General features: G+C 35.5%; 8 protein-coding genes and 1 non-coding gene across 17 annotated transcripts; 4 read left to right on the forward strand and 5 right to left on the reverse strand.

Annotated features, from left to right (window-relative positions):
- The first annotated feature begins 758 nt into the window (after positions 1–758).
- Positions 759–8447, forward strand: LOC117911384 (probable LRR receptor-like serine/threonine-protein kinase At2g16250). Its single transcript, XM_034825737.1, has 4 exons — positions 759–3326; positions 5013–5141; positions 6727–6749; positions 7317–8447. Exons 1-4 carry the CDS (start codon positions 1327–1329, stop codon positions 7934–7936), a joined length of 2772 nt encoding a protein of 923 aa, XP_034681628.1. The 5' UTR covers positions 759–1326; the 3' UTR covers positions 7937–8447.
- A 380-nt stretch (positions 8448–8827) lies between these two features.
- Positions 8828–8899, reverse strand: TRNAQ-CUG. Its single transcript has one exon. It is a non-coding gene; the product is annotated as a tRNA-Gln (tRNA).
- Positions 8900–9068: 169 nt separating this feature from the next.
- LOC117911837 (transcription termination factor MTERF2, chloroplastic) lies at positions 9069–13520 on the forward strand. Its single transcript, XM_034826259.1, has 6 exons — positions 9069–9870; positions 10526–10934; positions 11291–11506; positions 11618–11725; positions 12449–12723; positions 13096–13520. The coding sequence occupies exons 1-6, from the start codon at positions 9173–9175 to the stop codon at positions 13424–13426; spliced, it is 2037 nt and encodes a 678-aa protein (XP_034682150.1). The 5' UTR covers positions 9069–9172; the 3' UTR covers positions 13427–13520.
- Positions 13521–14151: 631 nt separating this feature from the next.
- On the reverse strand, positions 14152–16886 carry LOC117910347 (50S ribosomal protein L27-like). Its single transcript, XM_034824427.1, has 4 exons — positions 16781–16886; positions 14857–14962; positions 14633–14757; positions 14152–14549 (listed from the first exon to the last, which is right to left on the reverse strand). The coding sequence occupies exons 2-4, from the start codon at positions 14936–14938 to the stop codon at positions 14316–14318; spliced, it is 441 nt and encodes a 146-aa protein (XP_034680318.1). The 5' UTR covers positions 14939–14962; positions 16781–16886; the 3' UTR covers positions 14152–14315.
- Positions 16887–17924: 1038 nt separating this feature from the next.
- LOC117911687 (phenylalanine--tRNA ligase alpha subunit, cytoplasmic) lies at positions 17925–25498 on the reverse strand. The gene is made up of 18 exons (XM_034826092.1): positions 25281–25498; positions 25045–25167; positions 24814–24906; positions 24644–24700; positions 24074–24129; positions 23796–23888; positions 23072–23162; positions 22018–22055; positions 21870–21908; positions 21126–21202; positions 20960–21044; positions 20784–20880; positions 19765–19861; positions 19204–19275; positions 18878–18944; positions 18671–18796; positions 18386–18440; positions 17925–18306 (listed from the first exon to the last, which is right to left on the reverse strand). Exons 1-18 carry the CDS (start codon positions 25425–25427, stop codon positions 18253–18255), a joined length of 1467 nt encoding a protein of 488 aa, XP_034681983.1. The 5' UTR covers positions 25428–25498; the 3' UTR covers positions 17925–18252.
- Positions 25499–26437: 939 nt separating this feature from the next.
- LOC117908885 (NADH dehydrogenase [ubiquinone] iron-sulfur protein 8, mitochondrial-like) lies at positions 26438–32430 on the reverse strand. Its single transcript, XM_034822688.1, has 8 exons — positions 32319–32430; positions 29756–29834; positions 28887–28940; positions 28688–28779; positions 28497–28610; positions 27064–27131; positions 26879–26990; positions 26438–26789 (listed from the first exon to the last, which is right to left on the reverse strand). Exons 1-8 carry the CDS (start codon positions 32373–32375, stop codon positions 26694–26696), a joined length of 672 nt encoding a protein of 223 aa, XP_034678579.1. The 5' UTR covers positions 32376–32430; the 3' UTR covers positions 26438–26693.
- Positions 32431–32738: 308 nt separating this feature from the next.
- On the forward strand, positions 32739–35799 carry LOC117910140 (protein NUCLEAR FUSION DEFECTIVE 6, chloroplastic/mitochondrial). Of its 2 annotated transcripts, none has more exons than XM_034824202.1 (3): positions 32739–33005; positions 33087–33205; positions 35451–35799. In XM_034824202.1, the coding sequence occupies exons 1-3, from the start codon at positions 32860–32862 to the stop codon at positions 35468–35470; spliced, it is 285 nt and encodes a 94-aa protein (XP_034680093.1). In that variant the 5' UTR covers positions 32739–32859; the 3' UTR covers positions 35471–35799. The 2 variants fall into 2 exon arrangements, with proteins under 2 accessions (XP_034680093.1, XP_034680087.1); XM_034824196.1 differs by lacking the exon at positions 35451–35799 and adding an exon at positions 33476–33823 and having other exon boundaries at positions 32742–33005.
- A 9606-nt stretch (positions 35800–45405) lies between these two features.
- Positions 45406–48851, forward strand: LOC117911463 (uncharacterized protein At1g01500-like). Of its 5 annotated transcripts, XM_034825853.1 has the most exons (4): positions 45406–45588; positions 45684–45723; positions 46251–47061; positions 48165–48851. In XM_034825853.1, the coding sequence occupies exons 3-4, from the start codon at positions 46351–46353 to the stop codon at positions 48399–48401; spliced, it is 948 nt and encodes a 315-aa protein (XP_034681744.1). In that variant the 5' UTR covers positions 45406–45588; positions 45684–45723; positions 46251–46350; the 3' UTR covers positions 48402–48851. The 5 variants fall into 5 exon arrangements, with proteins under 5 accessions (XP_034681744.1, XP_034681746.1, XP_034681747.1 ...); XM_034825855.1 differs by lacking the exon at positions 45406–45588 and having other exon boundaries at positions 45684–45760; XM_034825854.1 differs by lacking the exons at positions 45406–45588; positions 45684–45723 and adding an exon at positions 45800–46158.
- Positions 48852–49359: 508 nt separating this feature from the next.
- Positions 49360–56743, reverse strand: LOC117911134 (BTB/POZ domain-containing protein At1g63850-like). 4 transcript variants are annotated; one of them, XM_034825337.1, is made up of 2 exons: positions 55300–56735; positions 49360–49802 (listed from the first exon to the last, which is right to left on the reverse strand). In XM_034825337.1, the coding sequence occupies exons 1-2, from the start codon at positions 56488–56490 to the stop codon at positions 49527–49529; spliced, it is 1467 nt and encodes a 488-aa protein (XP_034681228.1). In that variant the 5' UTR covers positions 56491–56735; the 3' UTR covers positions 49360–49526. The 4 variants fall into 4 exon arrangements, with proteins under 4 accessions (XP_034681228.1, XP_034681231.1, XP_034681230.1 ...); XM_034825340.1 differs by lacking the exon at positions 49360–49802 and adding an exon at positions 51644–52090 and having other exon boundaries at positions 55300–56740; XM_034825339.1 differs by lacking the exon at positions 49360–49802 and adding an exon at positions 53500–54118 and having other exon boundaries at positions 55300–56740.
- Between the last annotated feature and the right edge of the window lie 2665 nt (positions 56744–59408).

Below are 59408 nucleotides of genomic sequence, written 5' to 3' on the forward strand. Positions count from 1 at the left end.
CTAATAAAAGTGACAAATTTTGAAAATCATGTCAAGGAACATTTCTTAAACAACATCGAACCCAACTTTTATCACATTTTTTTAATACACAAAAATAAATATAAAAGAAAAAAAATATCAATTATATGATATGATATGAAATATCCATGTATGATTTTCACTAATGGTAAATCTCAATAAATGCTAGTACCAACACCACAATTTCCCCCTTTAACACCTCCATCATTGCAACACCAGCATTCAATATTTGAGCCATGCCCTATGAAAAAAAATTCATTAATTCACCTAATTTTTTAAATTCCAATTAGATTAATCACTTGGAAAATAATTAGGATAACACGTGTCAAACAGGTAGAGAGAGTACGCGAGTTTCAGGTACTCGCTCAACTAAGCCACCATTCCTCATAAAGCCCATTTTCAACCCTTTTTGGTCCTTTTAGAAGGCTTTGTTGTAAATGCACATATTTCCTCCACCTGCTTTACATCCATGAACTGTAAATAAAAATAAATAAATAAAAAAAGAAAAAGGAAAAAAAAATGTCATTATTAACTTTCCTAATTTCATCAATACTTCTCTTTTATCATTTGTCAAGAACCAAGCCATTTTATAAATAAATACCCCCAAAGCTAGAGGGAAAATAAAGGGGGGGAAAAATATTATAGAGAGAGAAAGTGGGAGGAGAGAGAGAGAGAGTGAGGGAGGGGAGGGGGATTTTCTTATTAGTTAGATTTATATGCATGTTTTTTTTAAAGGGAAAAAGGGAGGAAATGGGTTTGGGCTTAGCTGTCTGAGGGCGGGATTATCGGTGGTCAAACACTGGCAAATCACCGGCGTCGGTTTTGGCTCAGTGTCAGCGACCCACCACTACCACCACCACCACCGGTCAAGACCCTGGCTCGTGCCGGTAAGCCCACTTTTGCTGCTCCGGCTAAGCTTTTTTGTCAGCGTGAAAAAAGAAAGGAGAAAGAATGAGGGGGGGAGAGATATAAAGAGTAGCTGTGTTAGAGAGCGATAGATAGATAAATCCTTGACCAGTGGCCCTCTCTTTTCTCTCTCTAGAATTATTATTGTTTTTACCATTTTTTTAAAAGCCCTTCTCTCTCTCTTTCGTCAACTGAAGAAACTGGAGAAAAAAGGCAGAGAGAAGAGATAGGGAGTAGGTAGAGAGATGGGCGTGATTGTACCAGAAAAGAAGAAGCAACGAAAGTGATGCAGATGGTTTACCAACTGTTTGTAGAATCAAAGCTTGTGATAGAGGTAAGTGGGTTATCTTTTTTTAGAGTGATTTCGATCGAGTTTATTGGAGTTTAGAACACTGCATGTGAATGAATGTGAGACCAAACCAAGATGCCCAAATCGTCTTTGTAGAGATGGTGAATCGGCGGAGCAGAGTTGTGACATTTGGTCTTTTGTTGGTGGTGCTGTTGTTGTTGGTTGAGTCCACATTCGAACAGACTCAGGCGCGACTGAGTTCACCCGCTGAGTTTACAGCTCTGTTGGAGCTCAGATCGTCGCTGGGGTTGAGGAGCAAGGAATGGCCGATAAAGTCTGACCCTTGCTGGTTCTGGCGCGGTGTCCAATGCCGAAATGGGAGCGTCGTTGGGATCGACATTTCGGGGTTCAGGCGGACCCGACTTGGTAGTCGAAACCCAGAATTCGCTGTTGATGCGCTCGCCAATTTGACCCTTTTGGAGTCGTTTAATGCTTCAATGTTTTTGCTTCCGGGCTCGATCCCGGACTGGTTTGGTGAGCGGCTTTCGTCGCTCAAAGTGCTTGATCTCCGGTCTTGTTCTATCATTGGTCCTATTCCTCCGAGTTTAGGAAATTTAAGCAATCTCAATGCTTTATTTTTATCCTATAATAATCTCACCGGGATTATTCCGTCGAGTTTGGGTCAATTATCCCGTCTTTCGGTTCTTGATCTCTCCCAGAATAGGTTCACTGGATCGATTCCTTCGTCATTTGGGTCTTTTAGGAATCTTTCAGTGCTTAATATTTCGGTAAATTTTTTGTCTGATACGATTCCTCCGGGTATTGGGAATATTTCGAGTCTTCAGTATTTGAATCTTTCTGGCAATAGTCTGTCTTCTTCCATACCTGCCCAACTTGGTGACCTTGATAATCTAGTCGAGCTTGATCTCAGCTTCAATTCCCTTTCTGGGTCCTTACCAGCTGATTTGAGGGGTTTGAAAAATTTGCAGAAAATGGCAATCAGGAAAAATTCTCTAGCTGGGTCTTTGCCGGGTAATTTGTTTCCTGCTCTAAGTCAGTTGCAACTTGTAATTCTTAGTCAGAATGCTTTCACTGGCAATCTTCCTGATGTGCTCTGGACAATGCCCAACTTGAGTTTTCTTGATGTCTCTGGAAATAACTTTACTGGTGTTCTCCCCAACTTCAGTTTCAATGGTAATGCCACGGCATCAGTATTCAATCTTTCTCATAATATGTTTTATGGAGGTCTTCCATCTCTGCCTAGGAGGTTCAGTTTTATTGATATGTCTCAAAATTATTTTGAGGGAAGGGTACGAGATTATGCACCTAGTAATGCATCTTTTGGAATGAATTGTCTCCAAAACGTGTCCAATCAGAGGACTTTGGAGGTCTGTGCATCATTCTATGCTGAGAAGGGCTTGCCTTTTGATAATTTTGGACAACCAAATAGCACTCAACCAACTACAAATGATACTTCAGGAAAGAGCAACAAAAAATGGATTATATTGGCAGGAGTTTTAGGGGGACTTGGGCTTATCTTGTTTTTGGTATTGGTGCTGGTGTTGTTCCTATGCTGCTGGAGAAAGGGTGGTACAAGCCAAAGAGGGAACGGTGTGGGGCCTGTTCCTGCTGGAGGCAGTCCTCCACCTCCGGGGATGCCTATTAACTTTTCGAGTCTTGGAGAAGCATTTACATATCAGCAGATACTCCAAGCAACTGGTGACTTCAGTGATGCGAACTTCATCAAACATGGACACTCTGGGGATCTCTACTGGGGCATTTTGGAAGGTGGGGTTCGCGTAGTCATCAAAAGAATTGATTTGAGCTCAATCAAGAAAGAAACATACTTATTAGAGTTAGATTTTTTCAGTAAGGTTTCTCATACAAGATTTGTCCCCCTCCTGGGACAGTGCTTGGAGAATGATAATGAAAAGTTCCTGGTTTACAAATATATGCCAAATGGGGACTTGTCAAATTCCTTGTTCAGAAAAACCAATTTAGAGGATGATGGTTTACAGTCATTGGATTGGATAACGAGATTGAAAATTGCAATTGGAGCTGCAGAGGCTTTATCTCATCTGCATCACGAATGTAATCCGCCCCTTGTTCACAGGTATATCATAACTTTCTTCCTCCTATATTTTGTTGCTTCCATCCCTTTTGATGTCTACCATTTTATTATTATAATTTGTTTCTTATAATTACTTACCCTTTGCAATGTCAGTTTGACCCTCAAATTTCTTTTCCTTCCTTTATGTTTTCAAAAATTGCCAGCAGCTTTGTATAACATGAATTGACATATGAAGTAGGCCAATCACTTTCCTAAGCTGCTGATTCATCCAGTCAATGGGAACTTATGAATTTTACATTTTTGCACCAATATGTTAAGCAGTGTTTGGTTCGAATTGGAAATTTTATGTCCATATCTTACGTCTATTTGTGATTTTGATTTTCAAATCAAAATACCACATCCAATGTTTTGCCATAAGTTAGCAGGATCCACCTGAACTTTTCATCACCATCTGCAATTTTGTAGTGAAAATGGAATTTTAGTTATTGTGACAATATGATACTATACAAAAACCTTCAGTAGTCAGCATTGAATTATGTTATCAAATGTCCACTCAATCGTAATTATACTCTATATGATTTTCCAGTTTGTTGAAGCTAGGCCTAGAACCAGGGCCATGCCTCCTTGCTGAGATCAGTAACTCAGACGCAGGGGGCTGTTACCTCTGATGGATTTGCACGATTTAGGGTGGGTCAGTTGGGCAATGAGGGCAAATTTATGGATGCTTTAGGAATGTTGCATGCGACTTCCCTAGAAGTCATAAGGCTTGGAACTTACCATCAAAGAAAAAATACTAACTTTTTTTGGAATGGTTGCTAGAACTTCTTAGAATGGGTATCAATTTTCTGGTGGAGAGTGGTTCTAGGGGTTGTCACATGATCGATGAAAGAAAGCAAGTTGAGCCCTTGGGGTAATGCTTATTCAGTGAGAGTGGTGATTGGACCTCTTCTTTGTCCTAGGCGTGAAATTTGATTAGGTTGATAGGGAACTGATAGCGAAACTCAAAATTTGGCTAAGGAGCATATAACCTTAGCATTTGGTGATATTTTTGTTTGCCTTGGGTTTTTCACTTGCTTTTGTGTTTGAGTTTATCTGGGTTCTTCTTCTGTAGCTTGTTCCTTTCTTTTCTCCCCTAGTTAGAATGGTTTTCCTTCTTCCTAAGCTCTCTCAAAATTTTCTCTCTCTAATAAATTTTGTTTGTTTTTTATTACAAAAGGACTTGCCAACCAGCATTACAGTCACAACTCATTTCTCAAATAAATATAAGTTGGAAGCTTGATGGAATCACATCATATAAAGTAAACATTGGATTCATGCCCAATAAATTTTTCTTGATGTTAGTAGGCTCACAGAGCATGTAGTCGTACAAATGGAGTGCTGTGATGGGTCGGAGGGATTGTTTCATGCCTCATTTGGACATTGGTCTATATCAAATAGTGAGATTTCTGGTTGACACCAAGTTTATTGCCTAGGCAGATGAGAAAACAATTTTAGTTGGACATTAATCTTTGGGTCTGAGCTTGTTTGATCAGGTGTTCTTTTATTTTTATTCTTATTTTTTATTTTTAATGCTTTGGAGGTATAATATTTTCCTTTTGATTGAGCCACTTTGTACTTTAAATGACATGTCTGCATTACCTTGATCTTAATTAATTGTTTGTAAGTTTGCTTTAGAAGAATTTATGTTTAGTGGTGCAACAAATGACATCTCTCTTTTGGTGGTTGAAGAGATGTTCAAGCAAGCAGTATACTGCTCGATGATAAATTTGAAGTGCGTTTAGGAAGCCTGAGTGAGGTTTGCTCTCAAGAAGGGGATACTCATCAAAACGTGATTACCAGGTTTCTGCGGTTACCACAGTAAGTCTGCTTTTAATGTTTTGTTTCTTGTTTTGACATTTTCAAATCATTATTTATCTGGATCAGCATTATGTTGATTTTCTTAACTCTTAATTCAGTTTATGTTCAACCACTAGTTAATTCCATGTTGTATTTGTCCTTTACATTCCTTTGGTTTTCTTTATGGATTCAGCTTACTTTTTAGATCATACACACACACACACCAAATGGAAGATCGGAAATGAGGTCATTAGGAATGTTATATGATATTGGTGCAATAAAATTGTTCTTTAGCCTGATGTTTCCAAACTAAATGAAATGGCAATTGCTGATCCAAGCTTTCCATAATGGGGCTGTTACTTGAACTGGTGGACTGGCTTCCAAAAGCCAAATATTATTCTGAGAATTTTTATGAAATTTGACTTTCAGATCATTAGTTTTTACAAGTGTAACCCATCTGGACTAAAACTTGGATCTGAGTAATTTTGTGGAAAATCAGAAAGGAGCTAATTAGGAATGTTGTATGACACTGGTCCAATAAAAACATTCTTGAGCCTGATATTTTCAACCCAAATCAAATGGCAGATGACAATCCAAATTTTCCATAATGAGGCTGTTACTTGAATTGCTGAACTGACAGCCAAAAGCCAAATATTATTCCTAGAATTTTATGAAATTTGACTGTTAGATAACTTGTCTTTATGAAGTGTAACCATCTGGATTACAACTTGGATCTAAGGAATTTGTGCTGTCTACTGTTTAGTTGCATAAAAATTCATTTTATTATAGTTTTACTTCTTTTTACACTAAGGAAGTTCTGATTTATATTTGGTCGTGGAAGATGGTATTATTAATGTGATTCCAAAAGTGCAATTATTAACATGCTAAATTTTCCTGTAAAAAGGAAAGATGGTTTGATATTGAGCTCCAATCCTCTCTTTTACAAACAAAGGGGCAATTTTTTTACAGCCTATAGTAGAGCCAGTGTCTTTGGCTATTTTTGTGCATAAAGAGATTCATGATCAATGGTTCAATGCAGAATGGTTCCAACACAATAACCATTGAAATTTAATTTTTTATTTTATTGTGCAATAATATCAGAATTGCAGGCATAGATTTAGACCATGATGGCTAGCTTTATGTTCCACATAATTAACATTTGGAGCCAGATTAGACATGATGTAACGTCCTTATACTTCGTGACAACCAACAATATATCAAATCATAGATGGTTTGATATTGAGGTCCAATCCTCTCTTTTATGAACAAAGGGGCAATTTTTTTACAGCCTATAGTAGAGCCAGTGTCTTTGGCTATTTTCGTGCATGAAGAAATTCATGATCAATGTCCCAATGCAGAATGGTTTCAACACACTAACCATTGAAATTGAATTTTTTATTTTATTGTGCAATAATATCAGAACTGCAGGCATAGATTTAGACCATGATGGCTAGCTTTATGTTCCACATAATTAACATTTGGAGCCAGAGTAGACATGATTTGATGCCCTTATACTTCGTGACAACCAACAATATATCAAATCATATATGTGGTCTTTCAACTCCTGGAAAGTATTAACAATAGTTTTCCTTTTGACAATTTGCAGGACATCTGAACAAGGCCCTTCTGGTACGTACACTTGTCTTATAAAACTTGAGATTGACAATTATTTTGTCTGCTTTTTGTAAGCCAATGAAGAAGAATCCATATGCTTTTCGATACTTATTAGTCTCCACATGGACTGGTATTCTGTTTGTATCTATTCATAGATCATTATCATGCAATTGTCGCACCTGGACTCCTCGTAGCGTGAAATATCATTTTCTGTGGAAAATCTTGCCAGGGGTGTCCCTCTGAGCAAAAACATCTAGATCCATGAGATCAGTGGTTTGTTCCCATGATATTGTGATGTGTGCTTCACATGTTGATTAGAGTATAAGATTACCTTTATGATGGTTCTTACCAGTAAGCAGTGATAGCATGTGAAAGTCATTCTGTGCATTTGGTTGAACTGACTAAAAATAAAAACTCTCACTAATTATTTTTTCTTTCTTCTTTCTGCATTTTTTGTTCCTAGTTGCCACCAATCCTATGTGATATGAATTTTTGTGGGATCACATTATATAATTTAAAATAATTTTTATCTAAATGTTATTTCTTAATTTTCCTTCTTTTCTATATTTGGGAAACAACCAGGTTCACCAGCAGCAACATGTGCCTATGATGTTTACTGCTTTGGGAAGGTGTTACTTGAGCTAGTAACGGGTAAGCTGGGAATTAGCGCGTCCAATGATGCCCAGGTGAAGGAATGGTTAGATCAAACGCTACCTTGCATCAGTATATATGACAAGGAACTTGTTCAGAAGATTGTGGACCCTTCTTTGATTATAGATGAGGATCTGTTAGAGGAAGTGTGGGCCATGGCCATTGTTGCCAGATCTTGCCTCAATCCCAAGATTTCAAGGCGGCCCCTCATGAGGTACATTCTTAAAGCTTTGGAAAACCCTCTGAAGGTAGTAAGGGAAGAAAACTCCAGTTCTGCGAGGCTTAAGACAACCTCTTCTAGAGGGTCTTGGAATGCTGCTCTATTTGGTAGCTGGCGTCACAGCTCATTGGATGTGGCGGCCAATCCAGTGGCAGCCTCCACCCATAGAATAGAGGGAACCAGTAGCTTAAAACAGTCAGGAACCACAGGTTCTCAAGGAAGTGGCCAAAATGGTGGGGGTGACCATTCCTCCTCCCAAAGAAGACATTCCAAGGAGGTATTCCCCGAACCTTCTAGCATGCAAAACGTAGAGAGACATGACGAGAACTAGCAGAGCAGTTAATTGTTCTTAATTCTTTGTTAATAACACAGCAGGCGCCCCATTTGAGTGCCCTGCTCCTTGCCCCAAAACACTCCTATTGTTTTCGGAGTTTTGGGGTTTCAATCCATTTTTGTTCTTACATGGGGGTGTTTAAAAGGTGAACAGTCCTTCAAAGGGGGTCTGAATAGTGAAGATTGAAGGGAGATGTTGCCTCCAGGACAGTAGTTTTAGTTGTGGAATGGGTCTTGAAAGAGAATCTATGGAGAAGGTTGTCTCTGGCAGTTGTGGTTCAATTTGTTTTAGGGGCTTGTTTATTGCTACAACAAGCCAAATCGTTTTTTTCCCCAATTTTTTTTTTTTTAATCTGTAATTGATCTTTGTTTCTAGTCCTTGTGGAATGTAAATTGTAACCTTTGGGGGCCTTTTCTTGGGTGGAATCAGATTTTCATTTTTGTTATTCTTGAGAAAGGAAAGACAGAAGAAAGATTTATACCAATTCTAAAGCACTGAATTCTTAGAACTGTTTAAATTTGATGATGATATTGGTGTACTAGTTTGTTCTTAATGCCCAAGTAGTATAGGCTTTTGCCCCAGGCTCTCTGAACTCTTCTCCACTGAACTGTGGCCCTGAAAGCTCTAGATTTTGTGAAATTTTTTACAACATCCATCTGCAAATTATATTGCATCCAAATGAAGGAGACAAGCCCAAAGGAATTAAAAGGAGGGTCCTACATTTTGAAATGTCATAGTTATAAATTCTTGAAGTTGATAATCATAATATTGGTGAATTGGCTTGTTCTTCTCAAACACATTGTATACAAAGTTCTGCAAAAAGTTTACCGTGAGAAGGTTCAAAAGAAACAATGAAAGGAAAATGGAAAAAAGTATGAAGGTGGAAAAAGGTCCCATCGAGATTTGAACTCGGGTTACTGGATTCAGAGTCCAATGTCCTGACCACTAGACCATGGGACCATTTGTTGTTGTCTTCTAACCACCTTTTAGATAGTGAAAATAGACTCATTGAAACGACGTCGTTTAATCCGTAGCCATCTGATTGAAATTTGAAATGACGACGTTCGTTTTCTTCCGTCTCGTCGGCTGTGGCAGCCCAGAGCAATGTCGTTTTAGAATTTTTCACTTTTTGCAGAAATGACGTCATTTTGATATGATACGACGCCGTTTTTAGGGAAGTAACTCATGAGTTAGGCACCTGTCGCGGCAGTCTAATCCATTTCTGAGCTAAAGATGCTGTCCTTTCCACACTACCATCACTCCCCACACCTCCCTAACTATGTCTCCCATCACCTCCCTCTTCGCCGGAACCCTAATTTCACCACCGCTCTCCACCTCTATTCCGCAACCTCCTCTCGAATCTCCGCCTCCTCCTCTTCCTCCTCCGCCGTTCCCCACCGCAACCAAGAACCCGTTCAACCACCACACACCACAACCACTGAAGAGACTTTCCGAAAACACAACGCCAAATCCACCGCTCTCGTCCTCCACCGTTCATCAAATCCAAATCAACAGCGCCAGGAGGCTATACCAGAAGAAGAGAAGCTGAGGATTCTAGAAATGTCTCTAGTGACAAAAAGAACGCCTCAATTTCCGGGCTCCATCTACATTCAGCCGTCGCAATCCGAGACCTCGAAGCCTCCTCTGGCCAAACTCTTCAACGGAGAAAGCGATGAAGACGATGACGAGATGATAATGCGGGCTCTGGAGATTCGCCGGAATGTAACGGTGGAGATTTTCAAGGAAGCAATGCGGAAGGGCAAGTTTGGGATCACTTACTCCAATAATTTGGTGTCTAGGTTGCCTGATTTTATTGACTATGTCATGATTGAAGCGGCTTCCATGAAGCAGTTGCCTGAATTCTCCCATTCAACGTTTAATACGCGCGCCAAGACTGTCATACATGACTCCAATGTGGTGCCGCTCATCAGGTACAAGGACTAAAACCGTTGGTGATATTTCTGTTCTTTTGACTGAATTTGGTGTCGGTGATTTGGAGTTGTTTGCTAGTTTGTGTAATATATTCTGTGTTGCTGTGCTTATCTCTATGTGGGTTAGGGTGTATCTAGGTGGTGGGTATATCGCATTTGATTGATTTCTTAGAGTGGTTGGGCTTTGGGTGAGAGAGGGAGTATTTTTTTTACCCTCTTTACTACAATGTCAAAAAAAAATTCTGTGTTGCTGTGCTTATAACAAATTTCTCAAATTTATCAGGAACTTTTCTTTGAATGAACGTAAACTGACTTCTGAATACTCAAGATCTTCCAAATGATTATTGGACTATTTCCAAAATGCTTGAATGATGCCAAAGAATTTTAGAATGGGAATATATTGTTTTTATTTTTGTTTTTAAATTTCTTGACCTGCATTCTTTTTATTTCTCCCAAATTCATTCCTTGAGGGCTTTTTTTCCTTGAATGTGTGTTTTCTCTCTCTGGAAGTATTGCTGATATATTCTCTTTGCGTTTCTGAATTTTATCCCTATGGTGAATAATTTTGGAACCACAAATTTCTCTCTATGATTTCTAGAAAAGAGGAGTAAAATGTTAGACCATATTATCTCAATTGCATGGTTGAATCATGTAGGTGGTTGAAACACAATTCACTCTCATATCCACGAATTGGAAAGCTAATATGCATGTCAAAGGGAAATCTTGAGACTATAAGAGTACTTGTTGAATGGTTGAAGACAATTCATGTGAGGGGGGAATTTCTTGGGTTTGTGATCATGAAAGCAGGAGAGGATATTTTGGAGCGCAGCATAGAGGAATTGGATGACATTGTCAGGTATCTAGAGAACAATGGGGTACGGAGGGATTGGATGGGTAATGTGATGAGCCGATGCCCTCAATTGTTGTCTTACAGCATCGAGGAAGTGAAAACTCGTGTGGGGTTCTACTTGGATATGGGTATGAATGAGAAGGATTTTGGCACAATGGTCTTTGATTATCCCAAGGCACTTGGCTACTTTACTCTGGAAGAGATGAACGAAAAGGTATTTGACTAATCAGATCTAGGAAACAACTTTAGTCTAATGTGTATAGCAATTGGAGTTTGTTCGGTGAAAACAAATGTTTTAATTTCAAAGTAAAGGAACTTGACTTCTTGCATCATCATTAATGGAAGTTTCTTCCAAGAATTTATGTCCTCATTGTTTACTCTATTCATCCATTATAATGCATTACTTCACTTGTTGTAGCAACAGAGAATGCAGTGGTAGGTTTTCTTGATTGAAGCTAGTTTTCTTTGTGCAACCTGTCTACATGATCTAAAATGGCATCAGTGGGATGTGGTGTAATCACTTACCATTTTGTATGACTTAAAATCGCATGCTTCTCTTGTTCATGTTAGGTTAGTTATCTGAAGGAGTTTGGCCTCAACAATGAAGATGTAGGGAGATTACTAGCATTTAAGCCGCAACTGATGGGTTGTAGCATTGAGGAAAGATGGAAGCCTTTTGTTAAGTATCTGTACTACCTTGGGGTTTGCCGAGAGGGTATGAGGAGAATGCTTATCATCAAACCAATGGTTTTTTGTGTTGATTTAGAGAAAACCATTGTACCAAAGGTATGCAATATATGTATGAGTGAGTTTTATTTTGAATGTCTAGTCAACTTGTGCGACCTAGTTAAGTTCTGCAGTTAATTTATTAAGACAGATTTGTTTTCCTCTTTGAAGGTACGGTTTTTTCAGGACATAGGCATTCGAGATGATGCCATTGGTAACATGCTTGTTAAGTTTCCTCCATTACTAACATACAGCCTCTACAAGAAAATTCGCCCAGTGGTTTGTGCTTTTCATTTCTCCTCCATTTGTTTTGATTTTTCCTAGCATATAATGTTATTTCTTCAACAACTCGTCGGATTAGATAATCCAACTTTTGAATTTTGTATATGTTAATATGTTTAACTCCAATTTGGAATTTATTTGTCTTTTTTTAGTTTAATCTTTAAATAAGATGGTAGGAAAATGGAAGATTCATATAACTAACTGCTAAATCTGTGATGGAAATTCTTTAATTTAACTCAAACGAACATGTAGGTTGTTTATTTTCTTCCTCACTCACTTTATCACTTGAGAAGAACCAAGTACAAAAGTAACTATTCAGCTATTCCTGATTATTTGGGTTGAATGCATTGAGAACAAGCTATAATATTCTCATTTGTCATTCATTTCTTTTTGCTCCTCATCTGGTATTTGTTGTTCATGCTGTCTTTCTGTAACTGCATTTCACCTGTGGAACTACATTATGAGTCAGTACCATAATTATAATTTATTGAGCTAGGATTGATGCCCGCTATGTTTAAAGAATTCTATCTCAAAGGGAGTTTATTTAACAACATTTGACTGGAAATACATTTCTATTGATGATTTCTGTCCACATTAAAAAAATGTTCTGGTACCTTGGCATAAAATGATAACTTTTCCATCCCCTGCAACATTAACCCTTAGCAAAAGACCTAAATACCTAATGAACATTCAATAATCTGCCTTCTGAATGTCACACAGGTCATTTTCTTGATTACTAAAGCTGGGGTCAGCCGGAAAGATATTGCAAAGGTAATAGCTCTGGGACCTGAGCTCTTGGGATGCAGTATTGTGCATAAGCTGGAGGTTAGCGTGAAGTACTTTCTCTCACTTGGAATACCCCTTCAAATACTGGGTGAGATGATAGCTGATTTTCCCATGCTACTGCGGTACAATATAGATGTCCTCCGTCCCAAGTACCGCTATCTGCGTAGAACTATGGTCCGCCCTTTGAAGGATCTCATTGAGTTTCCAAGGTAAAATTTGACAACCTAGTTTCCTTTACTATATTGCTTGAAATTAGATTAGTTGTCTAGCCATCATAAGGAAGGCTTATTTGAATCAAATGAGAGCAACGTCTCAACATCTCAGAAATGAGCTGATAAACTTTTAAACCTTCAATGTGCAGAAACTATCCTAGTTTTGGCTTGAAAGAATATTAGTCCTTTTTTGTTCTGGCAATTGTTATCTATTAAAGAAGCTATTGGTAATCTTTGCCAATAAGAAAATGAAAAATATTGTGACAAGTCTTTTATCCAATTTAATCTCTCTTGTAGAGACCTCCCTTTGCCCTTTAAGCCTTGTTCCTTTCAAGTTTCTGACCCTGGTTTCATTGAAACCATTTGCAGGTTTTTCAGCTATTCTCTAGATGACCGAATAATTCCAAGGCACAAGGCTCTTGTGGAGAACCGGGTAAATTTTAAACTGCGCTACATGTTGGCAATCTCTGATGAAGAGTTTGCTCGAAGGGTTGAAGCTGCAGTGGAAAGGCGTAGTAGATTTGAATCCGGTCTCATGAGTAGCACTCTCTCTGATTCCCAAACAGCTAATGACTCTTTGGAAAACCGGACATTAGTAGATTTTTGTGGCAGAGAGGTTGCTTTTTCTGAGTGTCAAACAAGCGAAAACCAAGTTAGTTCTTCTAAAAATGAGGATGCTCTAAGCTTTTCTTCAGAATAAATCTTGAGGAATGTTTTAGTTCCTCATGGCTTGCACATACCCATTTTGTAAAATGTATATACCTCGTTAATATAAGGTAATATAATAATCCTCTCTCTCTCTCTCTCTTTGCTATACCTGTATCAAATTTGTTGATGTGTGGATGAATGAAAACTTTGAGGAAGAAATGATCGAGAATATACGCATATTTGAAGGAAAGAGGATTGAAGAAGAAATGATTGGGAATTTGCATATTTAAAAAAGTAAAAGTAAATATCTTAAATCTCTTAGCAGTCCCTACTAAGTTACTAACTTCTCTGTTCTGCCCCACCAAAAATGGAGATTCTCATATCTCAGTAACCCCCACTGAGGCGCTGGAGAAACATTGCCACTTCAATGGTGGTCCTCTCTGAATTTCAGGGCAATTGCCTTTCAATGAAGATTCTTCAAAAACCACAAGAGAAACAGTGAGAGGCTATTACTCCCTCAAAACCCAACAGAAATCCTTCAGAAACCTCACAAAGCGGCAGTGGGAGGTTGTCACTCTCCCCAAACTTCATAATTGCAGCAATCAATAGCTCATTTTATATGCAATGAGCACCTGAGCATCTCTTATGAACAAACAAAAGAAACACAATACGCTGGTGCAACAACTGAGTATTTTCAGCTTATAACAAGCTGCAAAATGTTATCATATAAAAGAGATGCAGAACAAGTGGCACATTTGATCTGTAAAAGGCAGAATCAGAAGAAAAATGAGGGCTATTTGTTATTTAGTCTATGGAGTCCACTGGATGAATTTCCAATAATTACCTACAAAATTTTCATAAAAGAAACTTGGCATGTATAAATAAACGTACCCCAAGTGTTACATCTTATATCCAAAACATTAAATGCAAGGAAAAGAAACTTAAACAGTTGTCTTGACCCTAGGAGCAGCAGCATCTGCATAGACAGGGTGAAGTACATGCCCGTCTTTGGGCTCAACATGTACCCACTTCCGTCCACTGAGCTTGTGTTTCTCAAACTTAACACAACCTTCTTTCAGAGCATATAGGGTGTGATCCTTTCCAATTCCAACGTAGTTTCCTGGATGGAAACGGGTGCCACGTTGACGAACAATAATGTTCCCAGGTATCACTCTCTGCACAAGGAATAGAGAATTTTACGGTTAGTGAAGAACTAAGGTTGGTCTGGTCATGGCTTTCATTTAGCGCTAACTCTTACCTCTCCACCAAATTTCTTCACCCCAAGATTCTTGGGTTTGGAGTCCCTTCCATTCTTTGTGGATCCTGCTGTCTTTTTGGAGGCCCATCGCATGAAAATCAAACCCAATCCTTCTCCAGAGACATCTAAATTCAGTAGTATAAAAGCATTATTAGACACTGCAAACTAATGCTCTCATGAAGTTCATAAGTACCATTCCCAAAGAAGCGATATGAAAACTGTACCACTAGCACTTCTGTAAACAGGCAGGTTTGTAACCAGCTCCTTGATATTCATTCTTTTGCAAAATAGTGTTGCAAGATTCATTGTGTCTGAATGGGATAAAGCAACCTGAAAAGAAGCTCCCACATAATTTACATGTCAATAAATGAGTTTTGGTGAAGCCAATCTACAGAAAACCATATGTGACTACTCTGTTGAAGCATGGGGATAACACCAATCCTCCAGCAGGTTAGTTTTGGGACCAAAACAGTTAATGTATGAAATGATAAAAAATTTATTACAAACTTTGTTTTAACCCAAATAAATATGTCATTGGGTGATAATCTAATTTGTTGTAAATCTAGCCTCAACTATATGTGCAAGCTTTTTTGATAATTGCCCCTTCTCCCACTCCTGTTTCTTGCCACTGAGGCAACTAAGAGCTAGAAGCAAGGAACAAAATAAACATAAAACATCCACATGGATTAACTGTAATGCGAGATAAATAGATAAAGTGCCACCAACCATGCATGCCATATCTCACATGGCAACCCCCACAATATTATCCAAATCAGTTAAGACGACTTATGAAATACACAATTGAACAAGCTAAATTCCCTATTAAGAATTTTCTGGTATTTCAAGAACTATTTCCTCCTAACAACATGAGAAAGCAAAAGATTATCCACTAAATCTTGCAGTTCACCACTAAAATTTTGGTTATCACAAGCAAATGAAATTCTAGAGTTTCTAAGATGAACTACTGAATGGATTTCCAAGGATCAAGAATCAAGTCATTGGCACGACGTGCTCATACAAATCAATAGCAATTGATAGTTGACTACAGTAATCCTATGAAGTGCGAATACACCAGATCCAGCCCCGCATGTGGATGTTACAAGCAAAAATGATTAAGGCATCAGGTCCATTCAACTGCTTCCAGAACCCCAGAATAGTACTTGCACTGGGTAATGGCAATGGTGAGATTGTGAGGAATCTTACATGAAGGTCAGAAAATGTTGACATATGACATCATAATTCAGCTAGTCCACCATGTCACCTCTTTTAAAATAGCTTCTCCTTGAGTTTTATCAGACCACAAATACACAATACTCAAGTTCACCTTCAAAGGGACCTTCTAAAGCCAAAGAAAAGGCAGCTACATTTTCTTTCCCAAACATAATTTTCAAAATGATAGTTTTTTCCTAGACCAAGGCCAATATATTACATAAAACAACAGGGGTCATCCTTGATTCATGGAAACCCCAAAAATGAAGAAAACGATATCATCCAGACAAATAAAGAGAATCCAAAAAGAATACAAATGTAAATCATTTGAACATAATGGGGAGACCAAAGGAAAACCTTATGCTGAAGTGTGTGAAAATGAAAGCTAATCCTCTTGACCAATGAGAAGAATCTAAATGCGAAGGTATCTGATTTAAAACATTGATTTTTTGCTGCTTGGAAGCCGAGAAAACAAAATCCCCCACTTCAATAAATACCTAACTACTAACCATTGAGATTAGTAGATAAAATTTCTTAGCTAAGGAAGTTTGTACTCGAATCCTTGAAAACAAAACTCAAAATTTTATTTTCTCTTCCTTTTCCAAAATTTTCTCACCAACCAAACAGTACATAACTATCACGAAAACAAAAGAAAATCCCTCGTTAAGAAATTTTAAGCTGCATGTCCCATAAAAAATCACATCCCTGAGCATTTCCAAATGCACAATTACATTAAAGGAAAAAAAATCAGAGCACAAAGAAACTTCAAAATCTTTTATTAGAAGTTAATCTTCAACATTGATAACAAATCCGAGTCTCAAGTAGCACACCACAGATCATCCCGAGTTACGGATATTAATTAACAGAAAAACTAGTAAAAAAATCGAAAATCGTGAATAAAGATTTGGATGAATATGAATCAGAGAGTGAGAGAGTCACCGGCTGTTCGTTGTCAGCGGTGTTTGTCTCCGGTTAAGGGATTCCTTCGAATGCAGAGGGAGGCGAGTCGAAGTTTGAACCGGGACGAGGCCAATTCTACACTTCATACTGCTGAACCCTGCTCCGGTCGATGGGCTCGTAGATATTTTTCTTCCCAAAATATCCCTATAATATCACTTATTTACCATCATATTTAATATCTTTATTTTATATTTTATATATATTGGAAAATAATGAATTACCGGGATAAGTATTAATTTTTTATTATATAATTAAAGATTACGTAAATAAATGATTTGAACTGCTTTCCGTTCAGGGGCCTCTATGTAATTAAAAAATTAAATTTAAGATACCTTAAAATGTGAAAATATAAATGACTCTTATTTGATTAAATTTAAGATTATGTTTGGTTTTCGAAAAATATCAAAAAAAAAAAAATGTAAAGTAAAATAGTTTTCTCATTATTTGATTATAATTTTTTTAAATTAAATATAATTAAATTAGTTAAAAATTTTTATATTTTAAAATTATTTAATCTTTATATAATAGATGAAATGAAGTGAAATGAGTTTGACGAAACATATTAAAATAATTTATTAATTTTAAATTTATTTTTTATTTTTTTCTCCGAGAACCACACAGCATAAGTTCATAAAACAGTTTTGACTTTCTTTCATATTTTCTCTTTGCCCCCTCTTCTTGACCAGATTCTCAGCTATGATGTGAACTGATAAAGTTCTCCAACGTTTTTTGGCGTACTGCTTTCTAATATTTTATAGAACAAAAATTGATTTGAAGTGTAATTTTTTATTTAAGCCTAAAAATTTATTTAACCTAAAATTGAATCAAAACATTTTTCATCAATTCCACTTTTAGAACCGATTGACAATGATTTTAAAAAATATTTTTAACTTTTTTAACACTGAATTTTTTTATCATTCAAGTGTTAAAACGACTAAAAATATTTTTTAAAATTACTATCAAATACACTTTTAATGTTTAAATATAAAAAATGTGAGAAAAACTTTTGAAACCTCATTTTAATATTTAATGTTGCCAGAAAACCTCATTTTTACAAGGAAACACTTCAAACCCTTTCCCAAGTCACGTCCCAAAGGGCCTCCAAAAGCAGAGTGATCAGATCTGTAATATAAAACAAATATGTATATATAAACAGAAAATCATACTTAAGTTAGTAGTCCTCTACCAAAGTGGGCATTTGGGCAACAGCCACAGTAAAATAAAATTAATTAAGACCAGATGAAGTTATCACCTCCCAGCAAAAAGATACAAGACCCAGTTATCAAACAACTCTATGGGGGCACATCCTAACAGCCAATCTAATCCCGTAAGTTGCCTAAGGCATATATTCCCCCAAGATCAGTGGTGTTACTGGGGACATGAATGAACTCAATAGAGTGTCCAATATAAGAGAAAAATTTTGATAATATATGATAGGTATGCTCTGTAATCTACTCAATTCCAAGGCGACATATTGGGTTTCTCTTGATGAGTCCAAGATCCACCTGAAAAAACAAATATATACAATCAGATTAATATTAGTCATATAAGCTTGTATTGTTTAGGAAACAAATGAAGTGTTACCTTGTGCCCAAAGAGATCTCGAATGTTGTCGACACCATACAATATCATGGTTGGTCTGTTTTAAAAGTAAAAACAAAAAAAATCAATAGTTTTCGCGATATTGTCCAACAAGAAAACATCCATATTGAAGCTTCATTAATGTTCTTTATTTTGTGGAATCATGGCAATGAAGATGATATTGATACTGATTAACATAGTGACTAATAATTTTTTTCTAACGGGTTAGCAACATATAATTCATGGCCAAACACACCATGTGCAACAACAGTAAAATCCTTCGCTTACCTCTCAAGGGAAAGGCCCCATGCAATAACCCGGACATCTTCTGGGAGTCCCATAGGAAGCAACATTTCAGGTCTGAACATGCCAGAATTTCCTATCTCTACCCATTTCTTCAAGCCTTCATGATAACTGACCAAATAAAGGCTTATATAGCAAGTTGCTGGATAGAAGAGATGCAATAGCTCAATTAGGTAAATCATGGTCTACTACCTGAAGATTTCCATGCTGGGTTCAGTGTATGGATTGTAAGCAGGCTTGAAACGTAGCTGGGACATTCCTGAAAGCAAGAATAAAATAAAGTTTTTTACTTCTACTGAGAGTTGCATAAATTCTTCAACATTACACAGTACTCATCAATCTTCCATAATACTAAATATTGGCATTTATGAAAGAGCAAGACTTTATAATTAAAAAAATTGCCAAACTTCTTTATCCTGGAACTTTGAAGAAGAAAACACTTGCAACAAATTTGTTAAAAGCTGGAGAAAAAAAATACATAAATCAACCAAATTCTCAACAAAAAGTTAATGTACTACCTAGACGTGAAAAGAAGTCCTGTAAGACTCCAATCAGATCGCCAAGAGTTAGCCCCCTATCACATACAAGGCCTGAAACAGGAATTCAGATAGATGAATGATTCATAAAAACACAATAACCAATTATTACTTGTCAATCAGTTTATTGATTAGGTAACACTATTCTGCCATTGAGGTCAGACCAAAACAAAATCTCTAACACCTTACTAAATCACGGGCCATTTGTTTTTGTCTACTATTGTAAAATCGGTTTTTATATCAACAAAGTGAAACTGGCATGTATTCAAATTCGATAAGAACTAGGGCTTGGGCCCCTTGTTCATATAAAAGTAATTTGGGGCTTGACACAACTCAAAAACATGGGTTGGGCTAGCAGATCACTGGGTTAAGTTTCTTGGTTTCAAGCCTCATGATAGGTCTATTCTTGTTCAGATGCTCTATACCCTTGGTTCAATTCATACATTGATGGCAAACTAACCTGACATGAATTAAGTTACATAAATGGTGCACACCAGCGAAACACTTACACCTAACAGATTTCTTTGGTACATGGATAAATACCTTCTATCTGATGAAACTCTGCAAGATGTGTTCGATCAACAGCTTCATTTCTGAAAACACGATCAATGGAGTAGTACTTTTTAGGGGCAAAAGGTTTCTGCACATAAGAGTCCATTGATTAATATCAACAGGAGGAACAATTACCCAAGACTCCAAGCAAAAAAATGAGGAGAAACAAAGAGAAACTGGTAGATTGACAACACAACCAATATTCTTTGCAATAATGGCTAACACAAACTCAAGAATAGAAAAAGTTACACGTTGAAAAAAGAATTATAGATGCTTATCTAAACATGTTATGACCTGTCAAAACTGAGTGGATATCGTCCACTTTGCGACCACAACTTTCATGGTGCCTCTCACGGGCTTTAAAACTCCTCCAACCAGTTCAAAGGTGTCAGTCCTTGTAAATCCCAGGAACTTCTCATCTCTAGGTGATGAGGGACATCAGAACTTACCCTTCCATATAGGCCCGACATCCTCATTGGCCCACAACTCATGAGGCATTTGACTCCACACACTTTTCTAGTTGATTGGCTCTAATAGCATGCATTATGACCTGCTGACACTGGGTGTATATTATCTGCTTTGGGCTCACAATCTTTATGGCCCCCCTTACAGCTTTAAAATGCATCTAACCAGTTCAGAGACATCACCTCTTATGAATCTCAGGAACTTCTCCCTAGGAGAAGTGGAATGTCACAAAACATATTCAGTTGAAACTTGAATGCTTCACTAACATGTGGAGCATAATTGTATACAAGCCTTAATGGTATCCAAATTTCCAATAACTTCAACAGAACCAAGATCCTATGATTGACCACATTTGATTTGCTAATTATAAGAGATCAAGCTGTAATACATGATCAAAGTATTAAAAAAGCTAAAATAGGACATCAAACATGACAAGTGAACTAAGCTAAACTTATTTTTTGTATCATATATCTGTTTTGGAAGGTATATGCTGCATGAACCCCATTTTCGGCAGTTTGGAAATTAAAAATCAAACACAATTACACCTGTGCTAGCAAGTAAAGCATCCTTGAGGAAACAGCAGTGGTGTGAGTTCGCAGTAGGTTCTTGTTTGCTTCCTCCCTTTTCCAATCATATCCATATCTACAGGACAAAAAATCTTCTTATAATGCATAGAAAGCTCAAATATCAAAATTGAAAAGAGAGAAAAAAAATTACATACCCTCTGGATCCATAACCACCATGCTCATGAACATGCTTCACCCGCTCAACATAATCTTCAGGCAGCATCTTTGTAGTGGAAGGAGCTGTAAATGAAAATGCCAAAAGACTGTCAGAAAAAATACCAAACATAGCAGTCACTGATTAGGAGATCAAGTTGAACAGACCTTGCAGGAAGAAGGTATCATGTGAATCACGAGCAGGGTGTTGTTGTGGCTGGAACAGTGCATCAAAATTCCAGAAGCTGGAAGGTGGAGAATCATAAAGGGATTAAAATCTAAGAGCAAAAAAATATTGGCCACCACTAAAATAGTGGGTTAACATTCAAAACCCTGGAAATGCACAGTTGACATTCTAAAAGAATTCCATCCAGTAATCCATTTCTAGTCAAACACTAGGTTCTTGTAAGGTGTTGAGATGCACCTCAGTGTTTTGCACACCATGAAAGAAAATGTGTTCATGTAAAATAAACCACTTAAACATGATTTCCTCATTTTTTTTTCTTCTGGCCTATGAGAAAACTAGCAATAGGAATATTTTATAGGTTCTTGATGACATGGGGCTTTTTCTAAGAGTAATGAAGCCTTTTCAACATCTGGATGGAAAAAATATTTCTTTTTTTTGAAAAATGTGTTTCAACACAACAGTGCATGGTACAACATTTGTGATAAACTATTTGCACACAACTCCGAGAGAGAGAGAGAGAGAGAGAGAGAGGAGAAAGAAGAAATAGGGAAAGAGGGAAAGGAAAAGGGACCGTGTTTTAAAATGGCATTGATTTCCCATCAAAGGCATTAGTCCATAACTTCATTAGGAATAAAAAGAAAAGCTACAAGCTTGCAAAGGTTTCCTATCTGCTACTGGAAGCACCAATTACATGTGTAAAAATGAAGTTGGCATTTTTCAGCTACCTGCTTTCAACAAAATTGTTTGTTGGCATCTCCTCAAAACTGCATCAGAACACAACAATACAGAAAATTGTTTAAGCTTAAATATAGAAATACATTGATAAAACAAATAAATATAGTCGACCATCACAGAACAAAAATCAGGACTAACCCCATTTGGAGAAAAATCATCTGCAGTTGTCGCCGTACCTGGAATAGAGAGATGTTAGAAGTGTAATTATATGAACAACTGCCATAACTTAATCAGGAATAGACCACCTCAACTTGAAGGAAGTCATTCTACCAGTTTCAGGCAAAATCATACAGGCTCATTTCATATGTACAACTAGGGTGCATTTGGGTTGACTTATATGAACAGTCAAAATAGGATCCTTCAAAGATATGTAGACATATTTTTATATATTCAATTATCATGTGAGAGAAATCCAATGACAATGAGAAGGGCCTTCACTGAATTTTATTATATCAATTCTACTAAAGTTACTCCTCAATTCCCTTTTAGGAGAAATAAAAGAATAAATGAATTGATCCTAAGAATTAGAGGTGTCAACTGCAAGTTGAAATACTTTAAAATACAAATTCTGCTGAAAAAGTTTGCAACAAGGTTGGATTCATGAGAATAACTTCAAAATCTGAATTGGAGATGTTTAAACTTGTTGGGTAAAGGAGTGGTTCTAGTATGTATATGTAACATATATAAAGATGAACATACAAAGAGAAAGAGGGGGAGAGATCAGGTTATACAAGCGGTTTTGACAATTTTTCTCTACTTTCTAAACCATACATAGTTAATGAACTGCAAATAGTGCATATCATATAGAAGAACCCCCACAATATTTCTCTTCCATCAGAACACTGGCATTCCCCTTTTTATTGCTGTTTCATATATCCAAGACATCTTAGCATTACATATATGTATGTGTGTGTAGGCAAGCTCTTGTGTAAAATGTGTCAATGATAAATTCCTCTGGAGAGGGTGGGTATGGAGATAGAGCGCAATGAAATTCTTAGTTATTCCGATTATAGGTAACTTGCATTAAGTTGTAGAAAAAAAAATCTATCTATTCATCTATCTATGTAATATTTTTAGTGTGCTATTGACATTGTAGCTACTTAACTGTTATCTCGAATAGTCTAAGGTTCATCAAAAATCAACTGGAGCAAATAATGACAGCCAAAAAATAAAATTTAAATAATATGCTTACCTTGAGCAATGGATGAAGATGGCCACCTTCAGCAGGTTGACCTTTGGCATTGAAATTATACTCTTTGAACTCTAGCTCTTTCCAATCACCCCTTAAAATGACCAAATTAAATATCAGCAAGATCAACTACATATACTGTTAATGACAATCTATTTGGACCTGATGACAGAAAGAAAATCCTTCGGTGTGATTAACCCAATGAATAAGTACCCAGTTAGACTAGGTGCTTCCATGGTATGTTGAAAATGGATAAGAGGATGGTCATGATGCTAGCCAGAAACAGAAGGTAATTCATGAACATGCAGAATAGGAGTGAACACGTGATTATTTACTAAAATAAAAGTGGATAGTATTACTTTAGATGGGAACTTCCTTAACAAGAAATTCACAATTTAGATCTCAAGTAAGGAAAAACAACTGACTTCAGATTTTCTAAAACTTTGAAAGACATACAAAATAACTAAGGTTTACTCCTTTGCACAAATGAGCTGGTTGACAAAAAGTTTATTATGAGAGCTGTTGAACATTTCAAAATATAATAAAGAAAAAATTATGATATAATATTGTCCAAGGAAAAAGAGGAGAATGTAGATATTTAGATTCAATGACCTCAAAATCCCTATCAAGTCATACTTATGAAAAAAAACACCCTATCAAGTCATTACTCTTCATTGAGAAATTGCATTCCTCCCAAGAAAGCATTATCAAATAATATACATCATACCTTTGCAGATTTTCTCGAGTCAAATCAGTAGCAACTTTCTTTCTCTTGGGAGCATAATTAGGACCTTTTCTCACTGAGTAACCTTTCCATGTCCTAGAAAGAAAGACAAGAAAATAAATTGTAAAAAATAAAAATAGAATGTGCACCAGTGTTCTAGGGTAATTGATCACATGGAAATGTCTCTAGCATAATATTTAAAACCCTAGAGAGCATAATGGTCCGTTCCATCAAAAACAATAACAACTACAACAACAAAGATACAACAATATGATAATTACTGCGGAGCAATAAGCTTTCTTCGTTTGAGAGCGTCAATGTCAGCTTGGCTAAGTGCCTGCAATCACAACAAAGTTTTCAATAGTGAAATAAACGAAAAAGTAAAATAAGAATCCACAGAATTAAATTTAATACCAAAAGAACGTAATCAGATTTGAAAAGAAGGTGAATGATTAAGAGCCATCACCTATCTCATGCATCAAATGAACCTACTATATATGCTACCATATGATGTCAATGTGGGAAGCTAAAGTATAAACCATAAAATGGAGAGCGATGGTTCTCAAGTATATCAATAGCTACAGAACATACTTGCATTAGAACTTCTACTACAGGACTCTTTTCCCTCAACCATGTTTGAATATTTTATAGAACACAAGTAGCATTCCCAATTGTACTCAAAATAGCCAAAGAATGCTACAATTGAAATCAATGCAATTTAATTTCCTCAAGGGACATGAAATTGAAATTTGCTATTGAATATCAGGTCTCTAGAAAAAAAAAAAAACATCAATTGTCCATGACTGAACTAATATGATACTGATAATGAATCCATTAGAAATATTACTCACCTCCTCATTTTGGATCCGTGTAAGCAGATCTTTGGCTGTGTCCTCCACTTGTTGAACCTACAGAAATTGAATCTAAGTATGAACTGAGGATAACCCATCTAAAAAGCTATCAAGTTGATAATAGCAGATAGTCGAAACCAAATTAATCCATAGATGCCAAACTGCATTACCTTTCTGGACACTTGTTGTTTTCCTATCTCCAACCATTTATTCTTTATGGCCTGTGAGCAACCTATTTTGTACACCGAGGGGTCAACCTTTCTCTGCATCATTCATTAAACATATCGTTACAAACCAACGATTACCCCAGTTTCAAATTTTTCATCATACAAGAATTTTCAAAATTAGATGCTAAAATTAGATCTTAATTTGCTAATTTGACAAAATTAATAAAAATGGACCTGCAGTTCTTCTCGTGATATGCCCTCAGGTGGTACGGCCAAGAACAATTGCACTTCCGGTGAGCCAGCCGCAGCATATAACTTGCCTTCATTGGTGAGCACCCACTTTTCCCTCTTGATATCCTACAAAACATTCATGAAAACCGCACTGAAGTCATGTATTGACAAAGAACTGAAACAAAACTGAAAAATCTTATTGTGGATGATTTTCTCGGGAAACAAACGGAAGGGGGAACCTGAGCATCGACGAGTCTGAAACCGTGGAGGCTCTTGATGACGTTGACAATCTCGTTGTGGTCGATTCCGCTTTGGGAAGCGAAGTCGCCTGAATCGGAGATTTCGTCATTCTTCTCCAGATGACCTAATATGGCTTCTTCCGCCATTCTGTATCTCTTTCTCTATCTTCGCGCCGTCTCTATCTCTGGGCACTCTGATTTGCTGCTCTTTTGCCCTATGACAATGGAGGCTGCGCAACCTAAACGGGTTGGACCCGAACAAAAATTCGCTCTTGGATCAGGTGACAATTCAAGAATACTGGATTGGGTTAGGCCCAAATATATTCCTTACCCGACCTGGCCCAATGTAATTATATAATTGGAAATGGAGAGTTATGTTTCTTCTTATGAATCGTCAAACAAAACAACTGTGTTTAATTAAATTAAATTACTTAAAGTTTATTTTTATATAAAATAAAAATAAAAACAAATTAAATTACTTAGGCTTTTATTTAGAAAGTGTTTTCAAAAATAGTTATAAAAACCAATTTTTGAGGATATTTTTGAAAACTATGCTTAAACATATTGTAGAATAAAAATCGGTCTGAGATTTTAAATGTTTTTAACTTATTTTATGTTTTAAAATATGTTTAATAATTTATTTGTAATTATTTTTTTATATTTGTGCAATTATTTTTTTTGAAACAATCATAAAATATAATTTTAAAATATCTTTTTTTTTTTTTAAGTATTAAAAAATATTTTATGTTTTCAAGAACAAAAAAATCGTTTTTCAATTTCTAATTATCAGAAGTGTTTTCTTGTTCTTTTATTTATTTATTTTAAAGAACAAAAAAATTGTTTTAAAAATAATTAACAAACAGAGGCTAATTTTCATATAAATAAATTTTTTATTTTCTTTTTCATCCTAAAGAATGATCCAAACATCCAAACATATGACATCATAAAAGAATGAGAATAAATTCTCGTTCTCTTTTCCAGCATTCAAAGGAAACATTTCCTATTGCCACACTAAAATTTTTATAAGTTTATTTCTTAAAAAATTATAATAATTGGCCCATGAAAGTGATGAGGAGAGCAGAAGCCTCATCTAAAGCTATTATGAACATTTCAACTTTTTCTGAAGTGAGACACCAAATCAACCATCCACCAAGGGATGAACAAATAATTGGTTGAAAAGCTCTAACTCTTCATCTCATAAGGCTTTCATGTTGTAAATCATACAACTAGAAACTTTGTTCCCGATCTAAATAATAATGCAGAGAGGGTTGTTTAACAAGAAAAACCACTCAAATCACTTGAGCAAGAACAAAATAATCTTTGAGACCACCATAAGCAGGATCTGTTTATTTTTCACATCATCTCAAGGGTTGGAAAATGAAACTTGTCACCAAGGCATGGAGGTTGAAATTATCAGCGGTAGAGGCTTTCAGCTCTGAGGTTCTCTGCAATCTCGGTTTCCCAGCGATCCCCGTTCTCAAGCAATTTCTCTTTATCATACAGGAGCTCCTGCAATGATACAGGAAGATAAAAATCATTCTTTTGGAACCAACTGCTGGGCAGTTCATTATCTAGCGGCGAGAAGGATGCTTACAGACCTCGTGAGTTTCTGTAGTGAATTCAAAGTTGGGACCTTCCACAATGGCATCAACAGGGCATGCCTCTTGGCAGAATCCACAGTAAATGCACTTGGTCATGTCAATGTCGTACCTGTGAAGTTAAACCAACTAGTGAGTGAGCGAGCGAGTGAGTGAGATAGAGATCACCAAGTAAGACCCATCACCTGGTCGTTCTACGGCTTCCATCTTCACGCTCCTCAGCTTCAATGGTGATTGCTTGAGCTGGGCATATCTGATAAACAATAAATACTAATGTGAGGACACTCAAATGGCCAAATGAGTTTCAATGAGAAATATGATTATGAACCAGATGAGTTTTTCCGGTGAATTGGTGTCAACAACTCTTTGTAGGTCTCTTTTCATGGATATATTGAATCGATTTTATAAAATACATATCTAGTTAACAGTCCAGAAAAGGGGACTACATGTATGCACACACCCAAAAAATTATATCCACTTTTGTAGACAATATAGTTCATTGAGTATATGCTGGGCTAACCAGGTTTGTACTCGATGAAGGCTGTGGTACCATTGATTGAGAAACCATCTTTTTCAGAATATTTCCACCAAAAATTATAGCAGTAACAATGGCAAAAGGTTTAGACAAGTACATGCTTCAAGAAATATCTAGCTGTTATTTGTTGAAACTACCACATATCAGAAATTCCTAAAAGCATACAAAATCTTAAACCTTCTGTGAAACTTTGGTAGTTTAGCTTCCAACGTGATCTGCATTTCATATATTAGATGTGATTTTTCAACAAAGTGTTCCAACTTAATCATATAGATATATGTATAATTTTATTGAGTTAAAACATATAATAGCTCAACCAAACCTTGACATGAATAATAATCATATAAAAAACATAAACCCAAATACCACCTAATTATTAAACAGGTAACACGTCATGAAACTCATTTAACCCATTTAATAATTATGTCTTCCTATTAAATAATAAGTTGAGTTAGATCTTGTAGATATCCATATGTTTAATATATCAACCAAACATGTTTATCACTCAATTGACCTATTTATTGAAAAACAAATTTAAAATAAGTTAAATATGGGCTAAATGGTTTAAAAATATAATTAGGTTAATATTAGGATTAAATGGATCAATTTGGGTCAAATTCATGTTATACAGGTTGACCCAAAAATTACCTATTTATTAAACGGGTTATGCAGATCAATATAAATTTGACCCAAACCCATTTATGCTCTACTTGAACCCGCGAAAAGCATGTTGGGTTCATGTTGTGTCAGCAAATCATATCAAACTTTGCCACCCATATGAAGCAGCATGAACGATAATTCAACAAAAAACCTATTGGATTTCAGCATCAGCCTGGAACAGCAATGTAAGGTCTCTAGAACAGGGCAAGCCACTGTCCAAGACAATGGTAAGACAACCATTTCCAGTACATGAGTCTATATTTACAGAGCATAATGACAAGGATGAACTGTAAACAAGGTTCCACTATGGAAAAGAAACATGAGAACTTATTCAAAGGGCAGGCGGATCACGCCATCTTTGGAAAAGCTTTGGTTCCTCACACCAAATTCAATCAAACAAAGAGAATGATTATGAAGTCTTACAGCTTCACAGAGTTTACAGGCAATGCAGCGCTCCTCTCCTGTAGGGTAACGTCGGAGTGCATGTTCTCCACGAAAACGAGGGCTCAAAGGGCCTTTTTCAAATGGATAATTGATCTGCATAGCAAAAGAAAGCCTTGAGATTGTAGCCCAACTCAATCTATGCTGGATAATGGTTGTAGAATAACACTTACAGTAACTTGTGTGTCAAAGAAGTACTTAAGTGTCAACATCAAACCCCGAACCATTTCAGTGAGAAATAAGGTATTGATGCTATGATTAAAAACTGCAATTATTTCAGGAAAAAAAAAATCAGAAACAATCATCCATTGTAGTAAAAACCCCAAATTGTGTTGGTAAAAATCCCAAAATGTTACTCTAACAAGCTATTACCAGAATTCCAGTCTTTTGACATGTCCTTAGCAAGTTGCTCTCTTTCATCATCATCTGCAGTTTATGGATAATTGAAAATGCATAAACAAACCATAAATATCCACAATTATCTAAAATAAAATTATATAGCCTATCAGCAGATAAAATTCCCTCTGTGCAGGAATTACACAATTTCTTTAATAACAATGTTAAAAGTTCTTCCCCAAGAGGCTATGTAACAAGGATATAAAAACTTGCATCAAGGTGCTTATGTACGCATCTATGTCCTTGCCTGTGTGCATACGCACATGGTATTTTTCTCAGTATGACACAACTGACACTTAAAACACTTAATAGTGATCATCACATAAACCTTGGGGAGAAAAAAAATTGTTAAATACAGCTTAAAAAGAGCATCTTTTGCACAACTGTAATTCAGAGCACCCTAGTGGATCTAGCAAACTGTTCAATAATTCCATAAAACATAATTCCTATTGACTAGTTGAGTTCCTATTACAAAACTACATTTTTTAACTACTTACTTTTCCACATAATATTCTGGTTTTTTCATGTTAAGTAAAAAGATATAGTGCTCTTTTTCACGCCTATCAATGTATTGAGTTTGACATATATGATTTACATTCTCAACTTCCAAATGCCCAGCAATATAACCCTCCATGATTTCAGCTTTCAAAATTCTAAATGAAAAGGCCTAGGTCAGAAACAGCTTTGATGCTTATGTGAGCATAGCCCACTCTCCACTACCTTGTGCTTTTATGTAACTCTAAGCATGATGTCCGACATAAAGTATCATGTGAAGCTAAGATGACTTTATTCAGATAAAACTTATAAGACCAGGGAGTGAACAAACTGGAAAGCACCAAGCAAACCTTTTTTAGAGAAGAATGAGTGTGTAATGTAACGATGCCCATTAGGATTTGAACCCTGCAATGCTGGTCCAGCAACAGCCTATGAACCAAAAACATGAACAGGAAATCCATTTAAAATACAGCAGCTTACAAAACGGAAACAGGAAAACAAATGTTCAAATAATGAAAGATATAAATGTACTGGTGCCAATAGTAATATGACTATGATAAAGTAATGAGGACAATAGGGCTATTATGATGATAATGACTGTGAACATAGATGAGAAACTATCACTGACAAACATCACGTTGCCATTTACTAGCTGCAATGGCAAAAAAACATGCAGGGCATTGGCAACCTTGTTGGTATAAAAGAACAAGCAGAAACTAAGGTCATGTTTGACAACTATTTTCAAGAACAGTTTTATGTTTTTTAGAACAAAAAAACTGAAAAACATGTTTGACAATAAAAAACTGTTTTCTATTTTTTTTTTCTGTTTTCTATTATCAAAAAACAGGAAACAGGGTGTTTCAGAGAACTACTTTTAGTTGTTTTCAGTTATTTTCAATTTTTTTTTTAGAATTGTTTTGAAGAATAATTATACAAACATATTTAATGATTAAAAATAAAGCTATGGACATAAAAAATATTTTTAAAACATATTTAAAAATAGGTTAAAAACAATTTTAGGTTCCCAAATAGACTTTTGTTCTACAAAACATCAAAAAACAATTTTCAAAAATTATTTTTAAAAACTATTTTTTTAGAACTGTTTTAAAAAATAGTTACCAAACAAGGCCTAACCATCTGAGAAAACAAAAGACAAAACAATATACATCAACATCAAGCAAAATGGAATGAGCTATAATTCGGATTCATTTCTAGAATTTCTGAAATGGAAGTCAACCTCTACATCCTTTCTGCTCTATACACCTCCAAATTAGCCTCAGAACATGTGGTAACATTTTTTCCTTCCCATTGTAATTGTACAATTTTTTACTAACTTTCATGCCTAAGTCAAGTGCATAGTTTTAAAAGGCACCTAGGTCCAAGGCACAACCACTCGCTGGTTATAGCACCTTGCTAGCCAAGACCAATGCCTTTTGAAGAGGCACTCCTCTTCTTGTCTACTTTACTTTTCCTTTTGAAATTGAAATTTATATAATTCTATTACTTTTTTGCAGAATGCTTCTTTTAAAAGTTTGAAATCTTAAATTTTTTAAGATTTTTTTATCATATTTTATAAAATTGATATGTATCCTACGTGAAATGAAACTTCACTTCAACGTGCACCTTGCATTGCACCCAGCGCTTAAGCTGTAGGAGACGTTTGTGCCTTAGGTGCACCCTTGCGCCTTTTAAAACTATGATGCAGTATTTGGTCAAAGTATGGGTCATCCATACCAAAGGTGGCATAATAAATTTTCAGTCACTTCAATACCTCTCTCCAATGTGCCTAGGGCCCAACAAAAGCAAAATAAAGGGATCTGTCTATTTTTCAACCAGCATGAAGCAATTCTTAATACCATCATCACTAACTGGAATTACCAACACGAATTCAGCCCATAATACCAAATTACTAAACAATTTGGACTCTAATTGTAAAGAGGTAACAACCCCAGAACAGATATAAAAAGAAACATACCCAATCATCTATGATGGAGTACCTTTTTAGGGTTTTTAGTCCTATGCTTGAATAATTAAACCCAATTAATGGTTTAACACTATCAGATGGACACATATTTCAGGCCCCTCTAGGTGCTTCCATGGTGTGGGATACTATAACCATTTTCAATCCGTCAGCTAATCCATAATATAACAATGATAATAGGTCAATAGGCATATTTTCTGAGAAGTTAAATAAAATCACTCGTTTTTATGCTCATATTCATAGGAAATATATTCAAATTATAAGCATGATTTAAGATTATGGACTTAAAAATGCTAAAGAAGAATCTATTTGTATGGGAAATCAAAATAGTTTCCAGAAATGTTTCGGGTAGCATTAGGCTTGAAAACAAACAAATAATAGGTCTGCCAATCCATGATATAGCAATGATAATAGGTCAATAGGTATATTTTTCCGAGAAGATAAATAACTCTATCATTCGTTTTTATCCTAACATTGATAGGAAATTTATTCAAATTATAAGCATGATTTAAGATTATGGACTTAAAAATGCTGAAGAAGAATCTATTTGGTATGGGAAATCAAAACAGTTTTTTCAGAAATGTTTCGGGTAACGTTAGGCGTGAAAACGAACAGAGATGAAAAATGAGGTGATGGCCAAGAAATGAAAGTTGATGATTACAAAATTTCCCCATTCTCACCAATATAGATAATCACACTGTGATTTTGTGTACACAAAATCCCCAATAATTAGAGGAACTCTCGAAACCCTAAGGAGTGAATCTACAACCAGACTAATCAATCATCCAAATCGCACAGAGTTTCAATAAAGCAGTCAAGATTTTGTTTAAGTACGACTAAAACAAAAATAGAAATTGCAAACTAGGGTTTCGATTCAGCTTGGATTGAGGAAGATAAAAACAAACATGGGATTAGGACAAAGGGGTTCTTACGAGTTGCCTAGAGCGAAGAGCGAGAAGAGACTTCCGAGCCAAGATCGCAGCAGCCATAGCCGGTTCTGATTATGTACTGAGCCGATGCCAAGTCTTGGATTTGAAGAGGGGAACGATATAAACTTGGAAATGGTAAGAGCAGCAGGTCAGCAATAAAACGGTGCGTTTAGAATTATCAAAACGACATCGTTTTGTTTAACGCATATGGAAAGAGATAGAAAAGCGGTTCTAGGCCTCTGGTAGCAAGTCAGGTGGGCCGTCCGTTTTGAAATCAGCCCAAGCCCAATCAAACCCCACTTTACAAAAAAAAAATAAATAAAGAAAATGAAAAAATCGATGTTTTCTGCTCTCATTTATGAAAACAGAAAACACTAGACAGTCGATGGTTTGGCTTAGTGGTCAGTAGACTCAGTAGAGTCGGTACTAAGCTGTGACGACGTCGTTTTAGTGGAATGCCGAAAAGAAGGGGTTGTAGGGTTTAAGGGAGTTGTCCATTTTCCGGATTTCTCATTTTTCTTCTCTGAATCCTCCAGGCATTGAGATGGCTGGGGTTTGCAGATCAGCGGTAATGGCTGGCACAAAGTCTCTGGCTTCTCGATCCAAAGCCCTAATCCCCAAAACCCTTTCTTCAAAGCCATTGGCTTCTCCATTTTCTTCTTCCACAAGACCCATGCCCTGCGCTTCCAGGTATAGTCTTCTGATTATCATCATCTACTTCTTCTTCTTCTTTTTGTTCAGAAAAAATAATATTGTTTCTTTTGTTTTCAGGATCCTTTCGGCGTTAGGAAGTGTGGAATCTCTGATGCCGCTTCACAGCGCCGTTGCTTCTGCTCGCCTCAAATCCTTCATTGCCGTTGATTCCACCTCCTGGAGCTGGCTTTCCCAAGGTTTCTTTCTTCTCCTCTTCAAGTTTTATTCCTTTTCATATCGACGATGTTGAACTCTTCTTCAGTTTTTCAGTTTTCCGTGCTTCTGAATTTCTTTTTTCCCTTTTCCTTTTTTATAAGATGATTTCTGTCAAGATATTTGATTACTCAAATGAATCATTAGGTTTAGGGCCCTATGTTTAGCAAATCAATGGATTTAGAATTCAATCTTGTAGCAATGAAGTGTTGATAGATGCCTCTTCTGACATGATATTCTACTTGCTGTTATAGGACGTGCATTGCCTTTGTGACAAGGCCCGCAGGATCTATAGGGAAGATATTTGAATGGGTTTTTTTTCCAAAAAAAAGTCCTTCAAGTCACGAAGTTTGTTCTTGGAATCTGCAGCTTAATTGACTGAGTTACTTATTCCTATTGTTACCTTTTCCTTGAACAATTTGGTTTTGTGCTCAAGAAATTTCCTTGGCCTGCCTTTTTGGCTTCTAAATTAGTGTTTTGTAGACAATGCATGAAAGAAAATGGCAAAATGCTTTCTCATTGTAATAAATATGCTTCATGCTAACATTGGTTTTTTTGTTGGAAACTTCATTTTTAATTTTGGTGTGTTTCATTTTACTTGATGTTAGATTGGGGTTAATCTATATTTTGTAAATTTGAGAAGAAAAAAAAATTGTTCGAGACTTTGACATGTACAATCATAGTCTTCTGTGAAGGAAATCCATTTGCAAGATCAACTCATGGTGATGTGGTCTGATGCCTCATCATGTGTCCTTATAATTATTTAGAGCCAATGCATATTGAACATGTAGTTGACGCTTTGGGGTATTGTTTTTCTTTCAGCTTAGAAATGCAGTACAATTAGAACATTTTTTAGAAATAAGGTACAGCTGAAAAGGAACATACACTTGTATATATGAACATTGTAAAAGCTTGGGCATTTAGATTGTGGGGGTTTACTTCTTTCAAGGAATAGCATATAGAGATGTTACAGATGGCTGTAATCCTTGATATTCTGTCATTGGTTTGCCTTGGATTCTGGAATAATGTTGTGATAGCTTTCAATTGATTTATTTTGAAGTCTATTTTAATTGAAGTTTCTCCTTTGAGTGGTTTTGTTTGAGGATTTAAAGCAGCTCGTATTTAGACCTTGTTCAAACATTCTTAAAGTCATTAAATACTACATTCTTTAGGATTTTTCGTTCAATACTATTTTTTTTTTATGTAGATTTGCTGATCTTATTTAGAATTGAAGATTCATCATTGATTTTAGAGATTTTTAATTAGAGAACAAGGAAAATTTATCATACAAAAATTATTGAATCACTAGAAGATTTGAAAGATTTTAGCTTTCAAGAACATGCATAAGCTGTAAAGCTCAAGTGTGATTAAAAGCTGAGGCAAAAGAGTGAAGAAATGACTGATCACTATTGAATGCAATTCAATCCCTTCCTAAGTAATTTCCTAGTATTTCAATTATGCGGCAGCCACTTCTCCGCCCAATCTTAGATAAACCATATGACCTGTTTCAACAAGATGTGGGGTGTTTGGTACAGTGATCCCAAAACAAAATGAACTATGACATAGGATCGGTGCTTTAGGGTTTAGTCACAGTCTGGCACTTGGGCAGTCTCTTTGTGCAAAGCTTGACAAACTAGGGTATCCTTATTACACAAGTTTTTAGTGAAATAAGTAATATCATCAATTATTTATTATCCGATGAAACCATATATTACTGTATTTTTTTAATATTTGCACATATCCAATTGAGGAATTTATCACATTAGCTCCACTTGCTAATATGTCATTACATCGTACTTGGCTGTGTTGCCTAAGGTTTATGGTCCACCCTCTTGTGAAACTGTATACACTTGCACATATTCTGATAACTCAGAAATATGTACCTCTACATTCTAATCAGCTTAAGGGCTTAAAGGCATAAGGCATACCCAAATTAAACTCTCAACATGCTCATTTTTAATAGTGAAGATGGTAGGGCATTTCTAGTAGCAGCCATTGATACTGATCCAGCAGCAGTATGAGCAGGCTTTTACCCAGGGTTTGATGCGTTCTTGTTTTCCTTTTGTCCTTAAGAGTTTGCTTGGGTGGTGTTTTGGTCTTTTATGAAGTGCCATTTCTTCTTCAACTTGCTATACACTTCTTCACTACTCAGACAAATTTATCATTCCCCAGAGAAAATATTTCCATCTACTGATTATCTTGTATCTTTCTTCATGGGCTATTCCCTAGACTTTGCAGTTCCTCGGTGACAAAGACTCAAGGTTTCAGTCGCTTCAATCAAAATTGGCTGCAAGTTGAGCAGTGTCTGTACTTTTGTTGGTTCCACCACTTCTTCCATTGCTTTTCCATTCATGACCACTGCTTGGTGTAAGTTATTTCCCTGGCCAAGAGTATCAAACTAGTATGGATCTTTGCCAATGCATCCTGTAATTCTAGATGTTTCGAAAATTTTAGATATCTTCAATCCATTGCTCTCCCAAATAATGTGTTCCCAAACCAGTACTTGTTTGTGAAAATACTGGGTTTGTTGCTATTCAAAGAATGCAAGGATGAATGGCAATGAACACATCTGAAGTAACTCTTCATCTGTTGTTCCATCCTAGCATTTCTAAAGCCACTAGGATCCTGTCTTCTTGATCGAATGCTAGAATTCTTCAGATCTGTAACGGAGTTAAAGGGTGCTTTTGGGGATTGTAGTTGAAATATTTTTTTCTTTAAAAACATTTTTAGGGGAATTATCTATCAAATGTTTTTCTAGAAAATACTATAAGTAATTTTTCAATATTTTAAAATTGCTTTATAAATTTTATCAATCGCCTTAGTTTTCTTCAAAAGCATTAACAGACTCTTATACTGTGTGTGGCAGTGATTCTAGAAAATGTTTTTAGTATTTATTATACTTAAATAATAAAAAAATTTAAATGTTAAAAATGTTAGAAGCGTTTTCTAAAATCACTGTCAAACAGGTTCTTAGTGTCTTACTCTCTTATGTTGGGGATTGGCATATTGTCTTTTGGGCATCGGAAATGAAGAGCTAGTAGCTTATTAGGGATTTATTCGTCAGAGGGTAGCTTGCAGGAGAGGCCTAGAGATGACGAGTTCAGAATTTCAGCCTGGGATTTAATAAACATCACCGTAGAGAGGAGCAACTGTTCAAGGACATTATGGGGAGGGCTTCAATATTGCCACAGTTGAGGTCTGATTTGGGCCTGAATGCTAATCTTCGGTTGGCCCAGTCCATGTAGGAGCCCATGTCCCGTGCAACCATGCTTGAATGATTATCAGACATAATTTCCATATCTAGAATTTATTTTGCATGCTCCAAACCTTCGTGTCAAAAGATTTGCTCAAATCATTCTTTGGTTCAGACATCTTTTCCTACAATTAGCCCATCATCCACTTATTATAAAACAACAATGAATTTGTAAATCAAGTTCTTTGTCGCATGTAGATTTCCTCCTTCAAATCATCATGAGGAAAATGTTTTGACATCCAACTTGGATGGATGACATCCACAATAGGAGAAAAAAATCTTTATCAAAGCTAACAAAATGATAAAGATAAGATATTTTTTCAACTAACCTTACTTTGTGTTTGACATGATAACCTTGGCTTTCCAAATCAGAACATTTATTTATTTTTCAAATTATTAGGCATGCAATAATGTCATTCCTTGGAAAAATGATCCTTTGACGGTCGAGGATTAGTTTCTGAAGTCTATAAAGAGATAAGACAGGATAAAGGTAGAAAAAAAAAGCAACGTACCAAAAAAGCGAGATTCGTTTTTAATCAGTGATTAATCCTTAGTGGGACCCGTTTGAGAAAAATTTATGATGCTCCACCGGCCCCTAAACGACAATGGCCCAACACCGATTTTCATCTCGTGGCACCCGCGTGATCGGTAATTTTTAATGGCCATGTGGTTATCACGTGAAGTCCTGGCCTACCCATTTTGTTTTCACGTGCTCTTTCTCGAAACCCATGTTTTACTGTGACAACAAACTTCTTCGGTGTTGTTTTGGTATTTATTATTAATTTGTTTTCTAAAAAAACTATAAGAAAAGTTATTCGATAATCAGAAAAATAAAAAATGATTTTTTGTCCTTCAAAATAAATACTTTTGATGTTTTAGATAATATTTTTTAAATTATTAAAAATAAAATACTATATATATAAAATTTATTTTTAAAAATATTAAAAATAAATTGAAAACATTTAAGGGGTGTTTAGTACATAGGAATGAGAGTAGGAATAGACATCTTATTTCTTCTCTCCCTTCCTTATGTTTAGATAAGAATGAAATAAAAAATAATTTGATAGAAACCAAATCTCATTTACGAGTAAGATTTCAATTCATGGTGGTATTCCGATTGATTTGACTCTGAGGAAAATATAAATAATCTAAAATTATTATTTTATTCTTAGATTTCATTCATGAAGCCCGGTACTTCTTCATCTCATAACAAGATTATTTTTTTAGATAGTATTTGTATTTTTTACTTAATTCTAAATAGAACTTCAATGTTTAATTATATTAAGTATTAAGTTGTTTATTTTTGTAATATTTTATTTCTATTAAGCATTAAAAAGTAAAGAAAACTCAACATATTGTTTTTTCCATTTAGAAAAAGTCAAATATTTTGGTTTTTTTTTTCAACAAAAAGTTTATAATAAGTCATAAAAAAATAGAAAAACAAATAATATAAAGTCTGAAAGTAAATTATTTTCAACAAAAAACTAAAAAAACAAACACCCTCAAATTTTACTTTTTAAAAAAAAAAAAAAAATTAAACTATATATAAGAGTATTATTGTCAATTCATTTATTTTTCATTTTCATTTCTATTATTAATAAATATTATAATGGAAACAAATAATCATTCTAATCTTAAATTCCTAACTTCACCAAATTCATTTAAATTAAAAACAAAATATTCATTTTCATTCTCTATTCTCGTGTATTAAACACCTCTTTAAATTCTTAAACTAATTTTAGGAAGTGTTTTCAAAAACTGCTTTTTTTAAAACATTTTTTTATTAAAAAAATAAATAAATAAATAAGAGGAAGTTAGGGATTTTGCCATCAACCAGGTCATTTTCTACCTCCCTAGGGTATCCACGATAGGACATTCATATGGAGCATAGGCAGTGGGAAATACAGAAGATGATCGGCTATGCTCACAAGCTGTCATGAGAATGTGGAAAGATAGAATTCAGCCAGGTGGTCCACATTACCAAAGACCTTAACATATTATTGGAGTTTCTTTCCCGGGGTGTGTGCTCCAGAAGTTTGTAAATTGGAACCACGTTGTCTAAAATTCACATGGATTTCGTTGGACAACGTTTTCAAAGAACAATTTCAGAAAATAAATTTTCAGGCAGTCCGTTTGAAAAACAATTTTGTTTTCAATAATGTTTGAGAATTTAAAATGTTTTTATTTTCATTTTTTTTTAATAATATTTTTTATTGATTTCTATTGTATAATTATTTTTTGAAATGATTTATATAAAATATGTGAAAATAACTTAAAACAATTACTAAATGTGTTTTTAACTCTAAAAAACACTTTTCTATTTTTTAAAACAAAAAATTGTTTTTAAAAATAATTTTCAAATAAGCTTTTAATTTTCTTCGAAAAAATCAATATTTGGAAAAAGATAGATGCTTCCATTATATATATATATATATATATATAGTTCATATTCTTAATATTCTCAACCATATTTTTGTTTTATTCATGTCAAATAGATTTAATAAATATATTTGATACGACAAACCCTTTTGGATGACTATATCATAAATGAAATGGTTATAAATTTCACCTACGCGGAGATACATAATTGGGGCACACGAGAGCAAAAAAATGATTTTCCCTTTAAAAAAAATGATTTATTTACTATAATATTATATTTAATAATTTTTTATAAAATGCTAATTTCATTCATCTTTCCTAAAGTTTTGGTTAAATACAATTAACCTTCATTTATTTAAAATTTTATGAAATATTTCTCATATATTTTTCATTTATTATTTTTACATACCTTCTTTCTCACTAAAAATAGAAAAGGCATTTGATTAAATTTGAAACCAACGAGAGTCGAGTGTATTTAGGCAAAGTCTTAGGGAGGTGAATGAAATTAACCCTTTTATAAAATAGCAGAGAGATTTGCATGCCCAACGTGTTTATGCACTTTGTTTTGCTTAAAAATCCTTATGGAAACCAATTAACACATCTTCAACAAAAAATAAAACATCAAACCCTTTTTTGTCTATTGCTTGTCTATAGATTTATGGAGTAGACTAATAGATGGGCATGCCCAATAAGACCTAACCTTGATGGTTAACTATCACAAACCATTCGACTCATTTGAAGCAAACTCTTATATAGAAGAAAATAAGTCAGTACCTAACCATTTCTCTCTGATGATCAAGTTAATTAAGAGATCGTAGGGAATATGAGATAATTGGAAAATAATTAGCTCTAGGTTTATGATCCAATTTTGATGCCAAGTAAATATAGTCATTACTTAGATTCTTTCATTTTTTGTGCTTAGATCTCCTTAGGTGCATACAAAACTCCCAAGGCTACTAGATCTTAGCAATGGAAGCATTCAAAACCAAAATCAAATCTAGTATCATGCATTAGATATGCTTACCAAAGATTTGGACATTCCCATATCATTTCATATCAATGTAAACATGTGTCGAATATGAAATAGTCATTATAGATCTTATTAACCCATTAATCTTCCACTCGATAACTCCTCATTGAAATTTGGCACTTAGATGATGGAGATTTGAAGAATAAAGGCTATGGGTTCTCTCTCTGAAACGTAAGGGAGAATGAAAAAAGTTTGAAGCCTTAACCCTTAAAGGGGTATTTATAGGCTTCCTATAGGTTTAAGTAACTTGAGCTTACCTTGAGCTTAAGTCACTTAATTTAACCCAAAAAATGTTTTAATTGATTAATTAACCTAATAAGGTTTCAATTAATCAATTAGCTTAATTCAGAGGTACCGTTCACTAACTCATATACAACCTCACATATTTATCAAAATGCCCTTATGCACATAAGTGAACTAAGAATCAATCCAATCCTCAAAACCATGTCATTAAGGAATATGAGTTTAAGTGAGGATTGTTGGCACCTATAAGACAATATTGGCTTCCTCAAAATCTCATTATGAAGTTTACTCAAAATCTCATTCTGAAGTTTATTCAACATCTCATTACAAAAAGTCAATTGCACTCTAGTATCCTATGTAAATAATAATGACACAAAGTGCTTAGGCCCATGACCTTATGCAATCTCACCATGAACTAGCATTTGTAATCTAATAAGGTGAATGCTATTAGTCTCTCAAGATTACCTTTACAATCTTTAAGTTACAGATCTTTCGATTTTGTGATAAACTAACATATCTAGTTCACGAGAGCATATGTCAAATTTCAGTTAAGAAATTACTACGACCACATATAATCACGTATCTTTAGGATCATTCAAGGGGATACGTTGCCTCAAAGTCCATGGAATATCATGGTACTTCTATTGAGAATACTTGTTACTATCAACTTTTATCAATAGTGGTTCAATTTATAGGGAATATATAATCACTTTAGGATATCACTAGTAGGCCAAAATCATTGCAAACTTTGGTATATGTTCAATATTCTCTCAAGTAAAAGACAATACAACATATTGACTTGGTGAAATCATGACTACCCAATAGTTTTACGTCACGGCTCATCGTAAGTCATGTCTAATGTGTAATTGTATACAATAATGTCTTCACCATGGGAACCTCATCCCAATGATCGAGACCAACCATCCCTCCAATTTGAAGTTAATGCTACAACCTTAAAAGGATTGCCTAAGTCCACAAATCAACTATGAACGAATCATCTACTTGTAAAGAATCCATAATTTGTATCTTCCATATAACCCCTAATATCCTCAAGTCATGTACAATGCAAGAGATGTTAGACTAGAATGCTTGTAAGATGAAACACATGGAATAATGATAGATAAAAGTGAAATTGAAATAATATTAAATAAATAATAAATTCCAAATTTGTTAAATTATGTCTTACTTGTAAAGGTTTTATCCTAACAATTGCCTCCTATTTAGATACAATAGTGCGAGCATAGGAGCGGAGGGCCAAATTTTAAGGCTTGTCTTGGGTCTGGATACGTCTACAGGGAATCAACACATCAATAAAGGATTAGTACTTAGGCTAGTCTACAAGCCACCATCGTTTTGTGGGAATGCATATCTTAATAGGAATAATGACCCTCCTACTGAATGCGAATGAGAAAGAGGTCTCACTAATCATATTCTACTTAGTAGTTTGGTACACCAAAAATACTTTATGTAGTTTATGTACCCATTTGCCTTTAGTCTTCTCTATTTTTCTCTTAAGGTAATCATGAATGGTTCAATTCATAACTTTGGTCTAATTATTGCTTTATGGGAACCTTAGAGTCGAGTAAAAGTTCTGAATATTAAGATTCTCATAAAAAGACATGAAGAGGGGTGACTACCAAATTGTAACCCATTGTTGAACACTAGTGTATGAGGGATCCTGAATTGACATGGTATATTCTTCTATACGAATTTCTTTGCATCTAAGTTTTGGATATTAGAATACACTTCTACCTCAACATACTTGGTGAAGTAGTTGATGGCGATGAGAAGGTAGCACTTTTGCACAAGTGATGTAGGCAAACGGTTTGATAATGTCTAGCCCCCATTATGTGAACAAACATGTACTGATAATGAGAGTAAGATGTCCAAAGGTATAAGATAGGCACGTATTGTTAGCACCTATCAATTTGAATACATAGAGGGTAATGTCTTTTTATATGTTTGACCAAAAATATCCTCGAAAAAAAGCATAATAGGCAAGTGATCGCCCCTTAAAGTGGTTGTCCCATTGTTCTTCATATATTTTCCCCAAAATATAGTTTTACTTATTTGAAGCATAATATTGTGGTGTGGGACCACTAAATATCAGGTTGCGTAAATTATTTAGCATCATCCCTACTTGCTTGGGGCATTTTTTACCAAGGGTTCTAATATTACTAATGTTAGAATAAAGCTCTTAAAAACATAACTTAATGTAACAATGATGGATTTATTATTGATATTTATTAATAAAATTTATATTTCCTAACTGTTAGAAAAATTAGGCTAATCCAACCTATGGTAATCACCCTAGAGGGGGGGTGAATAGGGTGATGGTCTCTTTTTGCAAATTTAAACTATTGAATGTAAGAGACAATTATATGCAAGTATATAATAAGCAATATAAAGACAATTGCATGTAAATTAAAGAGTAGGGAAGAGAGAATGCAAACACAAGAGTTTATAGTGGTTCGGCGCAACCCGACCTACATCCACTTTCCTCTAGTTTCAATCCCAAGCTTGAGGTTCCACTAATTCAAGGCTTCCAAACCAAGCCTTCAAGTAATACAATTGGATTATGGTTCCAATTCACCCTCTTGGACTTTTGGCTCCAAGCACCCTTTATACTTCTCAAGAGATATCACACTCTTGAAAAACTTCATCTCAAATATTTACAAATAAATGATATCACAAAAATCCTAACATAAAAACTTTAAGTTCAAATGATACAAGAAAACTAGGATTGAAGGGTGCACTAAAGATATGCAAGTTTTAGAACAATGGTGCACTAAAAAACAAGCTCAAATACAATCAAGAAAGGTTTGGGAAGGTTAAGTTTTTTAAACAATGAAGATTGGAGCCTTTTTATAGAAGAGAAAACCAAACTAGCCGTTTGGGGGTTCGACCGGTCGAGCTAAGGGTCGACCAGTTGACTAGCCGTTAGCATTTAATACTTGGCAGGTGACCGTTGGACCTCGACCGGACCTCAATCGGTTGAGGTTCAACCTTGACCGGTTGAACAACTGTTATGGAAGAAAGAGAAAGTTTTTTTGCACCCTCGACCGATTGAGCTGGGGGTCTACTTGGGCCTCGACTGGTTGAGCTGGGGGTCGACTTAGACCTCGACCGGTTGAGCTTCCGATCGACCGATTCCTCATTTATTTCAATCGGTTGAGCTGTTTTTTGGCTCAACAACCAACTTTTTCAATTTAAAACCTTTTAAAACAAGTTTGAAAAGCATTTAACACAAGATTTTAGTTGAAAATATGAAATCATCTAATTCTTAAAATATTTAAAACAAAATAACTTTTGGATGATTTTGGTGCATAAGTAAAGAATTTAATGCATGAAAATCCTAGTGCATCAACAACCTTACAAAGAAATCTTATGAAACTTGGGTTTTGAAAAACACTTCTCTTTGAGGTGGTATTCTTCTTTATGATTTCTTCTTGGCTTGATTTGTCTTTGTGATTGCCACTTCGAAAATCATCTTACCTAATCACACTTGAAATATAATCATTAGTTCTAAACCTTATTTTGTTATCATCAAAATCAAGATTAACCAAACCTTGGTTTCACACTAACTTATCTAGCAGTCTCATGCGTTATACCTTTTAAGCATTTTGATCTAGCATATTTTGTATTGTACATTATTTGGGTGTATTAGGAATTGTATAAAAGATCTAAATTATGAGTTCCTTGAAAGTAAATGATTAGTTCATAGTTGATTTATGAACATAGACAATATATTTGAGGGTGTAGTGAGTATATCTCCTAACTTGAGAGATGGCTGGACTTGGTTACCAAGAAGGGGTTCCCATGGTAAGTGCACTAATATGTTTGATTATACATTGGATATGACATCTGGTAAATTATAACATCAATTATCGGATAGTCATGATCTCACCAAACTATTATACTATATGATTTCTCAACCTTAAGAGAATATTGAGTTTGTAGTGAGTTTTATCTATAAATGAGATCATAAGGAGGTCATCTATTCTCTATGGATTAGGTTACTCATTTGAGAGATTATAATATTTCATGGAATTCAAATAGTGTATCCTATGAGGTTATTGTTCTAAGGATATACATTTAGGATTTCTATAGTTATGATAGTTTTTTAATTTGAATTTGATATATACTCTTTGGAAGTTAAAATGTGTCAGTTAATCATACAATATAAAAATATAAACTTTAAAGATTATGTAAGTAATATTGAGAGGATGATAATATGAACCTTATTACATTATGAATATGAGTTTATGGAGTTTGTATACATTGAAAAATAGATTAGGGACCTGAGGTTGATATTTTTTATTAATAAAAATATATCTAATTAAATCTTTTTAAAAATGATGGTTATTATTTTAAAACCCTTTTTGAAATATTCAACACTTAACCAACCCTGCAGATGGGTTATACACTTATACTGACCAGATAATATCTCTCTCCACCAACCACCTCAGCAATCAGACAGAGTCTGTACAGTGAGCTGTTATATACAAAAATCCGAAAATATTTGTACATCGTTTTCAATACATCGGATTTGTGAACCTGTTTTCTCTTCTCTCTTGGATAAGATCTGTAGAATATTAGATACAGAGTGACCCCACCTCCGACCCATATTTTTTTTCCCCTCTAAAACTTCCCTTCGGAATCTTTAATAAAATAGTAACAAGCCAACCATCCAACCAAAGCAAAAGGGCAAAAACAAACGACTACCCAGTATTGTTTGATGAATTTGAGGAACTGGGTTGCTCTCCATTTCTCGTCTAATTCATTGTGGCCACAGTGATTCATTTCTTTTTCCTTTTTGTTTTTGTATTTTGAAAGCGATTTGAGAAATTATGAGAACCGCTAATTGGATTACGTAGACTGTATTGGGGCCACAGAAGTAAAGGCAGAAAGCTCTGTTTTGTCAGATTTTTGTGGTGGGTTTTTATTTCTAGGGTTTGATAATCATTTTTCTTTTATTTTTTATAATGTTGCTTTCCATATAACGTATTCAAAGCTGTTTTCATTGCTATGGTGACTTTAACTACCCTGTTTGCAATAAAAGCAATCATACACATGATCCTTGTTAGGTTTTATATGTATGTATCTCAACAACTACAGAGAACTTGATAAGAAAAATCACCTGAATACATGTATTAATCTAACCTTGGGAATCATAAATTCATGCAAAAATCTACACTTTTTTTCCCTGTTGAAGATATGTGTGGTGATTTTTTTTTTCTGTTCATTAAAAGAAATTCATAATTTTGTTTGTTTGTGTGACGTGTCTATATATCGTGTATTGCCTGCAAATTTGTTGGACCTTGTGGGGATACATCTTGTCTGTTTCTCCTGAGCATCACTGCTCAGGGAGTTTGCAGTATAATTAGACGGCTTTAATATTTATTAGACATTCATATCAAATTCTTTTCAAGTGTTTTATCTTCTCTGCTTTGGCGCTGCTGGTAGGTTTATCTACTGTTCAAATCAATATTTTTTTGTTTTTAATGTGCTAAATTGGTGTTGTGGGCTGATCATTATTTTTTGTTTTTCTCTCCAGAGTGGCTAGAAGTCAATTCAGCTTTTGCTATCAAGTTTGGGTGGGTTTCAACACCTCAAATTGGCTTCTCTTATGATGTATTTTTCATTTTTCTGTTCCATCTTCTTATCCCTTCTTTTATCTTTTTGTTGTTTTGTTTCTGTGTTTAGATGTTTTTGCCTGGTTGAATATTCCTTTCTCAATTACTTCTTGTTTCTTTCTTTAATTCAATTCCATCATAAATCAAAAGTAGCATCTAAAGGTCCCAATCTTTTGCTTAAGCGCTTTGTGTTGATGGGTTTCATTTCCTTCCTGAGACTGAGTTTGCCTTCTTCTCTCCCTTTTCCATCTTCTTTATTAAGGGGGCCTGTCCCTCTCAATTGGGTTTCTTTGATTATGAAGAGAAAGTTGTTTTCCCATGTAGAATAGTTGGGCTTTGTCTCTTTTCTATAAGAATTCAGACTCCCTTTCCCCCTCTCTTCTCATTTTCTGAGCAGTTAGGTTTCTAATTTGTTCTTGTTTTCGCTGGAAGTGCCTGACTTATGTTGTATGAACTGCTCTGATTTTGCTTTATGGGTGTTTCTGCAGGTTCTCCATGCCCATCATGAGCTTCATTTCTCTGGGTGTTCCCTTTCTTCATCTCAATCAATGTGGAAGGTTTTCATTGAGAAGGATTAAACACTAAAGCATGGAGAAATCTTATGAACCAGCAAATGGAAATGGATTTACTGATAATGGTCATAGGACCATGAGGTACTCTCCTTATCAGCCTTGTATTAAGGTATCATTATCTTGGCTGGATATAAGAGTTTTCTATGTTAGAGTTAGTAAATGTGAGATTGATGATTCCACTCCTGAGTACCTTACTCTGAATCATATTCCACTGAATCGAGATACCCTTCTTGAAGTAAACGGTGTAAGAAGTAGCATCTATTCAGATGGTGTATCAACTCTTCTTAGAAGGGATCGGTTAGATAAAAAATCTGAAGAAGCTACATTTGTGAGCACTGATAGTGTGAGGATGACAGGGAGTGTTAAGTTTGAGGTCTTTGATAAGGATGTTCTAGTGCTATATGGAGTCTTAGAAATGTCTAATAGTAATGGGTTCACTGGAAAATCAAAAAACATCGGCCAGAGATGGAGCATGACTTGTGAATTAGACATAGTCCCAGGCACCAGCTTCTTGAAGGGGAAACAATATATGGGTGGTCCAGAGTCAGCTTCACCAGCAATTGAGGTTTACATTGCGGGTTGCTTCTCAGGTACTCCAATTATATTAACTAAAACTTTGCAACTTACCCTTAGGAAGAAGCAAATCCGGAAGGGCATGTTGGATTCTATACCAGAGTATGATGCTACTGAATGCCAGAAAGATGAAACAGCTGGGCTTTCTTTACAGGTATTTGCTAATGGGATTTTATCCAATTTTGTGGTGCTACTGTCTTGCTAACATAATCTTGAATTTAAAATAGTTTATATGCTTCGATTCCAGTTTATGATGTTGTTCATCTTCTACTTTTGTGATGCATTGAGCTCTCCCATGTTTAGTCCCCTTGTGTAATTGCTGCCTGAATGATTTACTCTCTTGTACCATGTTCTCAATGCAGAAATTATTGATGCTATTGTCTGGTGAATGCAATCTTATCCTAGACGGGTCAGGAGAGTATGGGGGGCTGGCACATGTTTTTACGCTCTGGGATAATATAGTATTCTCTTCTTCATTTTGTGGGACATGTTTTCCATGATCTGTTTGATCCTGACATGGCTGTCCAGATACGTCGTTAGCTTTGATCCCACTTCTCCCAACGTTTGTGTTTTTGAATTTCTCAATAAATTGGTTAACAATTTTGCAGTTACACATACCTAAGCCTGATATTTCTTTATTGGGCAGTGTCATCTTGTTGCTTCCAGAATATCTTGTATGCAGGTCCCTAATGGGCTGCAAAAAATGAAAAACAGCTATATCCTTTCTCCATAAAACACACAAACTCACTGATTTGTTCATGAATGTAAAGATGTTAAAGCTGTTTTGTTTGTGCTATACTTGAGATCATACTGCACTCAGTTCACTAGTAGGAAGCATATACCGAATGAAAATGGACATATCATATCCCACATGGTGCTCTTCCTTTCAAACATCTGTTCATTTGCAGCATAGACTGAGAGCTGCAGCAATGTGTAATGCAAGTCCTGCGTGATTTTGGTTTGGTGTAAACCAGCTTACCTCCCAAAGTATATATATATATATATATATATATATCTCTGGTTATAAGCTCATTTAGATTATTTTCCTCCTAACACCGAACTCGTCTTAGGGGGACAGAGTGACACTACTAGTTCCGTTCATAATTCGATTTTAATTGTACAACTCCTTTGTTAATTATTGGTTTTTCTCACAGGAAAACTGCCAAAGGATCCTAATTCAGTATAATTCACATTCATCATTTGCTACATCACATTCTCTTCAGTTGGCACCTAATCTCCTGTATTCCATTTCTGTAGATGTTGCAGATATCGGAACACCCAAACTACAAACCAGAAAATGAAGACTACAACACCTTGTACTCAGGGACAGAGTATTTGGAAGGTGAAGATGGGGAACTCTCATGGTTCACTGCTGGAGTAAGGGTGGGTGTTGGGATTGGCCTCAGCATTTGTCTCGGAATCGGCATAGGAGTGGGGCTGCTGGTCAGGACCTACCAAGGCACCACCAACAACTTCAGAAGGCGGCTACTGTAACCATCTATTCTGCTCCCATAAGTCATAACCCAAAGAGGACAGCCAACTTGGTAGTGTTTCTGAGGGGCTCATATCTTGCAAATAAGTGCAGGAAATGCATGAATCGGGTACGTTCTACTGCAGAGACCATTGAGCCTTTGAATAAGAGGGTCATCGTCACGATGCAAAGGTACTATCATAATTGCAGGAATTTTTCCAGCATTCCTGCCACTCGACTATGTAGGACATAAGCTTGTTAGTAGATTGTGATCCTCAGTCTGTCACCTTTTATTTTTGTGATTTTTTTTTTCTTTCCCTGATTTGTAAGTTTAGTAAGGGTGTTGATAGCAGTGAAGCTATGATCATGGAATCGGAAAGAGATCTAGATAACCTTCTTTGGGTTGTTCTCTTTGCTTATGGTCTCAATTTTCTATTCCATTGGAATGTATGGTTTTAAAATTTTATGCAAAATGTGGAAATAAATAAGAAACTTAAGAAGAGGAGAACCATTGCAAGGAGTCATATAAAATCAATATATAAAAACCAGAACGCTGTCAAAATCTAACTACGAACCACTGAGGTCCTATTTTGGATAATTTTGTTCAAAGAGTTTATGATTAACTTAATAAGAAAGAAAAATGTTACTTCTTATAAAAATTCATTTTAACTCATGAAATAAATTCTTTTATTGTTAATAAAACTTTTACGATACCGAAAACCCCTTTCAACTAAAGCCAAAAAAAGAAAATTACGCCAAGCAAGGCATGAGAAGGCTTGAAATAAGCAGAAGTTCGGAAAAATGGAAAATTTATGAAACAGCGCCTTTAAGACAAGTTGTTCATACCACACTCTCCTAGAGTTTCAAGAGGTTCCAAACCAACTTGGGAGACAGGTTTCCAGAGAGGGGGATATATCCCTAAAAGCATACGTCTTGTTAGCTTTAGAAAATGCGAATTAAAAGTCCAGCACAGTGATCAAATAGGGAGTGCTTAAACCAGTTCGTTTTCTATTGCAAAGTAGGGAATATTCAGATCTATGTACACATGCACAGTTAAGTAACACTCATAACGCTAATTTTGTATGCACAATATTTGCAAAGGCCACTAATGGACGAAGCGTCGCCCATGCACAAACAACTGCCACATTCTAACAAAGGCTGTCAGCTTGTGGGGGTCGAGCTGCACGACAGAACCAGGTGTTGAAGGCAGTAACCAAGTGAGGGCAGTCATCAACGTTTCGGGTTGCAAAGCTGAGGCATTGTTGCAACAACTCCTGTGCATCTGACAATGGAAAGGTGGAGATGATTCTCAGAAATATCTCTTCCAGCTCTGTGTACAGTGATTTATGAGTGTGAAGCACTGAGACGTTGTCTTTGCATACAATCAGCACTGGAAGCCACTCTTTAACTAGCTTCATCCTCACCTGGAAAAAATAAAGAAGTCTTATGTGAGCCATACGAAGTTAGGATATTTAGCCCAGTTCCTGCATTAAAAAGCCTAGCCATACAAGATGATTTTGATTATTAAAACTCACATTCTTCACTGTCCAGTAATGATTCAAAGCTTAGCAGTCATACATTACTGAGTTTATGATTTTAATAACTAGTGGGTGTTAGGGAGTAAAGGCTGCGACATATCAAGAGTAAGGAACAAAGACTCCTAACACAGAAAACCCTTGGCCATGTTTTGTTTGGTTTCAGAGAAACGGCATGACGTGGATCTCATTTTACATAAATTCAAATACAGAATCATATCCGAAAGACCAGAAATGTTGATTATATGTTCCAATGTTCAAGAAAATCACTGCGGCCTCTAGTAAGATGGGATTTATATGCTGAAATGAAAAACTAAAATCTTGGCATGGAAGAACATGTTCTGTCAAGGCTAAATGTTCTGAGAATCAAATACAAGGTATTACCAGTTGTGAGCCATATGAAGTTTCCGTTTCTCAGAAGCTGTTCATCAGCTTGCAGTTGGTAATATGGTTCAATTGTGATGGCAGATCACTCAAGTTATTTAACACGTGTACCATCTAAACTAGCTGAGAACATTAACAATTAACAAAGCATTTAAAAGTACACAAATTTTGGAAGTTCAGAATAGTTGGGAACACTTGAAGCAAGCAAAGAAATTGATAACAGTTTCGAAGGGACAAGATCTCATAATTCAATGTTTTCACTAGTTTCAGCTAGTGGCACAAAGAAGTCAATCAAATGGAGTCTTAACACAAGGATCATCCAAAACATGGTCATTCAATAAGCTAGCTAATACAGAATGCAAGAGAATGTTTACAAATTCCTAAAATGCAGGGAAAAGCTACATTATCCCATGATATGGAATATGAACAGGATGTTAAGGAAAAAGGGCAAGGGAATTAGATGAGGCACAGATACAGAACTGGACATCAGCAGGAACTAGGATTTGCAAGTAGATCAGGAAAACTCTCAAACATACATATGCAAACCCGACTATGACACCACACCCACACTCGCATTTGAGGAAAAACTGACTGATAAAGTTACCTATATAGGAGTGCAAACAACAGTGCCACCAAAATTGAATCAGTGAACTAGTAGTGAATTCCAAACCTGTCTATGACAGAGGAAACCCAGACCCAGCATATCTTAACTTCAAGGAAAACCAACTGATTAAGTTACCTATATGGGTGCAAACAACTGTGCCCTCAAAGAGGAATCAGTGAACAAGTAGCAAATTGACTGTCCAATCCACATAAACATGCAATAGAGGTCAATCCATAAACCTTGTATGTGACTAAGGCCATCAAGCATAGATAAAATTTCATTTGGGGACAAAAAAAAAATTATCTATTTAAAAGGGAAAAAGAGAAAACGGACATGAAAAACAAAAGAAATTTGTTTAATTTCATCTTTGGATAAATTGTGGCCAATATCCATCAAGTTGCTAGTTTTGATGGTGAGAGCATCCCTTCCAAGCCATAACCAAACCACAAAACTTAGAAGAGAATATATTGATAGATACTAAACATAGTTACCACTATATGCATGGCAAGAAAGGATCATTGCATAAGAAATAAAAAAAAGTGAGCAGAAATTGGCTGATTTTGAAGAAGAAATAGATAAAATTATTTTAAGCAGAAAGGGATAGCAAGAAGTAAGTGGGAATTGGTAGAATTATTGGAACAAAGAGTGGACTGGGCATGTATGGGTCAGTTAAAGTCTCTTGCAGCCCACCCAATAATCCCCTTGAAGTGTACCTGGCCAAAGACCGTATGAGCAAGCCCAATGCTGCTGTTAAAGGCAAAGAGAAGAAAGCCCAAAGGGCTTTCCAGATTTCTTCTCCTTCCAGTGCAAGAGGTTGCACTGAGGCTTCCAACATTGACCCCCTTGTGCTGGTGTGGCTCCAGGGACCAAAGGGGAGGGTGTCCAGGGCCAATGAAGTTCTTTTGGCTGAAGCAGCTTGGTTCAAAGGCACAGATCTGTCTTTTGCTTCTTTGTCAGGGGGGCAGGCTTTCTTTCTATCCCTTTCCAGCTCTCTTTGAGGCTAGGTCGTTTGGTTCTGAAAGGGGGTTGTTGAGTCAGTTACCAGAAGATTGTCCCGGTTGGGGACATCTGCTACAGTCAAAGGCGGGTCTTCTGCTGGGCTCATGGGAGCTGAAAGTGGACTATTGAGGATGGTATTCCAAGATGGCACGTCATTGTAGTTTCTGGAGAATTTTCAAGGGGATCTGATCTGTGGAGAGGACAGGGGAGAGGATGTGTTAAAGGAGATCTTTAGCCATTGCCCAGCAGGGGAGAAGCACCTCTCCAATTGTCTCTTCCGTAAGCTAGCAACTTTCAATAGTTTTGTGGGGATGCCAACAGTGTGTTTTGAAAAAGAGATTTATGTGGGAGCAAGTTGGGGATGGGGACCAATGGAGTCCTTGCTTTCATAAACAATTCCATAATAAGGAATTGGAAGGACTGGAGACCTTTTTTTTGGAGATTACAATCAAGCTCAATTAAAAAGGGTGAGGAGGATAAATTGGTTTGGGAGGAAATCAAGTGTAGCAAGTTTTCCGTCAAACCTTTCTACACTTTTTCAACCCCAGGAAAAAGTGAGTCTTTCCCCACAAGCATAGTTTAGAACCTATTAGCACCAATAAAGGTGAATCTCTTTGCTTGAAAAGCTGTGTGGCGAATGATGTGAACTCTTGATCAAGTCAGAAGAAGGGGAAGGATTATTCTGAACAGATGTTACATGTGTAAAAGGAAAGAAGAGTTGGTTGGTTGATCACATGCTCCTTCGCTATTTCCAAGGTGAGAATCTTCTGGTACCTAATTTTTTTACTTTTTTCTTTGTTTGGAGTGGTTTGGGTGATGCACTCCTCTATGAGAGAGCATCTCCTGAGTTGGTGTGATTCTTTTATGGGGAAGAAGCAGAAGAAAGCTTAGAAAGCCACTCCTTTGTACCCATTCTGGATGTTATTGAAGAAAAGAAATAGTAAGTAATTCGAAATTGCAAAATGTTTGGAATAAAACACTCAAATCTTTAGGGCCTATTTGGTTGTTGTTTTGAAAACAGTTTTTAAGAACAGTTTTTTGTGTTTTTAGGAAAAAAAAAAATTGTACTTAAGAACTGAATTCTGGAAAACAGTTTTTGTTATAAAAAAAAAAAAACATGTTTTATTGAGTTAATAAAAAAGTTTTTTAGAATAAGTAAAACAAAAAACATATTTGAAAGTTATTTTTTTTAATTAATAAAGTGTTTTCTTCTATTAACTTAATATTATAAATATATAAATAATTTTCATATGCATAATTCATTTAAATTAAAAAAATTATTCCATTTTGAAATTTTTACACCAGTTATAATTTTCTTAAATAAAGGAAGACTTCATAACCATGTGTAAGTATATTAATTACAATAATTTAAGAAAGAAGAAAGGGCTTGTGGGTGAGGGTGTGGTGGTTGGGTAGGGCCCACCTTTGTGGAGACACAAAAAAGGGATAGGAAAACACAAAAAGAAGGAGAAAACACGAAAAACAATCTATTCTTTGAACAATGAAAAAACAATGAAAACATCTTTTTATTGTTATCAAAAAAGTGGTTTTTGAGAACACGGAAACACAAAAAACAAAAACACACCCCTTTCCCCAAACAAGTTTTTTGTGTTTTTTGTTTTCAAGAATAGAAAACAGTTCTTGAAAACAGGAACCAAACAGGCCCTTAGTTATATGTATCTTTTTGGATTGGGTTAGAGGATACATAGATGATCATTCTATGACAATGATAGATTTGTAGATTGATTGAGTTTAGAGTAAGGAGCAAGAGGTGTTTCTGTTTTCTCTCTTCCTTCTTTCTAGCCTGTTGACGCAATTTGTATACATTATGTGTACTTTGTTGTGTCATCTTTCAAACACTTTTAAAATATTTTTGCTCGTTTTGCCCATAAAGAAAAATTATTTTGAGTAGCAAGTCATAGCAATACTTAAATTAATAAAAGACAACAGAACTTATAAGATTTGCTTTCTCTTGCTAATAACTTCTAGCATTCTTCAACAAAATCACTGAGTACAACTTTTAGAAAAAGTCTAAAAGATTTTTCAAATCAATTCAAGGCTTGAAGCAGTTAGCATTTTCAGTATCCATCAGCCAGCAGCACACGAAAATTGCTTATTTAAAGGAATAAACTCACCATCCGATAGGCCTCATTTAAGACACCAACTATACAAATAGAATGCTGGACTAAATGACAAGCCACTGATTTGTCCAATATTCCTGGAATGAGGAAACTTTCAGGAGTTTTTCCCTGAGAAGGTATGCAAATGAAATGGTTGATGTGCATCTATTGATCCTAAAATTAAGTACAATTGATTCCTTAAATGGGACCCATCAGATTGTGGGTCCCTATTTTTTTTATTAGGCAAACCATATGTGCTAACTGGAGCTAAGTGTGGAATTACAGTGCTTCTTGATCGGAAACAACACTTCAAAGTAGATTTTTTCAATGCCAGCTAGGAATTACATAGGTGATAACTACAACTTATGGGAGCAGCTCATAAGAGAAGGAATCAAATCCCAAACATGCTAAAGTAACACTGTGTAACATCGTTTCATCATGATTTAACAAGGATGTACAACAGAAATGAGGGATGTTGAAATTTGGATCTCAAACCAAACCAATAATAACAAAGACTAAATAATAGAGATCTTAATAACCAATTATGACAAAGATGAAATGATAGATAAACTTATGGATTCCTGCCCTGCACCCTATAGGTACTAGGGAACACCTATTGGATGCCCATGATACCAAACTGCATACATCGGTTTGACATGATTACATAATGTAAGATCAAACCATTGGCGACTATACATCTTTGTAATTCCCGAAGTGGTCAAGCAACTCAACTTTCCTCACACAGAATATAAAAAAATTATCACTAAGTAAATGGTATTCAGCAATATAAACACCAGCATGCTTTGCAGGAGGACAGAGAAAAATAAATGGTCTAGCGCCCACATTACAGCAATCACTAGAAATTCACAATTTAAAGGAAAGGTCCCAAAGGACTATAAAGCATCTTCTCAAACTTATATATCGAGCAAAATATTCCTTTGTATCAAATACTAGTTAAATAAATTCACAACAAAAATTAGATGGTAGAACTGGTAGGGTTTATATGCATTGGGGGCACAGGGTTGAAAAGAACGGCTAGCGCCCACCCCAATAGTTATTCAAGAGATTGAAGGATATACAATATAGATCCCAAACCTAAGACACAAGCTAGATCGCATACAGACAAAAAAAAATGCACCTTCATTGATATGCAAGATATGGTAGGGAAGGATATGGAGCATCCAATCTACAATCTACAACAAGGCAAGTATAAACCCACGAGCTACTGGGAACTGTATAGAACAGGTAATAAAATCATCAAATAAATAAGAGAAAATACCGGTCTAGCAGCCAAGATGGATCCAGAAGCAACTGCATTGGCAAGCTTGCAGGTGCATCTGAGCACAACAACTGGAAGCCCTGGAACAATATTCCTCCAGGCGTCATCCCGAAAAGCCCTCTGCAAATCAGCCGTGAATGTCGACTGCTCACTCCACTCGCGCACAGCCTTGTCCGCCACTTTCAACTCAATCATCCTCTCAATCAACCACAACAAATGCCTTCCATTCGTCATTGCCGTGTGCAGATTCAACCTCTGAATCGCCTCCGTCTCATTGTGATCTCCTCTAAAGTCCGGACTCGAATACTCTTCCAACGACCTCTTCACAGTCTTCAAACTCGCTTCGAATGCACGATCCAAAACTCTCCTAGCCGAATCTCCCGACGAGAACTCCCTCAGTAGCTTCGCCACAAAAGCCTTCACGAAAGCCATGTTAGAATGGTTATGTATTGCCGCCACAATCAATCCGTACAGCATTTCCTCCAACGAATCCGTCTTCGCAGGCGAAACCCTATCCAGAAGCTCTCGAGACTCTTCTTCTCTCAAAAGGGGTATCAAACTCAAAACTCTCTTCTCTTCCTCCTCCGTCCACGGCACAGCCTCCAGAAATCGAACGCAAGACCTCACACAATCCTCAAATAACAGCTCCAGCGCCACCGGGAGAATCAACAGAGCCGTTGAAGCGCTCTCGATCACGCCGGAGAAATCGCTGGTGTAAAGAAGCTGTAGAACCGTCAGATGCGTGTCGATCGTTCCAGTACTCGCCGGAACCCCGAAATTGAGCCGATAAATTTTGGGCGAATCGTCCCCGTCGCCGGAGTCTCCCTGCCATCGGTCGGATAGTAAGGCGGAGAAGTACTTGGAGCGGCGTATTACGTCAGAGTGGAGGTAGATCTGGAGGTCGTCTTGAACGAAGGAATCGAGGGTGGAAATGGACTCGGAGTCCGAATCGGAGGGGCAGGGTTCGAGAAAGAGTCGGAGGACGACGTCAGCGGAAGCAGAGTCATTGAAGCCGCCGGAAATGGTAGCAGAGGAGGAGGTGCGGCGGGGGCCCGACGGCTTATGGGAGGCCTCCGTTACGGTCCCTTCAAGGCAGCATGAATCGATGACGGCACCGGTGGAGGAGAGGCGACTGTTGCAGCCGATACGCTGCCTCTTCTTGATTCCCCCGCCGCCGCTGCCTGCCGTCATTTATGGGATGATATTCTCGAATCAGATTAGACGTGTTTGGATAACGAGAAAGTGCAGATTTGCAGAACTTTGGTGCTTGTTCGTAACATTTGAACACTCGAGAAGTTACAACAGATTCTCAGATGTACACGTGTACGGAAGATACAGCGAATACGTCATTGTTCTGGCTTTCTCCAGTTATTCTAGGGAGTTCTAGGTGGGCCCTCTATTGCCATTTGATGTATAATAAAACTTGCAATCTTTTCTCATCCATTAGAGCAGAATTGTGCGCTAATGGTCATAGAAGATGAGGACATCTATTATAAAATCATTATTTTATTTTAGACGATAAGGTCTACACCTTGGACTTCATCCCAATATAAAATTCTGAAAACAGGTGTTACATCACATCCTTAATGGGCCAGTATTCAGTTTTCATAATTTTTTAGAAATAGCTGACAGCAATTGGGCTGGCAGCACATCAACGCAGATTCAAGACTTTCTGGCCCTTCAACCCAAATTCACTTGATTGGGCTTGGGCCAAACTTTTAAGTAAAAAGTATTGGGCTAACAAACTAACTCACGACTTTGATTTTTAAAGACATGGCATTTCTAATGGGCCCGTCAGGGATTGTCGGGGCAAACCGTTTACGTCAAGAAATTTTCACTTAAAAAAAAAAAAAAACTTGACATTTTAGAATATTTCACGTGAGTATCAAACCCAATATAAAACTATTTACTAATAAAAAACAATCCTTAAACCATTCAAAAGTTCTTGATGAATTTTTCACTTAGACAATGTTTAATTGTTAGGAAATTGAGGGAAAAAAATAATAAAGTTAAAATTAAAATTAGGCCCCGGTCATATTTTCTAAAATTTATTTTTAAAAAATAATTTTTATTTTTTAACATAAAAACAATTTTTAAAAACAAGAATGAACCCATATTTTTCTTTTATTTTCAAAAACTCATAAAAATAACTTATACTTATTTTTTTAAATTGTTATTTATTTCACTTTGCTTTTAAAAATTATTTTCAGATAACAATGCCAAATAATATTAAAAAAAACTATTTTTAAATCACGTATCCAAAGATGCAATTTTAATTTTTTTAATTTTAAAATAAAATTAATAATATTTTTTATATAAAATACAAGAATTTTTGGACGAATACAATAGAAACTCTTTTTTTTTAAATGTGCCAAAAAAAATTTCCTAGTTTAAATTCAAAAAATTTTAAAAGTAACTTTTAAAATTATAGGAATTTTTTTTCTTTTTTTACAAAAGATTCTATTTTTATACAAAATTTATTATTATTTTATGATTTTAAACACGTAAAATAATAAATGTATCTAAATAGACACTTAATAAATTATTTTTGCATTTATTTTTATATTATTTTTATATTTATTTGTAAAGATTAAATAATTTAAAAATATATAATTTTAAATTAATTTTTATTCTATCAACGTATCATTAGTAGAATTAAAGTTAATTTTAAATAATTATATTGTCGAAAAGAAAAACTAATACTATTGAGAAGGCAATAGTAAAGCCAATGGGCCAAGTTCCAAAAGAAAAACTCTCGAGTAAAGGTAAAATTGGATCCTCATTGGAAGAGGTAAACGTACGGAATGTTTCTTTGGATGGTGGAGAGGACGGCAACCATGATATAAAGCGGCAGGGGCTTCTTTTTTTTTGCCTTCCTTTGAGACAATAAAAATGAAAAGAAGGGAAAATCTGTCCTTTTGAATGGCGTGGAACACCCGTGATTATGTGAGGAACCAAAAACAGTGGCATGAATTGAGGATGAAATCTTGGAGGCCCTTACAGTTGGCATGGAGTCTTCGAGAAGCTTCTCTACTAAACTCACATCTTTTTAGGGTTAATTTTATTGACCACTCAATTCTCGGGTTTTGCCTAAAACCAATTTAATAACTTAAAGTAATTTAATAACTTAATTTAAGTTATTAAGAAAATTAGGTATAATTAGTAAAACAACTTAATGACAAACTTAAATTAAAAAACAATTTTAAATAATAAATAAAAATAATCAAGTTATCAAGTTCATATTTTTATTTTACCATTTTACCCTCATTTATATTTATTATCTTCACTATCTCTTTTGCTACTTCACAATTTGTAGTGTTACTCGACTTTCTTTACTTCAATTATAATTTATGAATATAAATATATCAATTTGATGATTTGTAATAAAATTAAGTTAATTTTTCAAACAACCTTTAAGAATTAAGTAATAAATTTTAAATTAATAACTTAAGTATAATTTAATTTAAAATAATAAATCTTACCCTTCTCATTTGATATTTTCATTCGTCTCCCCTCTAATTCAAAATAAAGGGAATATTTGATAAAATTTCAAATCAACGAGACTGTATTTAGTTAAAACCTTAAGGGAAATGAGTGAAATTATCTTTTACAATTAAATATAAATAACATTCTACTTCAATTAAAACATTAGATGGACAATCCTAAAACAAAATTTTATTTTAATCAAAATTTAAAAATAATAATAATTTAATTTTTGTAAAAATATTTTAATTTTATAAAGTGAAAATTGACATTTGTACTTTATTTATTTTACATTTGAAAAATAGAAATCAAGAGCTGCCCCAACAAATGGACCCAATACTTTGATGGATGAAGCAGAATCATTGGATGATGCTAATTATCTCTAAATAGCTAAAATGTAAAATTTACAACTATTAAGATATGGTATCTGAAAATGAGGGTCATTTCCATAATTAGGGTTTTAAGTATTGCAAATTTTGAGTCAAACCAAATGAAACTCAAGCCAAATGAGCTGAGTCAACCTTCTTATCATACAGTTAGCTCAATCATTATGTTTTTAAAGATTATTGATTGAGAATTTGAAAGAAAATGAAGAGGCAAAACATAAGGGAAAAAGGATATCAAAA

This window comes from Vitis riparia, chromosome 3 (assembly GCF_004353265.1).
Source record: "Vitis riparia cultivar Riparia Gloire de Montpellier isolate 1030 chromosome 3, EGFV_Vit.rip_1.0, whole genome shotgun sequence".
In the NCBI taxonomy this organism is placed as follows: domain Eukaryota; kingdom Viridiplantae; phylum Streptophyta; class Magnoliopsida; order Vitales; family Vitaceae; genus Vitis; species Vitis riparia.

Excerpts from the sequence above, each read along its gene's own strand:
- LOC117911384 (XM_034825737.1), top strand. The coding sequence starts at position 1,327 with ATGAATGTGAGACCAAACCAAGATGCCCAAATCGTCTTTGTAGAGATG. Across the intron at positions 3,327-5,012 it reads AATCCGCCCCTTGTTCACAG|AGATGTTCAAGCAAGCAGTA; the intron begins GTATATCATAAC and ends TGGTGGTTGAAG. Across the intron at positions 6,750-7,316 it reads ATCTGAACAAGGCCCTTCTG|GTTCACCAGCAGCAACATGT; the intron begins GTACGTACACTT and ends GGAAACAACCAG.
- LOC117911837 (XM_034826259.1), top strand. The coding sequence starts at position 9,173 with ATGCTGTCCTTTCCACACTACCATCACTCCCCACACCTCCCTAACTAT. Across the intron at positions 10,935-11,290 it reads TGGAAGAGATGAACGAAAAG|GTTAGTTATCTGAAGGAGTT; the intron begins GTATTTGACTAA and ends TGTTCATGTTAG. Across the intron at positions 11,726-12,448 it reads ACAAGAAAATTCGCCCAGTG|GTCATTTTCTTGATTACTAA; the intron begins GTTTGTGCTTTT and ends AATGTCACACAG.
- LOC117910347 (XM_034824427.1), bottom strand. The coding sequence starts at position 14,938 with ATGAATCTTGCAACACTATTTTGCAAAAGAATGAATATCAAGGAGCTG. Across the intron at positions 14,758-14,856 it reads TGTTTACAGAAGTGCTAGTG|ATGTCTCTGGAGAAGGATTG; the intron begins GTACAGTTTTCA and ends TACTGAATTTAG. Across the intron at positions 14,550-14,632 it reads TGAAGAAATTTGGTGGAGAG|AGAGTGATACCTGGGAACAT; the intron begins GTAAGAGTTAGC and ends TTCCTTGTGCAG.
- LOC117911687 (XM_034826092.1), bottom strand. The coding sequence starts at position 25,427 with ATGGCGGAAGAAGCCATATTAGGTCATCTGGAGAAGAATGACGAAATC. Across the intron at positions 25,168-25,280 it reads TCAGACTCGTCGATGCTCAG|GATATCAAGAGGGAAAAGTG; the intron begins GTTCCCCCTTCC and ends AATGTTTTGTAG. Across the intron at positions 22,056-23,071 it reads ATCTTCATCCATTGCTCAAG|GTACGGCGACAACTGCAGAT; the intron begins GTAAGCATATTA and ends TCTCTATTCCAG.
- LOC117908885 (XM_034822688.1), bottom strand. The coding sequence starts at position 32,375 with ATGGCTGCTGCGATCTTGGCTCGGAAGTCTCTTCTCGCTCTTCGCTCT. Across the intron at positions 29,835-32,318 it reads CTCTTCGCTCTAGGCAACTC|GCTGTTGCTGGACCAGCATT; the intron begins GTAAGAACCCCT and ends TTTGGTTCATAG. Across the intron at positions 26,991-27,063 it reads GGAAGCCGTAGAACGACCAG|GTACGACATTGACATGACCA; the intron begins GTGATGGGTCTT and ends TTAACTTCACAG.
- LOC117910140 (XM_034824202.1), top strand. The coding sequence starts at position 32,860 with ATGGCTGGGGTTTGCAGATCAGCGGTAATGGCTGGCACAAAGTCTCTG. Across the intron at positions 33,006-33,086 it reads CCCATGCCCTGCGCTTCCAG|GATCCTTTCGGCGTTAGGAA; the intron begins GTATAGTCTTCT and ends TTTTGTTTTCAG. Across the intron at positions 33,206-35,450 it reads CTGGAGCTGGCTTTCCCAAG|ACTTTGCAGTTCCTCGGTGA; the intron begins GTTTCTTTCTTC and ends GCTATTCCCTAG.
- LOC117911463 (XM_034825853.1), top strand. The coding sequence starts at position 46,351 with ATGGAGAAATCTTATGAACCAGCAAATGGAAATGGATTTACTGATAAT. Across the intron at positions 47,062-48,164 it reads CAGCTGGGCTTTCTTTACAG|ATGTTGCAGATATCGGAACA; the intron begins GTATTTGCTAAT and ends CCATTTCTGTAG.
- LOC117911134 (XM_034825337.1), bottom strand. The coding sequence starts at position 56,490 with ATGACGGCAGGCAGCGGCGGCGGGGGAATCAAGAAGAGGCAGCGTATC. Across the intron at positions 49,803-55,299 it reads CCATCTTGGCTGCTAGACCG|GTGAGGATGAAGCTAGTTAA; the intron begins GTATTTTCTCTT and ends TATTTTTTCCAG.